Source organism: Asterias amurensis, chromosome 10, assembly GCF_032118995.1.
Source record: "Asterias amurensis chromosome 10, ASM3211899v1".
Taxonomy (NCBI): domain Eukaryota; kingdom Metazoa; phylum Echinodermata; class Asteroidea; order Forcipulatida; family Asteriidae; genus Asterias; species Asterias amurensis.
In genome coordinates, this window is record NC_092657.1 from 15927770 (window position 1) to 15999858 (window position 72089).

General features: G+C 37.5%; 2 protein-coding genes across 2 annotated transcripts in view; both read left to right on the top strand.

Moving 5' to 3' along the window:
• Positions 1-13391: 13391 nt before the first annotated feature.
• On the top strand, positions 13392-40625 carry LOC139942897 (uncharacterized). The gene is made up of 8 exons (XM_071939705.1): positions 13392-13525; positions 14688-14756; positions 15242-15316; positions 15527-15598; positions 19920-19976; positions 20144-20316; positions 36502-38385; positions 39564-40625. Exons 1-8 carry the CDS (start codon positions 13392-13394, stop codon positions 39755-39757), a joined length of 2658 nt encoding a protein of 885 aa, XP_071795806.1. The 3' UTR covers positions 39758-40625.
• Positions 40626-58991: 18366 nt separating this feature from the next.
• LOC139942734 (uncharacterized) overlaps positions 58992-72089 on the top strand; it is a 14602-nt gene continuing 1504 nt past the window's right edge. Inside the window, exons 1-11 of the mRNA XM_071939528.1 lie at positions 58992-59022; positions 62702-62983; positions 63625-63743; positions 64301-64562; positions 64897-65225; positions 65525-65663; positions 66665-66987; positions 67404-67545; positions 70212-70546; positions 71148-71286; positions 71984-72089. The exon at positions 71984-72089 is cut by the window's right edge and continues 109 nt beyond it. Coding sequence (XP_071795629.1) covers positions 58992-59022; positions 62702-62983; positions 63625-63743; positions 64301-64562; positions 64897-65225; positions 65525-65663; positions 66665-66987; positions 67404-67545; positions 70212-70546; positions 71148-71286; positions 71984-72089 — 2207 coding nt within the window. The remainder of the gene's footprint in view (positions 59023-62701; positions 62984-63624; positions 63744-64300; positions 64563-64896; positions 65226-65524; positions 65664-66664; positions 66988-67403; positions 67546-70211; positions 70547-71147; positions 71287-71983) is intronic.

Consider the following 72089-nt stretch of genomic DNA (forward strand, 5'->3'; position numbering starts at 1 on the left):
CAAACAACTTCATATATTTGTTAAACATATAAATTGTGACAAACAATTACTAAAAAAATTGTTTTATTGTTCGTAAGCATATACTCTTATGTTTGAAAGAAAAAAAATTATATTTCCAGGTGACTTTAAATTTAATGATTAAGTCAGAAATGAGACCTTCCACTTGGTATTATATGTATTTAGAAAATTAAAGTGGGAGTTAATTTTGGCTGATAGTTGTGATTTTGGCTGATATGAACAATCTTCAAGATAATCACTATTGGTAATTACTCAAAATAATTGTTAGCATAAAAACTTACTTGGTAACAAGCAATGGAGAGCTGTTGATAGTGTAAAACATTGTGAGAAACGGCTCCCTCGGAAGTAACGTAGTTTTCAAGAAAAAATAACTTTCCACGAACGTGATTTCGAGACCTCAGATTTAGAATTTGAGGTCTCGAAATCAAGACATGAAACCACACAACTTTGTGTGACAAGGTTTTTTTTTCGTTTCCATTATTTTACCGCAACTTTGATGACCAATTGAGTTCAATTTTCCAATTTATTTAATTCTTGTTCATCCCATCAAGTCTCTCCTGGACTAGTTTTTCTAAGGATGGGGCTGGCACTTTTGCAATGGTGAAAGAAGTGCGTTATGGATTATCATCAGATAAAGTAAAAAGTGACATGCTATGATAAATAACCAATACCCGCCCGCCCACTTATGATCTTTTAGCTGCAATCCTATCCATCGAATCTGTGATGTAGCATTAGGCCTTCGGTTTGGGCTTAGGATGTGCTGACATTTTTTTTTACCTGTGGAAACCTGGGAAAGGGAAATATAATATGATATCAGAAAAATACACCTTGGTTTGACGAGTTCAAGTGTTCTGGAGCTCTTGAAAAATGAAGAATTGTATTACAAGAGGATGTTTTGAAATGAATACGTATGTTCCTAAGAATATCATTGGGAAGATTTATTTAGTTACTAGAGGTGTAGTTTGTTAATATATAATAAATAAAACTGATTTTGGAAACAGCTTACTTTTACGAAACATTCAAGGATACACGCGCACATACTTTGGTGTTGAAAGTGACACAAGATCATTGTCAAACAATTAAAATACAAACAACAACTTATTGTTTACATCATTGGTTGTTAAGCAACATGAAAATAACACTCATTTGTTCCCTCGGATCGGTCGAGTTGGTTATTGAAAAGTGTTTGTAACCGTTTGTTATAAAATACATATGATTATAAAGATATTTTAAAAGTAGAATATAATGATCCACACTAATATTACTCGAAATTGGGTGGTTATCCTTTTACCTCATCGACTAACACAGTCGGCCATTTATGGGAGTCAAATTTCTCACATAACTGGCCGACCGCGTTATGATCGCAAGTAAAAGGAAAACCTCGCAATTTCGAGGCAAATTTGTGTGGATCATTGAAGTATACTTTTAAATCATTTTTCTAGCCTTATGCTTTTTTATTAAAAACGGTTACAGACGCTTTTCAAAGACCAACTCGACCGATCCAAGGCAACGTGTTCCTTTAATTTGGGTTCTTTTTAGGGTCTCAATAAAGTGAAAATGCATTGGTGTGAATATTTTACACCACAGTTTCTGCAGTTCATTAAGGCAAGGCATTTTCTGTCTATTTATAGGCAAGTTAAAAGTTTTAACATGAACATTTTGATTTAATTGTAACTGGTCAAATAGATGAGTTTGTTACTTTTAGTTGTAATTTGGAATAAAAGGCATCCTAATTGTTACAATAAATGTTCTTTCCAAAACAACCTGTCATGCCCATTTTTGTTTTGTTCAATACTAGACTTGTTTAACCTGTATGAGTGACATTTGTGAACAAACATCAAATTATGATTATTGTGTCTGTTCAGAAACAAAACTAAGAGTGTATGCATTTATTAGCCTTCGAAATTAGACTGGGTTGAAACGTCAGTATTTGTGCATTCACGGTCTTTGTGGTTGATCAGTTCACAAGTAGCCTTAGAATATAAAATAAGACAAGTTGAAAGGTCCTTGAATGCCATCCCTGCTTCATAAAAGGTTGTAGTCTCTGACAACTTTGTTACTAACCGTTCTGAATTTTTGTTAGCATGGTTTAGTGTCATTCCTTTCTCCATTGGTCCAAACAGTCTCTTTGCTGTGGTTTTATTTATTGGCATTGATGACACCAGTAGACTTTCTTGATCACTGAAAAGTGAAAGTAAACACAACACATTTTTTTAGGGTATGGCCATGAGTATGAATTATGATACCGTTTGTTTACACGACAAGGCATTTATTTATTCTTCCAAGTGTTCCCCCTCCATTTTCAGTTGTATTACTTATTTTTTTTCTAGAGGGTCCCTAGACTATGCCAGGGAGAAAAGGGTTTCACACTGATGTCAGGCATGCAACTACATCAGCTGATATCATTTTGTGACATTTTGTTATTTCCTCCTTTTTGTTTAAGTTACAGTTGCATGCCTGTGACGACCCTGCTGTGTGAAAACATAGGCCTAATTAACCGTTAATTTATATTTTATTTTTTATAATGAAAACAAAATTAATCAGTGAGACTTTTCAGGCTTTTTTGCAGGCATAACCTTTAGTACAAAAAAATCATCATAAAAACCCCAAAACCAAGTTTTTCTTAAAAAAAAACCAGGGTCAATAAAAAGCCCGTTTCATTATATTTAATTCTTTAATCCACTTTAAAACAAAACAGAAGGAATATTCAAACATTATTTTGGTAATATCATCACTTGTGGAGGGGGCTCCATAAAAAACATAGCTCGTCGAGAGTATGGACCCCTAACCTAACGAAAGCAATGAAGCAAAAACTAATACATATGTGGAGAGAGCGAGTAAAATGCGAGTAAAACTTTAAATCTAGCCTACCTTCTGGTGAATATTCTAGTCGTAAACTCTGATCTTGACCACAAGTAGAAGACTACTGGTAGAACATGTACAGTGTATATTTGTAGTAGGTAAACAAGATCGCGGACAGGACTGTCGTCAGATGTTTGAGCAACTCAGACAGTTTTAATTTATTGAATTTGTAAACACTGCTCTCGCATTGATTGTAACTCATCATTCGCATCAGCTAAATTGACCCTGTGTACTTCCTTCTGATAATCTCTGTTTTATCACAGATTTCCTTCTTTTGCTGGCAGATTCCGATGCTGCCCAGGGAGGTAACTTACCTGCTCCTCACCTCTTCTTCGTGGCCATTTTTATGCGCCGCGTCAAAAACGCATAACACACCCGCAGGTCCTATCCCTACGGATACGGTGCGGTGGTTGCGCACACTCAAACATGAAAACACGACAAAAAGCGCTAGACACAGACAAACACGATCGACGTGTGTAATAAACCCATGTCATTGCAATAGCGCGTATCGTGTGTATAATAAACTCATGCCATTGCAATAGCACGTATCGTGTGTATAATCCCATGCCATTAAAATAGCACGTATATATATTGAGACTACGCCCTCCGGGGATGGTACATTTAACAGCTATCGTCGCAATGGGTCAAAGGTAAATATGCTTGGCAAGCATTTTTCGTTCGTGCGTATGACGATACAGCGTATTTAATGAGCAAGCGCGGAACAAAATGTGCAAGCTTGGAAGCACACAAACAAAATAAATCCCTCCTAAGCAGTGTATTTCGCTTGACGTAAGCGCATAATAAACTGCTTCTGCTAAGCACTGAATCTTTGCTTCCCGAGCAGAGCTATCATTGGGCCCATTCGCACAAGATTGTTCATAAGGTTTATCGCGATTCAGAAACGCAATGCATTGTGTGAAGGAATATGGGGCGGTTTCTATGCAGTTTCAACGACTCGCGCACGCAACGCCTATACCTTTGTGTGGGTTCAACAGCGCCCTCTGTTGATATTTTGCAATTCGCGATAAACCTTATTAAGCATTTTCCAATCATGTTAGGCCTGGGTGACTAGTGAAATTTACTACTCGACTAGTCGCACCTCAAACCCACTTACGACACTTGTAGAGATAAATTACGGATTCTTAAGACTTGTGCCGCAATGTGTTGCAAGCGCAACATTATGTTGCGAATAGTAAGAAGCAACACACCTGTTTCACCAGACAGGTAGTCGGGACAATTTGTGTAGTCAACGTTTGAGCACGATTATAACAGAGTAGAGAAAAATAGTAGTTGCGACTCAAATAATAATTTTGTAGTCGCGACTTTAACACTAAAGCACACTAGTCGCTACAAGTTGTGAATCAAGGTATTTTTTAGTATCATGGTAGTTATTAAAAATCGAGGGGGGTGGTGCAGATGTAAAACGTAGACAAACGTTGTCTTCTGGGCATGTATTTGTTTATCCGACGTTGGTCAATGATTGTTTAGGTAGGCAACGGGAAGTTGACACAAAAAAATATTACTATCACCATTAACATTTTTTAATCGACCACTAACTATTTATCAAGTACATGTACGAAAAATACAACTTAATATACAATCAACGAAAATGCACAAAACAAGGGGTCCTCTGGCTGGTAAGCAGTATGAAACAGTCAGCGAAAACGGTGCCGAGTTAAGCCCGATTCATACTTCCTGCAAATACGAATGCATGGTTATGGTTATCGACATCAAATATCATCGAAAGCACACAACTTGTGTAACGAGGGCGTTTTTTCTTTAATTAATAAATCGCAACTTATAATTGATTGGTTTATTTCACAAATAAAAGCTTCAAAGGAGGCTGAATTTAGTTTTATTTTTACAACATAAAGACAAGTTAATAATTTAAATAAATTTATGTATAAAATGTACGCCTACAACAATAAGACGACGTTTACAATTGTTTTAAAATCGAAAATACGTGGAAACAACATCATTTAACAACAAAGGCACCAAGTCAGACATGAACAACAATAATAGCAACTATAAAATGGACAACTTCGAAGACCAATTAAGCTCAAATTTGTTACAGGTTTGCTATTGTATGCATAATAATGAGATACACCAAGTGAGAAGACTGCATGGTCTTTGACAATTACCAATAGTGTCCAGTGTATTTAACTACCTTTTTATTGTGTCTACCATAATGAACTTTAGAGACCAAAACATTCGGCCGTTTTACTACTAGTGTCCCTTAATTAATCAATATTGATGAAATAATTTAACCATCAATAATAGTAAAATAAAAGATAATATTATTAATAGTATCATTTGGATAGCGTGTCAAGGGCTTCACTAGTGTGACATTATGTTGTTTAATGTTCGTGACCGAACTGTAATAAATCTTACTAGATTTACAATTCGTCGCATTTTTCTCACAGTCACGGGTCTGCTATTTTTAGCAATTTTTGTTTTTTTTAGTTGTGGTTTTATAGGGGTTTTTTTTTTGGTAAATTTATTTCAGGTACCAATCGTGCCGAGAAAAAAAAAAACACTGCATGCCCTGAAATATTGTCATTAAGAAAATAATGAAATCAAATTAAGTTCAGCAGATTTTTTTTTTTTTTTTTAATTTTTTTTTTTTTTTTTACATCAGTACCAGAAGATACTGCGCAATAATTTTATTTTGTATTCATTAGTATTTGCTACCAAAAGTGCGATTACGAAAAACGAATGGCCGCTGACGATTATATTACTAGACCGGCAGCCCAGAGCACTTTGGTTAAAGGAACAAGGTACCAATATTTGAGTACAGGAACATTTAGTGGATAACCTGACATAGTCAGATATGGATGTCTGCCGGGGACCCCCCGCTGCGTGTGGCGTCTGAGCTGATTTGACAACTGGGTAATTTCAACCCATAGAGCTAGGTTTGTACACTAAATAATTGTGGGAGGGGGTGTCTGGCAGGCCTAATGCAGCAGAAAATTTGTCTGGCGATTGATATTTTTTACCTAGTATCATGTTAATGACCATTTCCACTTGGTTTCATGTGGTACCTACAGTGTTTGATTCAGCCCACTCTATTGCCTCTTTCTAAGGGGTCCATGCGCCACACGCAGCGGGGGGTCCCCGGCAGACATCCATATCTGACTATGTCAGGTTATCCACTAAATGTTCCTGTACTCAGATATTGGTACCTCGTTCCATTAACCAAAGTGCTCTTGGCTGCCGGTCTATACTACATAATGAATGGTTTGGAATTAATTATTTACTTTCTAGTGTTCCTGGTTGAATGGATGCGCCTATAGTGGTTTGTTTTGTCCGATACTGATGTGAATAGGTAGGCCATGCACACATCGCAACTACCGAGTCCATTTTGCCTCTTTAACGGCATGTGGGCATCTGTTTCTTCTCTTCGGTGATCACAAACTTCTGTTTAAGACAGGAAATGTCCCGGTACGGTGACTGACGTCAAAGGTGAAGGAAATTTCACTCCAATGCGTTTAACGGCATTTTGGGCCCGGATGGGGTTAGACTGGCAGTGGTCGTAGTTGGTGTCGTTGCACTTTACTATAATGATGAACCCAATTCTTATGTGTTTTGTCATAAACAAAACCTCATCTCTTAAACTGGTATCTCGGTGGAGACTTTCTGCCGAACCAGATGACCCGAGTATCGTCTTCACGCGAGAATGGCCGTCGTAGTGTCCTGCTTGTGGAGTGGGTCACTTGGGGGTGACCTGAGGTGCATGCCGTCACCACGATAGAGCAAGTGTGATCGTTCGATTTTAATAGCTCTTGTCAGGGGCTCACCCGAGTGAGCACTGCGGGGTCGACCCAGGGAAGCTTATCGATTGTATTGTCTGCTATTACAAGTGCCATGCATCTCCAGTACACACAGCATTCCGTGCATGAAACAGTCGAAGTGCGACAATACATTAATGCAACGGTCGTAGGTAGCGCGTGGATGGTCATGCTCTACATGACATTGCGCAATTATTTCCCCGATGCTGTGTGAACGTACCATTCCAAAAATAGGTGTGTTCAATATTTACACTAACACGAATGGATTGGATTATATAAAAGCTAGGCAGTATTTTAGGTAAAAGCACCATAACGTTAATCAATGTATAATAATTATTGCTTTGAACGAAAACGCGACGCAGGTGATAAATTGAACCTTTCTACCCCTGAAATTTTCAAGTTCTTGTTTAAATAAATAGTTTTCTAACATTGTGAAGTTAAAAAAAAATAACCCATTCCACCCAGTCGATTTTTATGATTTTAAAAACCGATAACTTCCGTTACGCGTTATCGGTTTCCTGTGTGTATTAGTCGGCGTCCGGATATTGTTTGTGTTGGTATAGTACACCGAGCAGTCAGGGTGACAAACCGTGTACTGTACAGATCGCGCATGCACACAAACTTAACTTCGCCTCAGAACGTAGTCTGGTCTCCTGACCAAAGATTCCTTGACGTCTCTTGTTAAAAATCTTAGGTCAGGTATCACCCACGGTTAAAAATAGAGCATGAACGCAACTTGTCAGGGTCGGGGGTCATCTCCAGGGAAACCATGTCTGCACTGGTCGCGATAACGTAACCCTCCTCCCCGATGGCCGCCAGGCCGGGAGTGTTACGATATTATTTTGATCGGCAATCTGGTTCAACACGTATAATTTAATAAAATAATTAAATAGTCACCAGATTTGCCCCATTTTTACCACTTTCAAAAATCATGAAACTTAATCCTCAATCAATGTCTAATGTAATGAACACTCAAGTCAAACACCTTTGAAAAAAATATTTTTTTAAGAAAAAGGAAAACAAATATACCAGATCCCGGAGCGATTTCAAAGGTTTATATATTTTGAACTTGTCGCATCGCTTTGCAAGCGCTTTATTTAGGTACAACGCCTGCATTGGCTTTAAATAACAATAGCTGACATAAAACTCCTGGATCTACGACCGACAGGACTGACATTATGATTCCATACCGAACATCACCGATACTGTCCGAATGTTGACGACAACACGTTCGGAACATTTCGGACAACTTCGAAAAAGGAGGAATTCCTCCTTTTTGGTCACGTGATTTTAGGTGATACCGGACCCTAAATTCGACAGAGCCTAGTCGGAGATTTTGGGGTCTGGGAACCAGACTACTCAGAAAGTACGTGTGCTGCGACTTGACTGCATGAATGAATGCGTGCATGTCAGGTATGCTCGTGAATGAGACGAGTATCAACGTGGTGACGTCATGCACCTCGGGCAGGCCCTAAGTGACCCGTTCCAAAAGCAGGGCACTCGGGCTGAACCAGGTGAGCCCCTGGAATGATGTCAAAGCTATTTGATTGTACCGGGGGCAAACCGAGGTTGACCCGGGTAAGCTAATCGAACGCACCCACAGAACTAATACGGAACACTGAGCATTATTTACATGCTTGATAGTGTTTGTCAACATCGAGACGAAACTTAAAGGCAGTGGAGCCTAGGTCAATAAATTGACGGTGATGTACCGTTCATTTCGCCTTCATTCCGCAGGCAAATTCTACGAACACGTTTGCTTATAAAAAAAAATACAATTATATAAATGTACATGTCTTGTATATACCAATCCGTTGTATCCAATGATATATTTTGAAACTTAAACTAAGTTTCTGGTAAGTTACTGTTTGAGTCTTGGAAACTAGACATCTTTTCAGCAAACTTTAGCGACATGAATGGGACAAACAAATATCCATACTTTGAAGGTAATCGGACCATGATCTAGTACCAAGAAGTAGACTACGTATACCCTGTGTTGGCATTCAATAGACTGGTGAGTCTCTGAGCCATCAGCTATTAGTAGATAAATGTGGGTGCAAATTTTGTTCCCAACTCAATAATAATGGTTGAATTATCGTTAAAAGACACTAGTCGACACCTTTTGGTATAAATTGTCAATATCAGTCTTCTCACTTGGTGTATCTCAACATTATGCATTAAATGACAAACCTGTGAAAATTTATGTTATTTACAAACTTAAGAGTAGATAATACACGCTATAAAGCTGCTTTTAAAAGTGTCAGGTGGGTTAATTTCCCCCTAAAGGCCCGTGGGTTGTGTGTATATGAATTGCGTGACTGATGAGTTGAAGAGAGTTGATGAGTTGATGAGACTGAAGAGAGTGACTGATGAGTTTTAAGAAGTTTACAAGATGACCCTAATCTCCTCTGATAATGAGCCTCTGCAGCTTGTTGATCGAAGGTACGATGGTGATGAACCCCCATTACTGAACTTGTTTTTTTGGGGGGCTTTGTAATTCAACAAAACAATAGCAATTAACTGGAAGGTATAACGTTTTTACTTGTTGCGTATACAACGTAAAACAAATACAACAGACCGTGGCTCGTTTATTATGCGGAAGTCGATAGTTTGTTACGTCGGTTTTCATGTTGCTTGTGTGCGACGTGATTTAAACACAATTTTACAATTCCAGTAACAGTTTTATTCCTGCGTCGTAAAGTTTTACTGCGGGGTTATGGGCTTAATCACAAGTGGATACTACTAAGTTCTTATCAAACACATACTTAGTAGAGTACGTTCTTAAAGTAAGTTATATATTTTTTTACACTTTATAGCTTCGATTATGTTCTTTAACCTTCTGTTTCGCCTTTTTGCCATTTTGTTCTAGCAATATAAATCATAACAAGTTGCCATGTTATTATGTGTTTACAGTGATCTTGCTAACAATCAAATTCGAAAGGTGTCTCCATCAACTTTCAAAGGTTTAATAGAAGGCCTTATTTTGGTAAACAAATACTATGTTTTGTTAATGTACATGATTCTATATGTGGGGGCATGGTTTGCTTGTGCGTAAAGCGCTCGCCTCTCACCAAGGTGACCCCGGTTCGATACTCGGCCAAGACCATTATGTGAGTTGAGTTGTGCGTTGGTTCTCTGCTGTGCCACGAGGTTTTTCCAGACCATTCGGTGACAATTTGACAGTTAATTCATGTTCCATAATATTAACTTTTAACATCAATTTGGGGAGCAGTGTCGAAACTTGGGTAAAAGTTCAGAGTGGTTTTGTGGGTGCAAACTTTTTGTTGAGGTCCTATTTCCTGAACGAGCCCTTTTTTTAGAGCTCATGTTTTGACATGTTTTATTTGTCTGATAATCTAGCATGATGAGTGTAACAACAAACACGTCGTCTGCATTAAACTGACAATTCTAGTACAGCAAAACGTATTTCACAATTCTGACTAATGTGTATAATTCTCATCAAAAAAGAAATCGAACTTATCTAGGGTCTTTCATCACAGCACACCACTCTGATAGACCTAAACTAGGCTGTGTTAAATAACAACAGTCTCCTGGCGATTACTAGAGCAAGCTATAGTCGAAACGTTGAGACCGACTCAAGAACTGACTCTGCGGTAGTACCGTTAATTACGATCCTATAAGCGAAAGTAGTAGTGACAGCCAATTTACTATACCTTCCGCCCGGGTAGTAGTTAAAAAACAGGAAAGTTCTTTTCAGAACTGAGAAGTCTCCCGAATATCCGATAAATCTACTCCGCGGTAGTATAAAAAAGAGAGACGGTTATGTAAGAACAAACTCTACCTGGGAAGTACATACACACATGGTGTTACCGCAAACTAAATATTTATTGAAATAATTTATTTTCTGTTTGTGTACTATACATCACATATATGGTCATGCATTCCAGGCGCATCAACTCGACCCTGGTGCATCCACTGATCCCTGCTTTGGTTGCTTAGATAACTACCAAGGCTTTGAAATCACATTATATTAAAACATTGACCTACATTATTGATCGTATCTTGCTGGTTATTTGTTCTAGACTATGTTCAGGCTCCACATTTTGTAACATCTTAACTATGGTAATGTTCCTTATAAAAGTAATTTTTTAAAAATTGGCAAGAGCTCAGACTACATGAATAGTACCCAAGTGGCAACTTACCTTTAGCTAATAGCGACTGGGAAGGTAAATTTCCGAAAATAGGCAAATATTATTTCATTTCAAAGTCCCGATAAAGTAACCAATGAACGTCGCTGAACGACTGACGTTATTTCCAAACTTGCCTCATGTTTCATTTTTTGCTTTTCAGATCTTTAGCTTCAAACAAGCTGAATGATGAGTCACTACCGAATGATTTATTGGTCAACTTTACGCTTAAAGGTTTGATGTAAGTAGTCAGTAATTATTCATGTTAAGCGTGGCGGTACCTTTTTTTATTTTTAGCTGTTCCGACATTTCAGTCGGAACAGCTATTGTAATCGTCGAGATTTTTATTTTTAGCTGTTCCGACATTTCAGTCGGAACAGCTATTTTAATCGTGGAGATTTTTTTTTGTTTATCATTAGCTGTTCCGAACATAGTTGGAACAGCTATTGTAATCGTCGAGATTTAAAATTGTTATTATTAGCTGTTCCGAACTTTAGTCGGAACAGCTACTGTAATCGTCGATATTTATTTATTTATTTATATATATATATATATATATTTTTTTTTTATTATTATTATTTATTTCCTCAAAATCGTATTGACTTAACAACTTGACTTTTCAAATTATTAAAATGTCAAATTACAATTATCAGAATGAGACAAATCATATACCAAATTAAAGATTATGGCCTAACTTAAATTTGAGATTTATTTAGATTAAAATTATTAATTAATTATTCACGTGACAGCCGTGTTTTTTTCATTTTCAGCTAATGGCGGAAACTAGGTAACATAATTATGCAAATTTGACGGCTTTCCGCCATTTGGATGTTGGAGGACTTGAGTGTTTATGGAACCCATAACCGTTGAAATCAATTCTCCTGCAATTTTTGTCCAGGTCAAGCCAGTATTTCTGATAGATTGACTGGACTATAAGTTACATACCATCTTGTACCTTATGAAATTTATTAGTACGACAAACACAATTTTGAGACTGTGACGTCATCAGATGTCAAATTACGCTAATTAGAAGCCTTAATGAGTTTTTCTTTGCAACACTATATCTCAAGAAGTATACAGCCGATTTCAAATTTGTTTCCAGTAATAGACTCGTGACCCCGATTTGACCTGAACTTCCGGGTCAACCGGAACTGCACAACCAATGTTCAAACTTTTTTCAGTTATAGACTCCTTGGGCATGCAAAATCGAGCTTGCGTTACCGTGACCCAGTATACACCTTCACTTCCGGATCAACCGGAACTAGGACCATATCTCAAGAACTACACAACCGATTTTTGAACTTGGGTTAAATTCAATCAAAATAATTACCATTACGCCGTGTTGACCTTTAATTCTGGTTTTAAAGCTTCTTTCGATTTAGTATCACATACAAGACCAGGTTATCCCATGTCGTAAAGTCATAATGCGTATGTTTTATTGTAGCATAGAAAACGTTTATTTACAAACATCCGGAACAGCTTTGTGATTGTTGACAATCACATTAGATCTAGTAATTTATTTATTATTTATTACATGTTTTGGTCAATGTATAATTTTAAACCGACGTGAAATCCAGCTGCCGGGCACTGAACAATTGATTTAAACAAGTCAAAACGTTATTGATAGACTTTTGGCAAAGCAATAGTGATCCGAAAGTTAGGACAGTAAAAGTTTGAAGTCACTTTGGACGGCATAGTTTGTTAATGACTGGCATCAAAACTAGACATATGATTATGGCATCGGGAAGACTGTGGATGCCGCGCTTGAGTTAAAACACAGGTCAAAAAAGTCCAAAATCGATAATTTTATAAAAATTTGCTATAAACTGAAAAATAAACTATACTGTTAACTCATGTTGATATGCCAAACCTTCGTAATTAACAGTTAATTACCTTGTACTTAAATTTGAAAAAGAAACCCGTAAAAGCACGGTTTTCTTGAAAAGTGCATAATTGACTATATCGAAATTGTTGCACCGTCTATACCAATTGGCATTATTGTTTCAACAACTTTGTTTTCATAGGTAAATATACCCAGGAATGTTTTTATTAAAATAGTAATTCATATAACACCTTAATGTTTGGTAATTTTGAGGTCAAATTATCAAATAAACTGAAAGTTTTGACATTTTAGATTTTTCACCAAATGTTACCCCAAGTTTTAGATATATCCATAAATTATCACAATGACATGCTAAGCCTATAAATGACATTAAGATTTAGTATTTTGTTTTTTGCACACATGTGAAGTATAATTAAATCTAACAGTGTGATTTTATCAAAAGGTGCACATCTTAAGCATATCAAAGTTGTTTGCACGCCCTATCCCAACACTGTAATTTGTATGGTTGGCCACACCATTGTGGACAATGGAATTAAACGCCACTTATTGATTGATCGAATGAATAATTGATTTTATGATTGTTTATTGATTGATCAATTAATATGTCAAACCTGTGACAGACATAGCGCATTATAAGTTTCCTATAATATTATTATTATTATTATTATTATTATTTCTGAAGTGTTTCCCCGCAATGTGCTGTTTTGTTTTGTTTCATACAGTGATCTATCAATGAATGAGCTGACAAAATTTCCAAGAGAACTTCTACGTACACAAAACCAGCTCTGGCACCTTTACCTCCAACGCAACCACATCACTGCTCTAGACGAAACCATGTTCAAAGGACTTCACTCTCTTGATTCACTGTAAGTTTTGTTTTCAATTTATTTGTTGTGTGTCCAAATTAGGGTGGTTAATGTTCACTTATTTTATTGGACCTGGTTTGACTTTCTTAAAAGCTTTAATGTTACTGACAAATAATGTGTTTGAAGTTGTGTTATACTGTGCAAACACTTACATTGTGACAATAAATAGTAACCATGTTTTACACATTAAGGGGTGTCTCACTTCCTATAATATGAAAAACCTTTATCATTATATGCTTAGTTCTTACGGTTTGGCATATACATTTTATAATAATAATAATAATAATAATAATAATAATAATAATAATAATAATAATAATAATAATAATAATAATAATAATAATAATAATAATAATAATAATAATAATAATAATAATAATAATAATAATAATAATAATAATAATAATAATAATAATAATAATAATAATAATAATAATAATAATAATAATAATAATAATAATAATAATAATAATAATAATAATAATAATAATAATAATAATAATAATAATAATAATAATAATAATAATAATAATAATAATAATAATAATAATAATAATAATAATAATACTAATACTAATACTAATACTAATACTAATACTAATACTAATACTAATACTAATACTAATACTAATACTAATACTAATACTAATACTAATACTAATACTAATACTAATACTAATACTAATACTAATACTAATACTAATACTAATACTAATACTAATACTAATACTAATACTAATACTAATACTAATACTAATACTAATACTAATACTAATACTAATACTAATACTAATACTAATACTAATACTAATACTAATACTAATACTAATAATAATACTAATACTAATACTAATACTAATACTAATACTAATACTAATACTAATACTAATACTAATACTAATAATAATACTAATACTAATAATAATACTAATAATAATAATAATAATAATAATAATAATAATAATAATAATAATAATAATAATAATAATAATAATAATAATAATAATAATAATAATAATAATAATAATAATAATAATAATAATAATAATAATAATAATAATAATAATAATAATAATAATAATAATAATAAAGCGCCTAATGCAAAAGCCTCTAAGCGCATATTAACCAGATTAGTCATACACAACTCTGGATTTTCTTGCAGATACATCTATCAAAATCCGATAACGCAGATGGCAGACTTTCAATTTTTTGAGACAAACCTAGAACTTCTGTAAGTAAATAAACTCAAAGTTCAATAATTATAATTTTGCAATAATTTTTAGTAATGTTTTGCAATATTTTAGTAATGTTGGATTGACACCATTAACCATGACATTCTTGCAAAAAGATTAAATGGCTGCTTCGGAATTCGGAGCAAAGTCTACGACTGTCTGAATTATTTTATGCGTGGAAGAACACAAAGGGTGTCAATTTGGTCATTTTTGTCCAGGCGGCAGACTCTCCAATTTGGATAAGCTGAAAACAATAAATATTAAAATGCATGGACCCGTCCAGGTAGAGTGACAACCGTAATATACAACCATTTTGTTCACGATCACAGAGAACACAAAATCCATGGACAATGAGGACCCCCAAAAAACAGACGTCAGATCGGTAGGACGATAATTAGAAGGGCACAGTTAGAAGTTAATGACATAATTATGTGAATATTCTGCACACAGTAATGTATTTGTTGCTTTTCTCTCCCCTTTCTAGTCTTATGTTTCAGTGTAATTTATCAGAAGTTGGAATGAGACCGTTTGCTACGAAAGGAGACACCATGAAGCAAATGTGAGTTAAATGTTTGTAATAAAATTATTCCGTTCAACATTATTTGTGTTGACTCATACATATTTCATTTGAGTAATCACTTTTCACTATGATTGTTGCTTGTTTCTGTGTTCATTGTGTCTTGATCCATTTTCCTATGCCATCCTATTTCGAAAGATATTGATCTTCGTAACGGCTTATTATTTGTATTTGTGTTAATTGACTGATTAGATTGATGCACGGAAATCCAATTGAACATATTTTCAACACCGTATGGCGTGATTTGAGACATGACTGTTACGTGTAAGTACATTAACATACGGTAAGCAAAAGTTAACCTAACTGTCCGGATTTGAACAAATAAAAGGAAAATCGCTGAAACAAACATATTTAATAGTATTATGATGAGAGCAGGGTAAAATAAAATCAAATCTCTTACTTTACGTTCAATTGTTATATATCGCCTCATTTTACTTGTTATTAGATTATTTTAGAAATGGATTTAACAAAAAAGTTGCATGACAGTAAAAGTGTATAATTGTATTGTTACAAGAAAGTCGACTCACCAACGTTTAGCGAGGTGTCAACCGTATAATTGGCCGCAACATTCTTAAGTTTACCCCGTTCTTAGTACATTTTTACAGTTATTTTGGTTTTATTTATATTTTTGATATATATATATCAAATAATAAACCACAAGGGAAACTGACTGGGTACATTTTTAAATGATTGTTTAGGATTGAACAAAGAAAAATTGACTAGAGCGGGATTTGAACCAACGACCTCCGGTTTAACGTGCCGGCGCTCTACCAACTGAGCTATCTAGCCCTCTGTTGGTGGTCTCCCAATTTTGTCAATATCTTTGTTCGGGAGTGCCTGTCAGAAGCCATTAAACCGCAAACTGCCGTGTAGCCAGGGATCACACCCGGGTAACGATACAACCTGGGAAGCGGCAGACAGGGGATCATCTTAAGGGGATGCGACTTTTTATATCAGATATCAAATAATAAACCACAAGGGAAACTGACTGGGTACATTTTTAAATGATTCTTTAGGATTGAACAAAGAAAAAAAAAAAAAAATTCAAGTCTAAAGGCCCTGTCACACCATGGCGTATCGCCTGAACGTATGCCAACGCATGCACAAAAACGTCCAGCTTCCCAACGAATTGCATCAAAAAAAGTCGAGATCGGTGTTGGAAAGGACGGTTCCATAGCGTATCCATAGAGTATTGAACGTATACATAGCGTATGACTAACGCATTGATAGCGTTTCACTAACTAAATAACAATGTTATGACAGCGTATCACAGCGTATGCAAGCGTAAGAGTAACGTATTGATGGTGTGATGCGTTCAGCACGACCGACCATGAAGAAATGAGGATACGCCATGGTGTGACAGGGCCTTTAACTTTGTTCACACTGTAACGTACTACCAACGGGTCCTTGTTTGCTCAGAGCCAAACGCAGACCGAAAACAAACGAACCAATGCTGTTCAATATAAAACACACTTATTATTTATTCTTCGAGACCGACAACTTATTCGATGCTCACTCACTGAACTCAGCATTTGGTATTTATACACAACTTTAAGGGACACACCGGCTGATTTGGGCTATTTGGGCTACAAAATAGACTAATATATGACTTCAGTGGTCTTCGAGGAATAAAGAGGAACAGTCTTAAAAAAAATCATCAAATTTAGCCGTTTTTGAGCATTTAAAGACAACAACGAAAATCGCGTGATTGTTGTAACCAAAACGTGGTACAAACAATCACGTGACCTTCCGGGCTAGTTTTACTTCCAGCCGTCTAAAAGTAACTTACCAAACCAATTTTAAATATTTTTTTTTACAAAATTATTAACGAATAATTGACAAAAAATAACATGTATTCAAATTAACGCTACAAAATGTAAATAATGGTGAAAAATCTAACGTAAGATTCGCATTCAAAGAGTCCGAGTAACGGAAGCTTGTTATGTGGCCCCACGGCGTGGAGCAATCGGAACGTAAGCTATGAGGCATATCACGTACCGCACATGCCGTGTTTCGTGGGGGCTGGAGGTGTAATCCCGGGCGCTATGAACTCTCAGCTTGCGGGTCTCGCCGTGAGCTTGGGAAGGGTTGGGAGCCAGACATCAAAGTTTATGTTTGTCATCGTGGGTTTGTCAGTCGGTACACCTCGTGTCGATATCGTTGTTTCTTATGATCGCAACATTCCAATATAATGCTCTGTTTTGTTTCATGGCTCCTAATTTATTTGTGTTAGGAGTTTTCAGGTAATTAAAAAAGACTGATGATGTAAAAACATAGGAATACCGCATTTCGTTATATTGCCAGTGTTATTGTGTGTGTAGCTAAAAAAATGTTTTATGAAGAAGAAAAAAAGGATTACAAAAACGGAGCCCCCGATCGTAAAAAGAACAGGTGAATAATAATTGTGTAAAAGGTTGAACACAAATAATGATAAAACAAAATTCCCTCAAAGCATTATTTTGTAAAATAAATAGTATTTAATTCTGTGAATGACGTGTTATTTTTGAGATTGTTGAGGTATTATTTGGTTACATTTCAAGCTACGTAGATACTCAGCTACGCTTACGTTCCTTCAAGTTGCGCTATAATATCAACAGGTACGTTTTCAAGCCCGAGTCAAGTTACGCTTACGTTCCATACGCAGCTACGTTTACGTTCCAAGATACCCAGCTACGCTTACCTTCCAAGATGTGCTTAGGTTCCAAGCTACGCTTACATTCCAAGTTTTGCTTACAATCTTTCAAGTTACGCTATAATAACAAAAGGTATGCTTTCAATCCTGAGTCAAGTTACGCTTACGTTCCATACATAGCTACGTTTACGTTCCAAGATACCCAGCTAAGCTTACGTTCCAAGCTTTGCTTACATTCTAAAAGATAAGGTTACGTTCTAAGGTACACAGCTACTCAGCTACGCTTGCATTCCAAGTTTTGCTTATGTTCCTTCAAGTTACGCTATAATACGCAGCTCTGTTTACGTTCCAAAATATGCTTATGTTCCAAAAAAATATGGTTACGTTCTGAAAGATATGGTTCCGTTTCAAGCTACGCAGATACGCTTATACAATCCAACATACGTATAGGTTCCAGTTACGCAATAATCAAAAGGTACGCTTTCAATCCCGAGTCAAGCTAGGCTTACGTTTCAAGATTTGCAGCTACGCTTATGTTTCAAAATACATTCTCACAAGGACGCTTTTGAATCCCTCAAGATTCCCTTCCCCCCAAGATTATTATTTATTTTTTACCGTGAATAACAGGGCCCATTTATCAATTTCATCTGTTCAGCAGAAAATACCGCTGATGTATTTACTATTTAAAAATTTAGTCGGGCACGAGCCACAAGTTTTCAAATTTAATTAAAATTTTACTGGTAATCAGTTTCTGCTATGCAATACTATTTTGTGCTAAGCAAATTGTTGTGCCACTATAAAGGCATTATGAAATTGGGCCCTGGCACGTCGGAAGAACGTAACGCCACGATCGCATTCCAAACTGCATCATGGCTATGTGGTAGTAGGCCTAGTTTATTGGTGACAGGAATGCTTTATTTACTTGTCATTGTCCCATCATATTCTGGGTTAATAGTTTGTTTGTGTTCTTCGTGACGATCTTTGGATGTACGTCGAAGCACGAAGGTCTACCTCCATCGTCGAAGGATCTGCCTGATCCGTATATTTATGCTGGTTGTTTATAATACATGGATAGACTGGATCCTTATGCTGCGTCGTAGTAAAAACGTTGCTTTAAACAAAGCACCAGTCTACTTACAACATTATGCGACAATATCACGAAGATTTGACAGTTGCAACGGCTGGAAACACGTATACGGTGACCTTTTACCGCTTTGATTTTTTAAATAATATTTCGCTAATTACGTGACATGTTGATGATTGTTTTTACAGCAACCATCTATAAAAGCATTATTTATGATTCTACACCCCTAAATTGCGTAAATGGAGAGCCGGTGTCCCTTTAATCACACATGAATAAAATCTTATCATTATGTTATACACTGTTATACATCATCAATTGCGCGCGATAGTTCGTCCAATCACTGAACAGTTCAACAAAAGTTCAAGCCAGCTGCCTCGGGAGCGTTGTTCTCCAAGATCCGGCGGGCCACTACGCACCGGCGGGGCGTACAGTTTCAGTTCGTCACAATACCCTTTCAAATTATTTTACACAATAAACAACAGACTTGTATTTTATTAATGTTTTCCCATTATCAATATATGACCATGCTTTAAAACACATAATAGTATTAAGTAATACTGGTAGCCCACCATCATGCCCTAAGCGATAACTGCACTGCGTGTGTTTGTTCAAATTGATTTTAATCATAATTACCGAATATCACTTGCAATTATTTCTAAAAAAGACTGAACTTTACACCAAAACTATATGAACATTATTTGTATTATTTTAACATTGCATATGTGAATAACTTAGATTGCATAGGTTAACCAAATTGATCTAATTTAATTACATCAATTTGTACACTCGAAATATAATTTCAGTCCGTAACCTAAGAATATCATTTCATTCCTCTGGTTTACTTTCAGTTAAACTAATTTTCTTTTTAGATCTGTTGATAAAAGTCTTCAAAAAGTACCACAAATGAATCGGACAGACATTAATGTGTAAGTACCCGAATGGAAAATATGGGAAACCTAAAAACAGAAAAAATAATAACATTTAAATGCAAATGTCATCATTAATTTCTTCTATCGAAGTAACTGTTCGTCCCCTCTTTAAAATTTTGTAATATCGTTCAATAACCATGTACATTGACATGTTACTTTCGCAGTGCATTAGTCGGAGACGACTTTATACCTCCATTCGACATGCTGTATTTCGGAAGCAGTGACTTTTCATCATCGGGTTTTGTGTGCCAACAAATTGCACAATTCGAGCGTAAATGCATGCCCTGTCACCAGGGAACTTTCGGATCGCAGTCAGGCTGTAGTCCATGTCCGCCAGGTGAGTTTGCAGGAAATGTACTTATTGTAAGGTGCTCCCAAACAGAAAGGGGTATTCTATTTATTTAAAAAGGTAAACAAACACTTATTTTTTTCCCTCGAAATACTGTTGCATTCCGTCGAAAAATTAATTCGTTTCTTGTTTTCGTTTACTTGAAACGATGCTACGTTTCCTCAAAATCATTTCATTCCCTAAAGATATTTGTTTCTTCCCTAGAAATATTTGTTTGTTCCCTCAAACATATACAAAAATCATTACCAGATCGCCGCACAATTGGAACATCCTTTAATTTGTGTGTTGTTTGTATATATTTTTTCATTTACTTTTGATTTTATAGTTTTATAGTTTTCGTTATTTATTTATGTAGCAACAAATAAAAATATAAAAAAATACAAACAATTAGGGGAACTCAGACCTTTTAACTATTAATTGAATTCAAGTTTCATCATGCTATCAATAAGAGTGAAAAGAGACGGATTCATAACGGAATTCGTATTGAGCCTTAAAGCCATTGGACACTTTTGGTAAACAGTATTGTAAACAGTAAATGTCCACACTTCGTGTATCACAACTTATAATTTGTATAAAAAAACAAACCTGTGAAAATTTAGGCTCAATCAGTCATCGGAGTCGGGAGAAAATAACGGTAAAACCAAACCTTGTTTCCGCACGTTTCGCCGTGTCATGACATGTGTTTAAAGATCGGTGTTACGGTACTCCTACATTAAAATCACTATCATAACTTGTTAATGTTGTGTTCAGCTATCAATTTATTGTACTGGTCATGTTTTTCTCCAAATAATTTGGCTACAATTTTCCAGAAAAAATTGACCTCGATTCTTCGATTTTGAAATTTCCCGGCCCGTACTGGTTCCCGGCTATTAAACCAACACTGAAATCTAAGCGGATTTGTAAACCAGCGAACGCAATGAACGTGGTAAAAAAGTGATGATGTCATACCCATGAAGCAACGAGAGTAAACAAAGATTACGCCATGTTACTCCGTGTGTTATGTATGCGTTTTTATACATACTATAGGCGTGCGTGTTACGAAGCTTTTTGTTTATAGTGTATCAGCTATACTACTGCCGACTATTTGGTTGTTTGTGGATGCACTAGAAGTTTGAAAATTACTGTAAGAAGCCTGGATCGATCCCGAAATTTAAAGCTAAACATTGAGATAATTCAGGGGGATTTACTACCACCAGGCCTCAGCCAGTGCTGCTTGTGCATGCTACGACGTCGGCGGGGTCGTCGGCTTGGCCCTGGTCGCAAGTGGCCGTGGAACAGCAAAATAATCAAGTGGCATTACAGAAAAGAGAGGCAGAGAAGCCTGGTAAGTACTTGTTAATAAAAAAAAAAGAAAAAAAAAACATCTACTGCTGTACTGAGAAGTCTATCTCCATTATTCTATCAGACATAAAGAAAATTTGCCCCCTTGCTGTTGTTGCATGTGGACTCATTATGTTCTGGTTTTGCGTTAACTCATGTAAGGTTCTTTTTAAAACTACGCCAACTCACAGAGAGATTGTCATTACATGGTGTTACGTCAAACCTGACGAGATTGTATTTCTGCCATGTAAATTTTTAAGAAATCCCACATAATGATTATTATTATTATTTGTTTTTTCTTTTCATAAAACAGATACGCAAAGAATGCATGCACAATGCACTAGTTCTTGGTCAGCGGGGTGACAAGACATGAAAACAACTCCTTCCGCAGCTGATGTGTAACCCCGTGTCATTGACATCAACCTTTACCAGCCGGAAAAAGAAGCAGCCTTTTTTTTTTTTTTTTTTTTTTTTCTCTTGATGTGGAGTTATATTACTCCGTTTATTCAACATTCATCAGCAAAGGCATACATCAAATAAACACACTATCAAAAGACACTTATTTATTTATTTATTTATTCATTCATTTATTTATTTATTTTTTCTTTTTTTTTCTTGATGAGGAGTTATATTACTCCGTTTATTCAACATTCATCAGCAAAGGCATACATCAAATAAACACACTATCAAAAGACACTCCAGTAAATACTTCTAATATATAACAGGCACAGTAAGTAACAGAAGCTCAGAAAATAACAATAATATTAACAATAAACAAAATAATTAAATAGTTAAATGAATACCTCTATTATATATACAAATATCTACAATTTAGCGTGACTCGGGAATCACGTGGTTCGGGAAAAAACAATACTGACAACAACAACAAACAAAAATTAGAAAAACATGATACATATGGGACAAAGGAAATAACTTGGCCCTTGGTAAAACAGGCAATTAGTAATTAAAACTGACTTCGTCCTTAGTGGTGAAACACAAAGCATTGTTCCTAGTATAGCAATTTTCGAATGATTCTGGTTTTAACCTGTTCTTTTCCATTCGAAGAAAATATTTCAAAGATAACTTTAACTGTGAGATGATGTCGATTTCTGCTGGTCTTGAATAACTATTAAACACCTTTTTGCATCGAATATTCCAGATCAGCCTAAGCAATTTAGCAACAACGACGGCCTGGACCGGTTTTAGAGCATATCCAAGAATTCTGTTAGAGTGGTTTAAATAAAAATGGTTGTTACCTGTATATTTGCTAAGCAATCTTTCTACAAAAATCCAAGCATCCAATGTGTGAGAACAGTAAATGAAAATATGCTCATGAGTTTCTCTTTCTACATTACAGAGCGGGCAAGATTCTTCTCTAACATTACCAATTTTAAGCAAAACATCTTTAGTAGGTAAAATTCTGTGTCTAAGTTTGTACATGAATTGTTTATCATCAGGATCCATTAAGTAGTTCTAAAAATCGCTGATCCATATCGCAGACCAATCAAGATCTTGACTAATACTGAATATATTTTGCCAAATTGGTTGAACTCTAGGAACGACACTTTTTTTCCTAATCAGGTTGCCGTAGTTGGTCTTGGCTTTAGTTAAATACATCGGAGCAGACTCCTCTCCGTTATAATCTTTGATGACTAACCAATTACATAAAGGAGTAGCTGGACCTTCTCTTTTTTCTTCAACTAGGTTGTAATCCACATGATGCTTAAGGCGACCTAGCATTCTACCGGCATTAATATTACGTAATGCACACATTTCAGCAATTTCTTTAAAAGAGATCAGTTTACCCTGTTTCACATTATGTTTTATCCTGTTAATACCAAAAGATTTAAGCAAGGTACTACCAAAAGTGACGTTGTCCTTGGTGACGCTAACATTATTCCACAAAGGCATTTCTCTTGTTTCTAAGACACTAGAATGTTTACAATCCATAATACCTCCTGCTTTATCAAAGGCATTGATCACATCAATATAAAAGGACGTGGTTTTCAAAGCTTTTTTCTGATTGGCAAATATATACCATCCCAAGTGATCATTGGCGCTAGCTTTATTAATCCAATAGTCAAAAAAATATTTCCATTTCCCTTGAGATAAGGGGTAGCGAGCTAGCCAGTTTAATTTGAGGCTCATCAATTTGCAGTTAATGTCAACAAGACCCATTCCACCCGAGTCTTTTGGACCAATGATGGTAGCCCTCTTAATTTTTTCGATTTTACCATCCCAGAAGAAATTCCAGATCATTTTATTCATCTTTTTCACGGTTTCATCGGGACAGGTTAGCACGCTGCCAAGGTAATTAATACATGGCCCAATCAAAATATTTACAATAACAGACTTGCCATGATAGGTGAGATTACGTTTAGACCATTTATCTAAAGTACTACGGATTTTTGTAATTCTCGGACCCCAGTTGTCATTTGGTACGACATCATTCCCAAATATGATCCCAAGGATTTTAAGTTTATCACACCATTGGAAGTTACAAGGTTTGTCGACTCTACCCGTCCACTTCCCAAGCCACATGCCTTTGGACTTGTCTACATTGAGTTTAGACCCGCTTCCCTTACAATAGGTACTAAGTATGTTATCAATAGTAACGAACTCCTTATTGTCACGAACAAAGAAAGTGATGTCATCAGCGTGTTGAATTAATCTAATGCTACTTTCACCTCCCGGCGTAACAATGCCTTTTAAATCACAATCAGTTCTAGCCAAACTCGCTAACCCTTCCGCACAGATAGAATAAAGGAGATAATCCCTCGAGAAACCTTAACTGGTGAACCAATAAAATTATTTACAATAATGTTACAATTGGGATTGCTGTACAATAATTTAATCCATTTAATTAAAACAGTGAAAAGTCAAAACAGTGAACAAATATTTCCAGCTAATTCTGTCAAACGCCTTCTCTTGATCTATACTTATGAGAGCAGCCTCCGAATTATCTAATTCTACATAGTCAATGGTATCACGCATAACCATAAGATTATCATGAATATTTCTTCCTACAACTCCACAAGTTTCTTCTTCACCTACAAGAAGGGGCATAATAAGCTTCATTCTATTAGTGATGACCTTGGATAGGATCTTATAATCGACAGTGAGCAAGCTGATAGGACGCCAATTTTTTAAATCAGTTCTTTCACCTCTGTTTTTATAAATAAGTCTAATTAACGCAGAGTTCATTGATCTATATAAAATACCATTCTTGAAACAGCAATTATAGACTTTTAAGACATCAGAAGCGATTGTGTTCCAAAATGTCTGATAAAACTCAACCGTAAGCCCGTCTAAGCCAGGAGACTTATTTTTGTTCATTTGAAATAGCGCTAACTTGACTTCATCAGCCGAAATTCTTTGTCACCAAGATTTCAGACATCCGCTCATCATTTTCATCAGTCCCTTACAACGTACCGCAGACATTGCCACATCTTCAACCAGAGTGTAGACTATCTGTGTTTGAGCCTGCCACTGTTGCTGAGATTCAAAGGGTTATTATGAAATCTCCTTCAAAATCCTGTGAGCTGGATCCAGTATCAACATCCATGATAAAGCAAAACATTGGTATATTTGTACCCTACATCACTAAGCTTGTAAACGAATCTTTCAGTTCCGGTTGTTTCCCCGATAGCCTCAAAGTTTCCTACATCAGGCCGCTCATCAAGAAACCAAACCTGGACAAGGAGATATTCAAAAACTACAGACCGGTTGCAAACTTAAAATATCTTGGAAAAGTCATCGAACGAGTAGTGTCATCACGTATTTCTGATCACATTCATACTTTCAACCTGTCCGACGTGTTCCAGTCAGCATACAAGCCTTTCCATGGGACCGAGGCTGCACTAGTCCGTGTGAGCAACGATATTCTCTCTTCTATGGACAATGGTAACCTTACAGCACTAGTCCTGCTAGACTTGAGTGCTGCTTTTGACACTGTTGATCATAACATCCTTCTCTCTCGGCTCCAGAATCACCTTGGCATAGAGGACACAGCCCTAGCATGGTGCAAATCGTATCTCCACAACAGAACTCAGCATGTATGTATTGGCACTGCGATATCCGACCCTGTTGTTTTGAACTACTCTGTGCCACAGGGGTCGGTACTCGGCCCGCAGTGGTTTACGCTGTACACTTTACCGATTCGTGACATCATCCTCAAGTTTAATCTGAATTACCATGTTTACGCAGACGACACTCAGCTATACATCACGTTTAAATCTTCTCAAGAAAACGCCAATGCATCTATTGCAAGACTTGAGAAATGCATCCAAGAGATTCGACGTTGGACACACCAAAACTTCCTGAAGTTAAATGATGATAAGACAGAGTTCCTTTTATTTGGGTCACGTCAACAGTTAACTAAGGTTTCAGTGCCATACATCTCCATCGGTGATGCTCGGATAGCTCCCTTGCTGAAAGCTCGGAACTTAGGGGTTATTTTTTATTCATCGATGACACTTCAGCCACACATCAACAACATTGTTCGTTTATCATCATATCACATCAGGAATATAGGTAAGATTCGCAAGTACTTGGACAAAAGTGCCACTGAAAAGGTCATTCACGCATTTGTTACTTCTCGTCTTGACAACGGCAATGCTCTTCTCTACAGTCTTCCTAACAACCAGATTTCCCGACTTCAACGGCTCCAAAATACTGCTGCTCGCATTGTGACACTGTCTAGAAAATCTTGTTCTATCACCCCCATTCTGAAACAACTACACTGGCTCCCTATCTCTCAACGAATCATCTTCAAGCTGATGCTCATTGTCCACAAAGCTCTAAATGGCAAGGCTCCCCACTATATTTCTGAACTGCTTCAAGTTTACACTCCTTCAAGGAATCTTCGATCAAGTTCCATGCTTCTCCTCATTGAACCCAAGTCTCGACACTCATGGGGTGACAGGTCTTTTTCTGTAGCAGCGCCACGCATCTGGAACTCTCTACCACTTAATCTTCGATCTTGTCTTTGTACCGCAAAATTCAAGTCTTTTCACAAAACTTATCTTATGTCACAGGTTTTCAATGACTAATTTTGTTGTGTCTGTTTTTCTTTGTGTTGTGTTTTTTGTTTTGTTTTGTTTTGGTTTACTGCGCCTTGAACACCCAGCAGGGTGGATATGTGCGCATTACAAGTCTTATTATTATTATTATTATTATTATTATTGCTTTTTCAAGATTACAATGAATATCATGAGGAATTTGTTTTCTACTTATTTTAGAGATAATATCATTTAAGTGATCATCAGAGATGTCTTCCTCTTTATACAAGTCAGAGTAAAAATCATTAGCATGATCAAGCATAGAGTGAGGTTGATCGATAAATTTCCCTTCGGCATTAACCAACCTATCAATTTTACTATTCTGGACTTGCTGTTTTTCAAGATTCAGAAAGAATTTAGAGGCTTTTTGACCTTCCTCTTTAATGGTATTCCGAACTCTAATTTTAGCCTTGGACCATTCTTCAATTTCGTAGGTTTTTATTTGAGCTTCAATGTCTTTAATGGCATCAGCACTGGAGTCTGGATTCTCCAAGAGCCTGTTGTATTTTTTCTTAAGATCATTAATTTTTTGTTTTTGAAGGTGCGCTTTTTCTTTGCCGTAATCTTGGAGAATTTCTTTTATTCTGAATTTACAACTTTCCCACCAATCCAACAGAGACTTGTAGTTGTATTTTTGAGAAGTCCAGAATTGTAAAAAGGTTTCTATACGATATTTACAATCATTGTCATTTAAAAGACTATTATTACATATCCACCTTCCTTGGCCATGCACATTACCGGGATCATGTAATTTCATACAAACTATAGAGTGATCAGAATTACCATGTGGATTAACACGCACGTCTAAAACATTACTCAGAAGATTGGACGATAAAAACAAATAGTCAATTCTAGTCGACTGCTTACTAGCTTTGTGGTAATGTGTGTATCCTGCTTTATCAGGATGAATAGTGCGCCAGACGTCACATAAATCTTTCTCGTTAATGACATTTTTAAGAATAGTTTTACTGCCGTCTTTGATTTTTACATTATCAATATTACAATTGAAATCTCCACCAATAATAGAAGAATCGCTAATAATCCAATCAGACATGTCATCAAAAAAATAAGCCCTATCGTAAGAATTGTTTGGAGCATAAACAGAGGCAACTGGAATGTCAAGATTGTTCCATTTAGTTTGACCCTTTATCCATCTCCCTTCCTTATCCCTAGAAATATTATCAATGCAGAGACCAGATTTTTCTGAAGTGAGAATAGCAACCCCCCTGGATTGGCTATTGCCATGACTAAAATGCATATTTCCTTGCCACTCTTTACTCCAAACGGGTTCGTCATTTTCTTCACTGTGAGTTTCTTGAAGAAAAATTAGGCTAAACTTGTTACGACATAAAAATTCAAAGATCACATTACGTTTTAGGTTATTCCTCAAGCCATTAACATTTATGGAGACAATAGACAATATGAACATACCAATGATGATGTTGTACATTAATGTCTTCATCTCACCAGCCATGATGAAGGTAAAAGTTACTTTGGCTTCCCTCCTCCTCTCCCTCTCTGGCTTTGTTGAACTCGTTGTTTGGGTTGGCTTTCGTTGTTCTTACTAGGCTTGTTGGTAGTTGGGTAGCTTGATGGACCCGGTTGATCAGTGTCATTGGTTTTACTTGTTGTTTGTTGAGAGAGTTATTCGTTGTTGATTTCCTTTCCCATGATGTTCGCTTTTTCCTTCGTCGACGGACTCCCCCGCGTGTGTAGAGAGTGAATTCTCCGCCTAGATCTTGTGGGTCTTCACTGTGATAATCTGGATCAACGAGTCTTCCACTATCCTCGTCGATCGATCCTTCCGAATATGTATCGTCGGATCTTTCATCCGTATATTCCTGGTCGTGCATGTTCTCTGGTGTCTCATCAACTGGGTTTTCGGCTGCCAAAGTTTCCATATCTGTTGGTGATGACTCATCACGAGCTACTTTAGATGATGCTGTTGAAGCTTCAGTGGATTTCCTTTTCCGCGACAACTTTCTAACTGCTTGGCTGTTCATGGCTTCGTCCCAAAATCCTTGGGGTTTTGTGGGAGTTTTCTTGCTGGTTGTTCCTGCAACTACTTCTTTGAATGATAGCTTAGGTTTAGAGGCGGCTTCTTTTGGTGGGTGCTGTTCTGTGTTCTCTGTTTGATCCATACCTTTCTTTTCTTCTCCTTTCTTTGCTTTGGAGCTGTGTGTTTCATCTTCAGCTGGCGGTTCTGTGTTTTGGGGCTCATTATCTTCTTTTTCTCCAGTAGTGTCCTCTTCATTTTCTTTATGTTCATTTGCCGGATTGTCGTCACGGATTTCATCTTGTTCGCTGTTGTCGTATTTGTCGTGCCAAGCCGCCCTATGGTCGTAGCTTCCACATACAAAGCATCGGTTTCTTGCCGGACAGTCTCTCGCTAGATGGCCTGTTTCTTCACAGATTTTGCAGGTTTTCTGTTGCCCCCTGTATCGAACTGGCAAAATAAAGCCGCTGAATTTGAGAAAGCTCGGTATTGGTTTCTTGAGGCTCTTGACGAGACAGCTTCTCACACCGGTTTCAATGTTGTCGTCAAAACCGTGATATTGACGTCGGATGTTGGCGACAGTTCCATACCGAGACAGGAGCGATGTAATGGCATTGTCCGGAATTTCGTATGGTGCCTTGATGTACGCGATCACAGAGTTGCGAATGTTAGCTCTTTCACACTGGACGAGGGCATTATGTAATAGCAGGCCTTGCGATGCTATAGTCTCACAATCCTGCTCATTGTCAAAAGTGACGTTGTACCAGTTACGTTCCAGTTCAGCAATGCATACTATTGTTGATGTTGAATCCAACTCGTGATTGACAGCTTTGTAGACGTCTCGGGGTGTGACACCTTTCGAAAGATGGTGGGTGTTGAACCTCACGGTGTTTGGTCTGTTAAGACCCATGGCAGAAAACATGGCGGCCAAGCGGCACCGCCGTTGATTTGAGAGCGCTTTTAGGGCCAAAAGGCCCTAAAAGGTTGGTTTCAATCTCTCTTACCTCAACGAAAGTGTTCTATGTACAACTTGAGAGACACTTGCTAGTAGAAAAGGCTTCCACAAAAACGCAGAAGGTGAAATTTCTGTCAATTTCCTGGAGCTCGATGTAGCTATATCACACGTCCTCAATAAAATTTATTTATTTTTTTTTCTCTTGATGTGGAGTTATATTACTCCGTTTATTCAACATTCATCAGCAAAGGCATACATCAAATAAACACACTATCAAAAGACACTCCAGTAAATACTTCTAATATATAACAGGCACAGTAAGTAACAGAAGCTCAGAAAATAACAATAATATTAACAATAAACAAAATAATTAAATAGTTAAATGAATACCTCTATTATATATACAAATATCTACAATTTAGCGTGACTCGGGAATCACGTGGTTCGGGAAAAAACAATACTGACAACAACAAAAAACAAAAATTAGAAAAACATGATACATATGGGACAAAGGAAATAACTTGGCCCTTGGTAAAACAGGCAATTAGTAATTAAAACTGACTTCGTCCTTAGTGGTGAAACACAAAGCATTGTTCCTAGTATAGCAATTTTCGAATGATTCTGGTTTTAACCTGTTCTTTTCCATTCGAAGAAAATATTTCATACAAAAATCCAAGCATCCAATGTGTGAGAACAGTAAATGAAAATATGCTCATGAGTTTCTCTTTCTACATTACATAGCGGACACGATTCTTCTCTAACAATACCAATTTTAAGCAAAACATCTTTAGTAGGTAAACTTCTGTGTCTAAGTTTGTACATGAATTGTTTATCATCAGGATCCATTAAGTAGTTCTTAAAATCGCTGATTTATTTATTTATTTATTTATTTATTTATTTATTTATTTATTTATTTATTTATTTATTTATTTATTTATTTATTTATTTATTTATTTATTTATTTATTTATTTATTTATTTATTTATTTATTTATTTATTTATTTATTTTTTTTTTTTTGGGGGGGGTTCAAAGGTAGTGGATTTAACTTTGTTTGAAGACAGAATGATCTGTGCCCAGTTTCATGGCTCTGTTCACCACCAAATTCTGCGCTTATAATCACCGTTCTCTTCTTAAGTCCAAACGCTAAATTTCTGCGCTAGCTGGGTTAGCGTAGAATGCCTGGTACAAACTGAGTATGCACCCATGACCCGCAAAAGCTCAAATTCGCTGGTAACCTGTGAAACACGCTTGATGTAAGCACAAAATTCCCTGCTTCCGCAAGTGCCGATTCTTTGTTAACAGTAAGCAGATCCATGAAATTGGGCCCTAGCCTGTACACATTGATATTTTGTATTATATTTTTTTTGGTAGGGGGGGGGGGGGGGTTCCAAGGTAGTAGAATCAACTTTGTTTGAAGACAGAATGACCTGTGCCCAATTTCATGGATCTGTTCACCACCAAATTCTGCGCTATGATCACCGTTCTCTGTTTTTGTCCAAACGCTAATATTCTGCGCTAGCTGTGTAAACGTAGAATGCCTGGTATAAACAGAGTATGCATCCATGACCCGCAAAAGCCAAAATTCGCTGGCAACCTGTGAAACACGCTTGATGTAAGCACATAATTCCCTGCTTCCGCAAGTGCCGATTCTTTGTTTACAGTAAGTAGATCCAAGAAATTGGGCCCTAGCTTGTACACAATGATTTTTATTCATTAATTTATTTATTTATTTATTTGGGGGGGGGGGTAACCAGGGTAGTACAATCAACTTTGTTTGAAGACGAAATGACCTGTGCCTAGTTGCATGGATCTGTTCACCACCAAATTCTGCGCTATAATCACCGTTCAATGCTTACATCCAAACGCTAAATTTCTGCGCTAGCTGTGTAACCAGGGTAACCAGGGTAATACAATTAACTTTTTTTGAAAACAGAATGACATGGTCTGTACACAATGACTTTATTACTTTCGTTTAATGTATAATTTAATTTACAAAGAGAACCACAGCTAACTTAACATGGCTCATTTTTTTATTTTAGGGGGGCGTTGACAGGGTTGTACAGTTAACTTTATTTGAAGACTGAATGTTCAGATGATTTCGCTATAACTAGGCAACTTTTTTTAAATTTTGATATTTTAAACTCAAAAATAAACTATTTTTGTTTGCAAATACATACATTTTGTGTGTTGTCATTATTATGGAAGTGTACATGTAGGCTTCTGTTTTTTTTTTTTTTTTTTTCTTCTTCAAATTTCTGTTCACCAAGTTGAATTTTGTTAGCATGTTAATCATAGTGTATTGTTGACAACATGGGACAAGTTTATTGCACATTTAAAGTGCTAAATTAATCAATTTGAACCACACACCTAATTTTATGAGCCATAATAATTTACATTTTGTGTCTTTCAGAGGGGTGGGTGGTTCAAATTAAATTAAATTAATCAATTTGAGCCTACCACCCCTCTGAAAGACACAAAATGAAACTAGACATGTGGTGTTTGTGAACAAACACAAAGCTGTTCCGTGTTGTTTTGCTTTGATTATGTGCTTCAATGACCAAGGGGTTATACTCTGAAAAAAAGGTTTGAAAAATGTTTAGAAGTTCTTGAGATATGGTCCCACTTCCGCTTGACCCGGAAGTAGGGGTCAACACGAGGTCACGGTTTATCAAAGTCACTATTATGCCTAAGGAGTCTATAACTGAAAAAAAATGAAAATCGGTTGTGTAGTTCTTTAAATATTTCCCAGTTCCGGTTGACCCGGAAGTAGAGGTCAAGTTGGGGTCAAAGTTTATTTTTTAATGCCTAAGGAGTCTATAACTGAAAAAAATGATCAAAAGTCGATTGTGTAGTTCTTAAAATGGTCCCACTTCCGGTTAACCCGGAAGTACAGATCAACTTAAGGTCATGGTTTTTCAAAATTAATCTCTAATCCCTTAGGAGTCTATAACTACAAACAGTCTAAAATTTGGTTATGTACTTATTGAGATATTGTCCAACTTCCGGTTGACCCGGAAGTGGGACCATATCTCAAGAGGTCAATTTGAGGTCACGTTTTTTGCAATTTATCTCCAATCCCCAAGGAGTCAATAGCCACAAACAGTCTAAAAATCGGCCGTGTACTTATTGAGATATGGTCCCACTTGCGGTTGACCCGGAAGTAGAGGTCAACTTGAGGTCACAGTTTTTCAAAATTAATTTCCATGCCCCAAGGAGTCTTTAACTACAGACGGTTTAAAATTATATATAAGATGAGTGGTCCCTAAAGTTGAATAAATGTAAAAACTTGTATTTGACTCAGAATTGTTTGATTTGGTTGCTTTCTTGAGTTCATGACAGTAGTTGTATAGTCCATTGTCATGTGACAAGGTACTTAAAAATTAAATTCTTGTATTTGGTTGGTGGTTTGATGTTTGGTCTGGTACGAGTGGATTTTACTGAACTCTTAACCACCAAACTCTGCGCTTAAGATCACCATTTTCCGCTTACTGTGCAAGCGCGGAATATAATGTGCGAGCTTGGAAGCACACAAAAAAAAAATCCTTGCTAAGCAGTGTATTTCGCTTGACGTAAGCACATAATTCACTGCTTCTGCTAAGCACTGAATCTTTGCTTCCAGAGCAGAGCATGACACTGGGCCCCTTCGCACAAGATTTTTTATTATGCAAGTTCCCATCATGATAGGCCTGGTGACCAGTGAAATTTACTACTCGACTAGTCACACTTCAAACCCAACTACGACACTTATCGAGATAAATTACGGATTCTCAAGATTTGTGCCGCAATGTGCTTCACCAAACAGGTAGTCGGGACAATTTTTGTAGTCAACGTGTGAGCACAATAATAACGGAGTTGAGAAAAACGGTAGTCGCAACTCTAATAATACAGAGGTTTCGAAAGTGTACGGATACACATACAGATACCTGTAAGGCGTATCCGTGACTATCGTATTTTGCATACACGTTCGTAACGGATACGGGAGTTCATACACGTCGTAGATAACTGTTTTGCAGACTTTTACTTTTTTTTTTCCCAAAACAAAAACATTTCCCACTGAATAGCTTTGACATCGTGCTTGATATAGATATAATTTGTTTAGTAAATTGCAAACAAAACGACGAGAAAATGCAGTGTATAAAACACGGGGTCTCTAATCGGTAGTGTATATGTCAGAAAAACACTCATGATGAATGCGAGCGCACTCAAGTGAAACATACCTATAGTTTGCGAAACAAAATTCAACACGTGGCTGATGTGAACGGATACGGTTCGCATATCCGTATCTATAGTTTGCGAAACAAAATTCAACACAAGCTGATGTGAACGGATACGGTTATCATATCCGTATCTGTATCTGTATCCGCACGCTTGCGAAACCTCTTAGTCGCGACTTTAACACTAAAGCACATTAGTCGCCCCGGCCCACTTTTGCACAAGTAATTATAAAGCACGGTTATCCTGCGAATACAAATAACAATTTTAACTCAATGTTTTTTGCAGTGAAAGTTCCACAGGAATTGAGCACAAGTAGTCACATGTAGTAAAACAAAAAAATGTGCGAATTGTGACGCTCAACAACACATTCCCTGCTAAGCTGTTAAATACGCTTAGCGTAATAGCACAATTCCCAGATAACGTAAGCGCTGCAATTCTTTTCTGTAAAAAGCCATTGGCCCAGGACCAGACCAAATATAGCTTTTTCAACACAAGAAACAGCTAAACACAGTAAATACCATTCTTCATTTTTGTACAAGTTGTAAATCCAGGTATTCTGCTCAATTTCTGCATTTTTATAAAGCAAAATGTTTTGCCTAATATCAGCAACTCTATAACATTGAGCCACTCAACAACCAGAGAAACGTCAGCATAATAGAATATCTGCTGTTGTTTCCTGTCAAAGAGTTTTTGTTTGTCTTGGTATAATTTCCGAAAGTAAAGCGAAATACTAGAATTAGTTTAGGCAAATTGCGCGAACAAGGTGACTTCACCCTTAAATGATTCCAAATCCCAGGCGGTCTATTTTCGTCGTCCACGCTCGTCGCCTGAAACGAACCCGGTCCACGGAGGACGCCACCTCATAGTCTAAATACGTTGACATTTTGTTCACTCATTTCTCAAAAACTACAACACTACAGCAAGTAATATTATTATGGAAGCTTTCAACCCTCATTTTCTTCAAACTGTTTAAGTTTAGTGTAAATCTGTGGACACATGATAATGTCGTCGTCGTTGTCAAAAACCCCTATTTGATTACGCACGTTCGTTGTCGTCAAAAACCAATATTTAATTACGCACGTTCGTTAAACGAAAACCGTGTCCAAAGTATAGGTCCAGAACGCGGTTAGAAAACCAAGAAAAAAGGACTGCGTTGTACACTAAGTAATGGGTCCAGAACGCGGGTAGAAAAACAAGAAAAAAGGACTTGAGTAGACTCCTCTCAAGAAGTCACAACTCATGATAGGTACATACTGAATTGCATTTACCATAGAGAATGTTTAACAATAACGTGGAAGTGACTGCATCCAATTTCAAGAGAAGTCTTTAACCACTACCTTCTCTAAACCATTAAAGTAATTTGTAAAAATATATGTACTTTTTTTTTTTTTTTTTTTTTTTTTTTTTTTGTCTGTTCCGAAAGTGTCCAATGGCAGGGTTTGTGTACTTTGTGTATGACACAAAGCAAAACGTTAACAATTTTACTCGAAATTACTCGATTAAACTCGAACGGTTTGAAGGTAACGATAGAAGAAAGCCTCCCTTAAAATATTGCTTGCCGAGGTGCTTCGGTTTTTTAGAAATGATTACAGCAATGGCTCAAAATTGAGTTTCGTTTTAGAAGGTTTGTGCCAACTCACGGGACGTACGCAATCCTAAAATGAACGTATGGTAACATTCGGGCAATGAAACCTGAATTTTGATTGATCACCCAATATTCTTACACCATACCTTACTGATTAGGCGCACGGTCCATTTAGGGCCGGTTCGGCAACCATCACACGATTGTCAAACGATTACAGTAGCAAATGATTCAGCAGCGATTGTGAGACGATTGGGGGATAGGTTCTTCAAACGCTTCAGTGCGCTGAGCTTGTCTCAACCGATTACATACTCAACCGACATACATGTAAGGCCATGCACATATTGTTTTTTACGGGACGATTTAACCTCCGTTAAAACCGAGGTGCGCATGCTGAAGGACTACAATCCCGGCCATATGTTAACCAAAATTTTCTCAAAGTGGATACGTTAAGACAGGTTATGGTAACTACCACATCTATTTACTCCATATTTGGGTTTTACCAGAGCATGACGGTTTGAACTGTGGAGTATGAACATATTCACTTAAAGGGAAGGTACACGTTTGGTAGTTCCTCAAAACAAATATTAACTTAATAACTGACTTGGTAACGAGCATTGGAGAGCTGTAGATAATACAAAACATTGTGAGAAATGACTCCCTCTGCAGTAACTTAGTTTTTGAGAAAGAGTTATTTCTCACTAAAATAATATAAAAAAAAATTCTAGCTCGAAGTATTTTATTCTTATCTGAAAGCACACAAATTCGTCCAACAAGGGTGTTTTTTCTTTCATCATTTCCTCGCAACTTCGATGACCAATTGAGCCCAAATTTTCACAGGCTTGTTATTTTATGGTTATGATGGGACACACCAAATGAGAAGACTGGTATTTGACAACTACCAAACGTGTACCTTCCCGTTAACAAACGCAAGTTTTGGGTAAGCTCACCGCGAGTTTCAAATGTTCACATTCGCAAGAGTATTCTCCACAGTGTGAGAGCAGCATCAATGCTGTTCTAATGGCACATCTGTTTACTCCACAGGTGGGTTTTACCAAAGCAAAACTGGTCAGTATTCGAATGGTGATTTCAACTGTGAAATATGCAATAATGGAACTTACGTCTCGCCTGAAGCTTCACCTGGCACGAGAGCTACTGATTGCAAGGTGTGTCCAACAGGGACAGATAAAAGTACCGCTGCAGGGTTCCGGGCTTGTCCATGTGTGGACAACTATTACCGCACTGACCGGTTTGGCGAATGTCATCAGTGTCCCCACGAAGGGATCAACTGCTCCGGGGAATATCAACATCTTCTCCCGGGCTACTGGTGGACGTGGAACTGGACCTCACAAGAAGACCATATATCGCAGAAAAACCACGATTCCTATGTGAATTTTGTCAGCAATATAGGCATTATGACACACTCGTATAACATAAGCACGCAGAGATTTAGCGGGAAGTTACCAAAGGTACACAAATGTCCACGCGACGACGTGTGTCCAAATGGTGGATTCGGTATCGACTCAACTTGCAGTGAAGGTTACAAGGGCTGGCTGTGTTCCGAATGTGCAAACAAGTATTACTCTTGGCTTGGTCATTGTTTGGAATGTCCAGAGTGGCCGTTATTTGCTGTAGAAGTCTTCTGCATCTTGCTTGTTGTCTGCCTCGTAGTCTGTTTCTTTGTGTGGGATGCATATAGAAGGCATCGTCGGAATGAAAGAAATATCGTGAGCGTCTTCTTAGCACGTGGGAAAATCGTAGTTGGTTTTTGCCAGGTCATGGGGGAGATATTCTCTGCTCTAGATGACATTCCTTGGCCAAAGAATTTGCAGACATTAGGATCAGTCTTTAAGACAATGGAGGTTAGCATAGTTGGTTGGTTGATTAGTCCTCGATGCTTTATTCCGGATTTCACCTACCACAATATTTACATTGAATTCTTGGTCGGTTTCAGCTTCATCATATTTGTTGTTCTGGTTGCTTTTTGTTACTATGTATTCAGAAAATGTTACATCAGAGACGCGCAAGGGTTGCCTGCGCAATGCAGAAATGATCTCAGTAAAAGTAAACGAAGATGTTTCCTTATTGTCGTCATTTTGCTCTTTCTGTCGTACCCAAGCGTATGCAGCGTTGTTATCACTCTGTTGCCGACTGGGTGTAAGCTGTTTTACATGGATGAGGATAAAGAACTCAACATCACCTTGCTGAGGTATGATTACGCAATAGACTGTGAGAGCCCAGAACACGATGTTTACAACTATGCCGCCCAAACAGCTATGGTGTACGTTGTGGGTTTCCCGCTCGCATTGCTCATTCTTCTCTGGTATAGCAAAAGAAAGGCCAACAACAATGAAAAAGATAAAGCATCCGTTTCGAGTCAGGATTCAGATCAAGTGTTGCCCGGCACCTCTTATGATGGGATAGATGATACAGAAGCACCCGTGTCGAGTCAGAGTTCGGGTCAAAAACTGCTTGTTGTCACCCAGGATAGGACAGATGAATTTAATAACCTTGTCACAGAGTCAGATGTTCATGACACCTCAGAGCCAGATACGAACATTAGCTGGGAGAGTTTTCTGTGTGAAAACTACAAAGCCGAGTTCTGGTACTGGGAGATAATTGAACTTACCCGTAAGATCCTGCAGACGCTCTTCATACTGCTGTTTGGACCCGATGACCATTTCACGCTCTTTGTGTCTGTCTTCTTGTCTGTCTTCTTTCTGCTCATCCACGCCTACCTGAAACCAATGAAGGATGCGGCTGAACAGCGGCTTCAGATGTGCTCGCTTGGTATCATCTTCATAAACATGCTGGCGGCGTCCTTGCTCCTCATACCAAATGACGATGGGCCAATTGTAGATGACAAAACGGGATTTCTTTCAACTACGTTGGTTCTTATGAATCTGAGCATTATTGTATTCGTTGCAAGTAAGTGATCACTCACCTTAACTTTCATAATTAAATCCCCTTTTGCAACCCGCCTGCAGTTTCTTCCATGTCTGCAATTACCATAATTGTAACTCTTTATAATTTACTTTTTTTCTTGACCGTTTGGGTCGCCTTCAATAGAGAATACAATCGTCACAATGACAATTTTATTTTTTATTTTGCTCACGTGTATGGCTTTCTACTCTCTAAATGTAAAAGAGTGAAAAACTACACTCTTTACATTTCGAGTTGTCCCTCATATGGGTCTTTAAAAGGAGTGGTGGTTATCTCACTCTGTTAGAGGGGTTTCACTCCAGGACATAGTGAAAAATCGCTCAAAAAGATGCAAACTTCAATCTAAAAAAGTAAAAGACCACTCGAAAAAGAGTTTTGCATTCCGAGAGTAGAAACCGTTTCAGTGACTGAATAACAATAATAACAAGAACAGTGACAACAAACACCAGTTTGATTAACTCGCTTCGCATAACAATAAATTTGGTTCACACACGCCATCAAGCGATCAAACATATTGCAAACTAGTATAATCAGCAATCCCGGTTATGCTGCTGACCGGGTAAGAACCCTGTAGTAATCGCAACACGTCACTACTGGTCAGGTCAACTAAACAAGTTCCAAATGCAATGTTTTTGAAAACAATACATTGCACCTAGCAATACGATTTGTGATGATCTAACGAGACTGTGTGAAAGTGCATTATGGAGTTTTGACTATACTAATGAATTCAACCTGTGTTAGTGTCCTTTATCGGTGTTATGGGAGAGTTTCCCCTAATGTGTGTCGGCTGAATGAAATTAATTCAAAAGAACGCGCCATCACACACAATTTATAGACATTTCACAATATTGAGTTTCATAATCTCCGATTATATACACTGGTGTCACAAAGTGATTCTGTACCCCAAAGCGCCCTCCGCATTTACACTACATTAAATCAGAACAAATCACCGCAAAGTTGACGCGTACAACATAATATTTTGTTTTTACATTGTGTGTGTTTCCTTTGAGGTAACTTCACGTTGGCTGATGGAAGGTTGTTCACATTATGCCACTACCGAAATACACTATTTAAAGCATCAACCAATTTCCTCCTTTAATTATGAACCAACCTCTCTGTAAACTGTTTGTATCGCATCACTCGTACGTTTTATTGTATTTTAGTAAGCTCCGTGTGGACTGGCATCAAGGTTCTTTCGAGACAGGGATGCTGTGCTAGTATAAGAAAATCGTCGGCGCAGATGTGTAGATGGTGCCGAAGACGCTGCATTAGGGATCAAGATGGTCAGGGTTATCTGGACGACGGACATCTTTCACTTTTGGTGAATATTGACGACCAGGATGAGCAGACCACTTGAGACCAAGACGCTACATCAGTGGTTCCAGTCACTAAGTAATTGATACTGGCCTGACAATATTTAGTTCAGCCGAATACAAATAAACTACCAGTTGATCGTCCGGGTTTTTCAAAAAAAACAAGTAGTATGCAGATTATATGGGTACATAATGTGAGTCGTTTTCTGTATAAAACAACGTTTGTCCAGACATTTTTTTTGTATGGCACTTTTAAACTGATTATAAGCATCGACTTGATTGATAGAAACTGTACAAAGTACTTTAAGTAGATTAAACCGTTATAGGGTTATAAACGATAACCGCATAGTATAATCCTTCACCGTTGATCAATTAAGGGCAAGACAGAAGTACTACTTGCAACCTTTTGGTTTTATAACATATTTTATAAGCGTCCTCTTTCTACAACAAAACATAGCACTTGTATACACATATTGACTGGCAATGAGGTAACTAGTGTACGTCTAATCCCCGAGGGACTTTGAGTGACCAGAAGAGAGACCTATTTCCAGAGGCCGAAGGCCGAGGGAAATAGGCCCCTCTTCTGGTCACTCAGAGGCCCGAGTTACCGAATTATGCCAGTCAATAATGTTTTATAACACAGCTCTTAAATGTCAAATTTAAGAAATGTCAAAATTAACAGAAATCTGGGAAAAAAAAGGAAGTTTTCAAACGCTGTTGAAGGAACAACTGGACCCATCGAAGGCATTGTGTTTCCTTTTACTCACAGAACATGTGCATTCATTGGAGGTTTAGCCAATTATTTTTTTTTTTTTCAAATATTTTACTTAGCTGTGACGTTTTACTAACTCTGGTGCTACGAAAACCAGTCATATTTGTTTCGAGTTACAACTTTCCATTTACAATTTTTAATTTGAGGGCAGCGAAAAAAATAATAATAATAATAACATTTTAGTAAAATCACGTTTGTTTGGCCTGCTTAAAGGAACACGTTGCCTTGGATTGGTCGAGTTGGTCTTTGAAAAGCGTTTTGTGACCGTTTGTTATAAAATGCATATGGTTAGAAAGATGATTTAAAAGTATAATACAATGGTCTACACAAATATGCCTCGAAATTGCGTGGTTTTCTTTTCACCTCGTCCAATAACACGGTCGGCCATTTATAGGAGTCAAAATGATGACTCCCATAAATGGCCGACCGTGATAGTTCGCGACGTAAAACGAAAACCGTGCACTTTTGAGTGATACTTGTGTGAATCATTATATTCTACTTTTAAAACATATTTCTAACCGTATACATTTCATAACAAACGGTTTCAAACGCTTATTATAGACCAACTCGTGCGATCCAAGGCAACGTGTTCCTTCAACAAGATTTGTACATAATGCCGAAGTTAATCATGTGAAAGGTAAGGGGAGACCTCATAATCTAACGTGTGGTAACGCATTGTACAGCGAGGTACAACAAGGTATTGCCCATCTATGTTTCTATAATGGAAATTCTGTGGGCAAGATGTCGAGCAGGAGGAAGTGAGACTCATTAAAATGGCTGAGCCCCCACAAAAGACATCTTGGTGAAATGACTGCCAGTCCAGCTTCAAACAATATTGTTATATGATTAAAAGATTATTGGAGAACTATCATGCACCACTGATTGCCTTTTGTTAGATTGTACAAGATTAGCGGGGATTACGGTCTTATAGATTGGACTCTTTGCACCCCTACCTTGACTGGTGAACTTGGGTTAGGTCATGAATATGTCATAGACCAAATGCAGATATGTGCATTGACCTGAAGATAATGAACTCATTACAGCCAAGTTGTACATTAAGCGCGAGGTACAACAAGGTTATTACTGTGTGTTAGATTATGAGGTAATAATTGGGTTAATTGCCTGGACTCGAAAACCCCAATTAATGGTTGAGGCTTGTCTGACAATGTTTTTTTTTTTTATTTAATTAGAATGAATTTGTTCTCTTTAGTACACTCATTTGTTGTTGACAAAGTATTTTGCTTCATAATTTATAAATAATGCACAATTTTAGTAATAACGAGTTTTGGTGATTTAAGGGGACATTAACAAACAATAATGTATACAATAGTGTGATGAACCCCAGCAAGTGTGCATAGACAATAGCTGCATTTAAATTTGAACAATATAGGCCAACCATTCACTGTACATGCATTACCATGCTGTTCACCTATTTGTAATTTTAAAAGACCAGTTTTCTCACCAGTTAGCGAGATAACTATGAAAGAAAAACACCCTTGTCACACACAGTTGTATGATATCAGATGCTTGATTTCGAGACCTCAAATTCTAAATTTGAGGTCTCGAAATCAAATTCATGGAAAATTACTTCTTTCTCGAAAACTACGTCACTTCAGGGGGAGCCGTTTCTCACAATGTTTTATATTATCAACCTCTCCCAATTACTTGTTACCAAGTAAGGTTTTATGCTAATAATTATTTTGAGTAATTACCAATAGTGTCCCCTGCCTTTAAAGCCATTAGACCCTTTCGGTACAGAAACAAAATAAAAGTTCACAGATTTACAAATAACATACAGGGTTTACAGAAGGTAGTGGTGAAAGACTTCTCTTAAAATATTGTTCCATGAAATGCTTTACTTTTTGAGAAAACAGTAAAACAATTAATATCAATTCTCGCTATCCAGAATTACAGATTTATTTTAAAACCATGTCATGACACGGTGAAAAGTGCAGATACAATGGTAGGTTTAATCGTTATTTTCTCCCGACTCCGATGACCGATTGAGCCTAAATCACATTTTTTTTTTTTTTTTTAGATAAGTTGTGATACACGAAGTGTGGGCCTTGGACAATACTGTATACCGAAAGGGTCAAATGGCTTTAAAAAGTGGACCAGTTCTGGAATAGTTGAAGTGGAGACGGCCTAGCTTGCCATGTCGATATTTTGAGGTGGGTTGCTGACGCTGGTTGTCAGGTAACGGAGGTTCTTGAGATGATGTATTGACATGTTGTTTTGGTGACGGCCAGTGTGAAGAAGCTGCATATGCCCGTTCGGTATAGTTTAGTACCCAGTTGAAAAATTATGGTCTTCATAATGTACCACGTCATTTTGCATGAATTAAGAAATGGACCAGTTCTGGGATAGTTGAAGTGGAGACGGCCTAGCTTGTCATGTCGAAATTTTGAGGTTGGTTGCTGACACTGGTTGCCAGGTAACGGGGGTTCTTGAGATGATGTATTGACGTGTTGTTTTGGTGACGGCCGGTGAAGAAGCTGCATATACCTGTTCGGTGTGGTTTTGTACCCAGTTGCAAAAATTATGGTCTTGATAATGTACCACGTCATTTCTCATGAATTAAGAAGTGTACCAGTTCTAGGATAAATGAAGTGGAGACGGCCTAGCTTGTCATGTCGATATTTAGAGGTGGGTTGCTAACGCTGGTTGCCAGGTAGAGGAGGTTCTTGAGATGATGTATTGACGTGTTGTTATGCAACACGAGCACCCCTATACCACACCTTGGACAATCAGTTATCTTTATAGATGGTTATTCATCAAGCAGGTGACGGCCGGTGAAGAAGCTGCATATACCTGTTTGGTATAGTTGTGTACCCAGTTGACAAATTATGGTCTGGATATTGTATCATGTCATTTCTCAAAAAGTAAAACTTAAACGACATCCTTCTCTATCCACACATTGACCCCCTCCTACAAGTGGCCATCTAAAGAGCGTAATTCACGGATCTTTGGCAAAAATTAGAAATTTTTGTTTTGCTTTGATACATCATTTGCCTTCACGCAAGTTTTTGTGTCAATACCATTATATCGGACGCTTATATAATGTTCGTCGCCGGACAACAACAAAGTTTGAATTTCCATCCCCCCCCCCCAATTTTTCCAGAAAATCGTTCACCGCGATCCGTAAACCAACTTATATAATTGAACAGACTTATATATTAAATAAATAATGATTTCCGTTCAAATAGGGCCTGCCTCGCGAAATCAAGAATCCCGAATTACACAGCAAGATGTTCAAAGCCGTTTTTTGCTACACCTGTGGCCAATTTCATTGAGCTGTTTAAGCAAAAAAAAAAATGCTTTAGCCTTGCTATAATCTCTGAGAAAGGATTGCTTGCCGAAACTGAAACAAATGACCCTTTGTAAAACAATTTTGTTTTAGCTTTATTTTTATCGCCAACAACAAGTTATGTTGTACACATTATGCTGTTTTAACAATATTTTAAAATGTCTTATTTGGTCTTCTTACTAAACGTACAATATTTGATTTAATCATTGTTATGGAAATAGCCAGACAAATGTTTGTAGCTGATATTCACCCAATTAAACTAATTCTCCAATTACAATGTTATGACGTTTTTTTGTTTTTTTGTTTTTTTGTTTTTCTTGGGGGTGGGGTTTAGGTATTCCTTGGAAACATTAAATAGACCATTACAATATTTAAGAGGTTTGTAAGGTCCCGTATATTTTTTTTTGTTTAAGGTGATGTCGTAGTGAGTATCATTTAACTGGTAAAGTGTACACCAGTGTCCCAGGGAATTCTGTCCGCCGGAGATTCTGTCTCCCAATGGGAAATTATCATGGTCTGGAGGAGGACGCTTCAACAGAGGGCGCTACCAGGAGAATGTTGTACACATTTCGCCGTATGGTGGGGGGGGGGGACACCGATTACCAAGGGGACATTATCTCATGTCACACCGGCACTTGTCCGATCTTAATGGTACCACAAAAAAGATAACAAGTTTCAAAGTGTAAAGACTGGAGGTCAAATGTCTTCTTGTTCTACAGAGAACCGTTCCACGTAATTATAGAAATGGTCAGGCTCACGAGTATATGTTTATTGTGTCTTTTACAGGACTTGTTCAGTTTATGTGGTTGTATAAAATGAGCATAGTACGGGTTTTTCTTTTCGACTGTTCTAATGCACAGTGCTCTACCCCCTACTTTGCGTGCTTACAGCGCAGAGGTAAACAACACCAACACCCATGACGTCCCGCGTATTAACCTCAGAAGGATTACGTCACGGAGCTTCTTAGCAAATATGACTTATTATTTGTTCAAGTTAAAGTTCTTCTTTAACCGTCTCCATAGACTAAGCGAATACAAAACAAATTGACAATAACAATACAAAATTTACAAATTTTTAAACAGCATTATCTTCCTTGTATTCCCTTGTTCCGCTTTCCACTATCATCTCTGAACATACCCCAACACATGTATACTTGTTATAAAATGCACATGGTTGGAAATATGTTTTGGAAGTAGAATACAATGATCCACTCAAATTTGCCTCGACATTGCGTGGTTTCCTTTTGCTTTGCGAACTAACACGGTCGGGCCAGTTATGGGAGTCAACAATTTGAAAACATCTTTCCAACCTTATGCATCTTATAACAAACGGTTACAAAGACCAACTTGACGGGTCCAAGGCAACGTGTTCGTGTAACACAACACCTAAAGACGATGTGACCTCTGACGTCACTCGAAAACCAGAACATGATTCTCGCGCATACCGCCGGGCAAAACCTTTGTGTTTTGGCAAACAGCTAGAAAGTGTATGCAATCTTACCATGACTACGCGTCTTTTTGCCCGGCGAAACGTGACGTATACAGTGTTTTGTCAACAGAGGGCGGTTTGAATGTAAACACAGGCCACATCGTCTATGATCCGGGAGCCCAGCATGGTTTGTTAAAAAATATTGAGTGCAAAGGGTTTGAGGTGTGTGATGTGCAGGGCCCCCGTGGGAACCTTTAAATGTGAATTCTTAAGCGCACCGAGTGGTGAGTTGGGAGGGGGAAGTCCCCTAAACTCAACCCAAAAGTCCATTTCAATTAAATGTTGAGTGCAAGCTAAATATTTCCATAGATTGAAATGCCATGGTCCACTGACTATGAAATCCGTACTTAAGAAAATAAATAATGGTGCCAAGTGTACTTAAGAAGGCCCTTAATTAGTGCTAATTAGACGTTTAAATGAAATTTTGAGTGCAAGGATGAAACTTGTATCAAAGTGTACCTTAGACTGTGCGGGGGTATTTCAGACAGAATACCTTAGATGGGTGCTTGCTCCCACTAATAGGTTTATCACAAAGAAGCTTTCGAACAGTAATTCTTGATGTCTTATGGTTATTTACCTAATAATGACTTTACCTTTGGAGGGGCATCCATGCACAGTCATTATTATACCCTTTGTCATTGGTAAATCCATGTCTGGATTTGGATGGCTACTTCAGGAAAAGCCATTGGCCCTTATTTCACTGGTGAAATCTTTGCGGTAATTGGCGATATAACATGTTTTATTTGTTTTCATTTACAGACATCAAAACAGTTATTAAATAAATACTAAACTGAAAAGAACATTTTATAAAAGATCACAAGGTATTTGCAACTTACCTTTTGGTGCAACTGGTTTTTCAATCAGGATCCAAGAGACAGATGTATATCAGTTGAACCCTACCCACTGCATTGACGTGTTACTCACTAGTTACTACCACAGCGACATTATGGTCACCTGAAAACACTGGCTTTGTTGTATACTAGCGGAATGCCGCGGTTTGCGCGGCACTTTTTAGAAACCAAACTGGTGTGTTTCCTTTTATTCTCACCATATTCCCGTGCGTTTGGCAGTATTATTTACTTACCACTGTTTGCCCATTACTCATGTTTTCCAGGTTCGCGCGGGTCCTGGTTGTAGTTCTATCTCCGTAGTCACTGTTTGATTTGTCCCCGTTTAGTTTGTTATATTCCTGTTCCATATCCATATCCAACATCACCATAGTCCCCTTTCAGTAACTCATTTCCCGTACCCACAGCAACGTTTATTTTCCCCGTCATTGTTTGCCGTTCCCCCTTCCCAAAGACGTACATTTGTGTGCCACTTCCTTCTCACCCCGTCCCACATCTAACCCGTGCCTCTGAACCAGTGATCCGGGTGCGTTGGCATTTTTTGTTGCTCGACTGTTGGACTCATGATCCGTTTCGCGCGGGTCTCGCTGGTGTTTGTTTCACCGTTTCACTTTTTTTTGTCCCGTTCAGTTTAGTGTTTCCCTGTCCAATATCATCATAAGTTCATTATCTGTTTTCGTTTTCCCGTATTATTTCTTCGGCCCTTTTGATTTGTTCCCGTAAATTGTTGCTGTTCCCCTACCCCCTACCCACAGACATGTACGACTTCCCTTCCCTTTCCCTGTACCACGTGATCAAAGCCGCACCATGTCGGTTCCCCATGTAGTGATGAGGTCCATTGTTATTTTGTTTGCACTGTATGCGCAAAGCCACTGGACGCTCGCCCTACCTATGACTATGACATCACAAAGGGCTCCTGATTGGTATGAACACCCAAGACCGAGGTAATGACGGACCAATCACACGTGATAAATAAGCTACGTTGTGTGATATTCTATAAGTGCAATATTTTGTATTTGTTCAAAATTTAAAGTAAGGTTTTGCTTCGTGCATTGCTGGGATACATTACTATTGTACAACAAACAAATGTTTGTTAATTTCCCATACATTTACCTTAACCCGTTTAAAATTGTTGCATTTTATAACCTATGAAAGATTTGCCTGTTACAAAATCGAATGCGTGTGCTCAGTGTTTAAAATAGAAGATGAAACAATCTGACTTCTTGGTAGGACAACTGTACAGAGGAGTATTAAAAAGACAACTGTGTCAAACTAACCTTCACCATTCAAGAGATTTGCAAATCCATGCATTAAACCTACACAAACATTAGATTGTTCAACTTCGGTATACCAAACAAATATATATATATTTATTTAGCACTAAAAACCATATAAATTTGCAGTTGTGCAAGATCCGGCTAGTGTAAAACTAAAGAGCCAGTTATTTCAACCTAAACAACTTATAACTAGATCCGATGCCCAATGTATGTTTTATCTTATGGGTCACTAGACAAACCAAACATTACTCAGTGAAATGTATTTAACAACAGGTTCCCAATTATCTACGATATTTATTTGTTTACCCTTTTCGGTTATTTATAGCAAATTTTCTTGAAGATGCTTTCAAAGTTTTTAAATTATGCTGTTTTTCTCCATAAAATATTACTGGAAGAACAAAGTGAATGTTGCACAAACTTAGCCAAAAAGAGAAAAGGATAGATGTGTTTATCCTTTGTTGCCAAAATCAAGCTGGAAAATGGAAGGGATATTGTTTTTCCTTTGAAGCGCGAAACCATCAAACAAGAGAAGGGGACAAATTTGTTTAAACCTTGAAACTCAAACACACCTAAGTGTGCGATATAAAGCAACAAATGAGTGTAATTTATGTTGTTCACGATTTTCAGGAAAAACATGTTAAAACAACAATTTGTTGATTATAAATCCCATTTCGAGAACAATGATTAGACCATGAAGACAATTTTAAGCTGTAAAATTTCAAATTAACAAAAACAATAAAAATGCAGATACATGTGAACCTGTTAATATTCTTTAAAAGGGGGATTAAGACAGTTATTGTTACCTCCACTGGTATAATGTCGAACTATTGTTATGTTGTAGAAAGAGGGCATAAATACAAGATGTAATAAATATTGCTAGTCTGATTGGGAGCCTTGGGATGGTATTTAAGGCAAGTTCGGGTGAGGCGAGAGGAATACAAGAGGCGATAAGCCCCTAAACTTTAGTGCCTCCAACAATCTCTGCATAACCAACACCAGGTTCAAACAACCCAAATTTGGACATGGGAATCCCCAGGTGGATCAAAAAGAAACAAAATTGACTATGGACTCATTCAGCAGAAATGGAAAAGCTGCATCTACAACTCACGCAGCTTTCCCAGTGCAGATGTTGGATCAGACTATCAGATGGTGCTTGCTGATCTCAAGTTGAAGGTTATACCAAAATCAAACAAATGTCCACGTTTTGAAGTGTCAAAACTCAAGTCAACAGAGACAAAAGACAAATACAAAGTGACAATAGGAGGAAGATTACAGCCTCTTCTAGACATCCCAGATACGGATGTTGGGATTGATGTCTTCTGGAATGATATCAAGAAATCAATCAATTAAACATCAAATGAAATCATTGCAAATATACGTCCTTATTAAAACAATCAGAGGGAAACGCACAACTGGATGGCAAGCATCAAATACAAACTTGGGAAAGTTCTCACTGAGGACAACGAAGTAAAGGAAAGATGGAAAGAGAGGATATGTTCAATAAACCTAGCCCCGAGGACACCTCAATTATTCAATCCATCCCAACTATCCTAGAAGAAGGAGAATAACCAAATATGTTGGATGAAGTTCACCGAGCCATTAGACACCTTAAGACAGGCAAAGCCCCATGACTTGATGGCATATCGGCCGAAGAGCTAAAAGCAACAGGAGAAATAGGCACTAAAATCATACACAAACTGTGCAACAAAATATGGGACACGGGTGAAGTCCCACGGGACTGGGGGAGAGCCATCATTGTACCCATTTAAAAGAAAAAGGACAAGTTGGATTGCTCCAACTACAGAGGAATCAGCTTCCTTAGCCTGGCGGGAAAAGTCTTCTGCAACTTATTACACTAACGAATGCAGACCCAAACAGAAAACATCCTAGCTGAATCACAGGCAGGCTTCAGACCAGGACGTAGCAGCACCGACAAACTCTTACTTTAAGACAGCTAGCAGAAAAGTATAATGAGATAAGAAAACCTTTATGCTGATGTATAAGGCCCCATCGTTGGAAACAGACCCAGAGAAAGACCAGAGAAACGATGGCTGGAATATATCAAGCACTTCTGTGAAGAGGCTGACATACCATCTGTGGCAGCAGCAGGACACCTAGCAAGTAATAGAGACCTATGGAGACTCTTAGTTGGGAAGCCATCTCTGGGATCTACCTCGGGAGGACGGCTATGATGATGAGTAAGAGTCTTACAAGTAGCACTTCTTTCTTGCTAAAAATTGTTCTTTGGTAAAGGACCACACTGACAAGTAATCATTTACAAAACGAACTTATGACAAATATTCACTCTGTAATTCCCCTATCGTAAATCGATGAATGATCTAATTTATAATTACACATTAATTCATTTAAAATTTGAGAATTTGGGGAACCTATTAAAAGGTCTTTAAGCTTCTTTGACCTTAAATTGAAAACCTCACTTGGTAACGAGTAAAGGGGAGAGGTTGATATATAGTATAAAACATTCTGAGAAACGACTCCCTCTGAGGTGACGTAGTTTTCGAGAAAGAAGTAATTTTCCACGAATTTGATTTCGAGACCTCAGAATTAGAATTTGAGGTCTCAAAATTTAAGCATCTGAAAGCACACAACCACGTGTGACAAGGGTGTTTTTTCTGTTTTACTATTATCTTGCAACTTCAACGGCCGATTAAGCTCAAATTTGCAGAGGTTTGTTATTATGCATATGTTGAGATCCACTACGTGAGAAGAGTGAGAAGACGGGTCTTTGACAAAAGCCAATAGTGTCCAGTGTCTTTAAGTGCATACACTGCCAGCAAAAGTTTTGTTAGCTAAACCAATTCTGTAATGTTCCTTTAGGTTTCAATAAATTTGTTGATAATCCACTCAACGGGTTTCAATGAGATAGCAAGCATTGGGCCAAACTACGTTAACAATTTCCCAACAGTTTTTCGAGTTTGCGTAATTTGCTTCTATCACGATTGGATCTCAAAAATAATGAATTTATACTAAACATTCTTGAAGGAGAATAGAGTGGAAAAGACTGTCACACAGAATAGACTGTGCCTTTTGGAAAAATACGTAACTGTTGACTGCTTTAATAAGTAGTAACCAGTTGTTAAGTTTAAATGAACACGTTGCCTTGGATCGGTCGAGTTGGTCTTTGAAAAGCGTTCTGTAACCGTTTATTGTAAAATGTATATGGTTAGAAAGATATTGTAAAAATAGAATACAATGATCTACACAAATATGCCTCGAAATTGCGTGGTTTTCTTTTTACCCTGTCGACTAACACGGTCGGCCATTTATGGGAGTCAAAATTTTGACTCCCATAAATGGCCGACCGTGGTAGTTCGCGACGTAAAAGGAAAACCGTGCAATTTCGAGTAATACTTGTGTGGATCATTATATTCTACTTTTAAAACATCTTTCTAACCATGTGCATTTCATAAAAAACGGTTTCAAACGCTTTTAATAGACCAACTCGTCCGATCCAAGGCAATGTGTTCCTTTAACAAATTATTATGTTGTGATGTACGTGTCAAATATTTTGTAATTAATGTGAGAAGCCAATGTGCGAAATATTTACAAGGCCCACACTTCGTGTATCACAACTTCTATTTAAAATAACAAACCTGTGAAAATTTAGTCTCAATCGGTCATCGGAGTCGGGAGAAAATAATGGGAAAACCCACCCTTGTTTCCGCACGTTTCGCCGTGTCATGACATGTGTTTAAAATAAATCCGTAATTCTCGATATCGAGAATTGAAATTGTTTTAAGTTTTCTCAAAGAGTAAAGTATTTCATGGAATAATATTTCAAGAGAAGTCTTTCACCATTACCTTCTGTAAACCCTGTAAGTTATTTCTAAATCTGAAAACGTTTATTTTGTTTTCTGTACCGAAAGTGTCCAATGGCTTTAATAAGTAGTAACCAATTGTTAAGTTTAATAAATTATTATGTTGTGATGTACGTGTCAACTGTTTTGTAATAAATGTTAGAAGCCAATGTGCGAAATAAGACCAACTGTACCATGCCAGCTATCGTGTAAAGTGGTAATCATGGTTTACTCTGGGGTTCATTGGAGAAATAATAATCTAGCTTCAGTGTAAATTTGTGCCATAGCGTGATACTGTCAAGGCTAATGACTTCAGAATTAATCGGTTCGTTCATTTCATTCCAGGTAAAAAGCCATCATAAACTAATTTCGGTCAATCCTATACGAATGCAATCACCAGTAAAATAACCAGTACCTGTTAACGAGAGGCACCTATTGTTCCCTAATGACTCATCACTTTCGGACCTGAATTAATTTGTTATCCAACGGCACCATTCATTCATGAAACGTACGATATAATAATAATAATATCGAAGTCTTATATAGCGCACGTATCTACCAAACGAGGTACCCAAGGCGCTGAGATATACAAACTTTCAGAAAGATAGGTTATTGCAGTGATGAATTCTGAGACCCAATTATTTAGCACCTTATAAGGGTTCACAAGGTGCTACGGCGCATACAGCAGCCACAGCCAGGAACACCGGGGCGAACCCCTTCTCTTTTCGATAAGTGCACTGGGTTCTTTTACATGCGTTACACAACACATGGGACCAACGGCTTTACGTCCCATCCGAAGGACGAAGCAATGGTTAAGTGTCTTGCTCAAAGACACAGTGTCATGGCTGGGGATTCGAACCCACACTCTGCTGATCAGACACAGAGTTTGAATTCGGTGCTCTTAACCGCTCGGCCACGACACTTCCACGAAACGTACGATAACTCTACGTGAATAACAAGCCTATGTATTTTTGTTAAATTTCAACCACTTTTCTAGTTTGTTACTGTAAGAGTCTCGAAAAGTTCGCATATTATTTTCGCCAAACTCGACAGAAAGGTAGAATCAGATCACAAAGGTATTCGGACCATGTTGGGGTGAAGAAAATGTAAGCCAGAACTTCTAACGTCATACTTCCAGGCTCGTGAATTATGCCAGATATTGGCATTGAAACTTACATATGCGATGTTGGCGTTGGCGTTCATTTCTCAATTAAATTATACGACAAAGACAGGGGACCAGTCTAGGTGTGAACTAGACTGGTCCCCTAGCACTAGGTAGACTCGTGGTTGTATTCAATGACGAGAGGACTTGATGACAAGTCGTTATACAGTAAACAATTTTCTGTCGGCACATGCCTTATACAAGCGCCAGGCGTCTCTAAAACACACATCATGCCATGCATGCAACAGTCGCAGTGCGATAATGGAAATCATTTAACGGTCGTAGGTAGCGCGTGGCATGGTTCTTGCTCTATCGCCTTGGGTAGTTTGTTCCCAAATAAATATATTTATATTATGGTAAATACTACAATGCTTATGCAAACGTTTCCATAAAAATGGTTAATGGTAGCCTGTCAGGAATAATTCATTATAGACATGGAAATGTATTTTTATTTTAACTAGCTAGATTTTGTTTACAAATGACAGTTTCTTTCACATCATTGTAAAAAGCATAATATTTTATTCCAGTATGACAATGTGCGACTGTTTCTTAAAAGCATTTTGACCGCTGCATTATCATTAATTGATACTATCGATTATATATCCATATTAGTGAACAAAGTATGCGCCTTAGCGCCTTACATTTATGCATGACGTCATAATTCTTACCCAAAATTAGGCTATGGGCGCACGACTGCCACCGCTTGCAGTGGCTGTGCCTAGTTTTGGGTTAGCATTGTGACGTACATCAGGCATTAAGAGACGCGTATGGGAATTGTACACACACAAGCGGCCGAGTGACAAACACTGTAATGCCAGAAGCTGCAAGATGTAAGATGAATATTAATGTTCTCACTTTCCTAAACCAATTAAACGTCAAATGCAAGTCAAATGCAAGTACACACAGCTCGGTACAAACTATCCAAGACAGTAATATTAGGAATGACACGCACACATATTATGGGATCGATGAATGTTTCTATTCCCCGCTACAGTGGGAACGTTGGGGAAATAAAAGCAGCAAGGCGACTTGATTTCAAGACTAGTATTCGTGGGACAAGAAAACGCACAATCAAATTAAAAATAAATAGTAAACAAGAGTGCGAATTGCTGCAGAAGGCAATCCTCTCAATTATTAAATTCCAGTTAACTTGTTGGACGTTCATGACGACACATGTGCATTTGACCGCCATCTGTGAATTAGCATAATTATGTGACCCAATCTGTGAAAATGAGTCAGATGTCGCCAAATGCATTATCGGGTAGTATACAGTTTAATGTGGAAAATATCAAAACATTATTTTTTTTTTTTACTCGTTACTAAATGAGGTTTTATGCTGAAAATTATTTTTGGTAATTACCAATAGTGTCCACTGCCTTTAAACAACATCGTTATATAAACTTGTAGAGATTACACTATCGAATACGCCTGTCCTGTCTGGTACTCTGGATTTACTAAAACACAACTCATAACCCTTGAAAGGTTACACAAAAAGGATTTTCGTATCATTTTGGCTGGTCAGCCAAATACACCAACATCATGTGTTGAAGTATGCCAATTGTTCAGTTTACCTACAATCACTGGTAAGACCTTGTTTGAATCTGAAAATTACAGGCACTGGCTCCCACCAAACAAAAACAACAACTTGCGGAATGCCAACAAAATGTGCCCCCAAAAATGTAGAACTGGTCGTTACAAAAATAGTTGCATTCCATCCCTTGTCCAAGCACTCAACAATAGCTCTTGATTTTTGTTCACTCAGCTGGCTTGCCTTTTGTCCCCAACCCTTCGCCTTGTTCCTTTAAGGTGACTTGCTGTGCCATTTTTTGTTTTATCTAATTTGTTACTGGCACTAGCCAGTTTGCCCTTTTAATGTATAAAAACAGATTGTAATTCTTTATGTTTTTTTTTTGTAATTTTTAAACATTTCGATTTTTTATGAATCTCTGTATTTTAAATTCAATTCAGCTTGTAGCTGCAATGTTTGAATGTGTTTTAATAAACCAATAATACAAAAAAATAAATAAAAAAAAATCCACTCATCGGGTTTCCATGAGATAACCCAAAAAGACTTTCCAACCGGCTACTCTCATCATTGGATCTCGTAAGTAAGGAATTTACTCAACATTTTTAAACGGAGAGAAGAGAGGGAAGAAAGACTGTCGCACAGAATCGACTGTGCCTTTTGGGAAAAGACGTAACTGTTAACTGCTTTAATAAGTAGTAAACAGTTGTTAAGTTAAACAAATAATTATGTTGTGATGTACGTGTAAAATATTGTGTAAATAATGTGAGAAACCAATGTGCGAGCTATCGTGTAAAGTGTTTAATGTGGATAACTCTGGGGTTCACGAAGAAATATTAATTTGGCTTATTATAAATTTGTGCCATAGCGTGATACTGTCAAAACACTAATGACTTAGCAATAGATCAATTTATTTACTTAATTCCGGGTAAAAACCATCATAATCTAATTTTGTTCAATAAAAACCAATCATCATTAGAACTACCGGTACCCGTTAACGAGAGGCACCTATTGTTACCTAATGACTCATCACTTCTGGACCAGAAATGATATCCAATGGCATCATTCATGAAAAGTACGATAACTCTTAGCCTTGCTCAAGGCAGTCGCATTATTCGCTCCGAAAAGACGCAGCTGTAAACCCACCCGCCGTATACCCTGTGCACGGTGTGTGCGATCACACCGAATGACCCACCCGTATACATACTGTCACATCGCACGAATACTGTTCACACAAGTCATCGCACTCGTACACCACTAACCGCATGCGGAGGCCGTCAGGACGACAGCCTTGTCGGATCTGTATCTTCCCGTTTTAATGTGTTGTATTGAAAAAATTCCAATAGTGGACGAAATTGGGGGGGCTCTAGGATATGCTAGTATGCAGCTCATGAATACGTATATCGTTCGTCAGACCTATCAGACAACACAGGATGTGAGGCAAATGAATTATTCATTTTGACGTCCAATCACGCACTTCCCTTATCACGACCTTTGGACCCTATCATGCGTCCGTGGTGGTGGTGTGTGAGGTAAACATGTCTCGTCTTTCGCGGGCATTATGGTAATGAGCTGACCGTGGGAACTCCTCGCTTATTATAGTAATGAGGTCAGTGGCTTCAACACAGATCCTACAAGGCTGTCGGCCTGACGGCCTCCGCATGCGGATAGTGTACGGGGGCATCGTGTCGTGTGATGTTACGCACAGTGAATACGGGTGGGTTTTACGCATAGTGAATACGGGTGGGTTTTTAAACAGCGGCGGTCTTTTTTCGGAGTGAATAATTCGACTGCCTTGAGCAAGGCTAGATAACTCTAGGTAAAAAAAGCCTTAAAGGTACATTTTTAAATTTTAATCAGGATTATAGTACCTTACTTCAAGAGGCTCAACAATTGAAACATCTTTTCGCCAAACTCGGGCGAAGGATGGCCTTAATCAAAGTCCGACCATGGAGGTATTCGGATCATGACCGAGTAGGCAATAGACTGGGTAAACCATGTGGTGTCATTCAATAGACTGTTGATTCCTCACACCTGGTTAGATGTCCATTAGGAGAGGAAGCTGTTTAGAGCAATCACACAAAACGACATTGTCCAAAGGCACACTTCGTGTATCACAAGTTAAATATAAAATAACAAACCTGTGACAATTTAGGCTCAATCGGTCATCGGAGTCTGGAGAAAATAACGGAAAAACCGCACGTTTCGCCGTGTCATGACATGTGTTTAAAACAAATCCGAGAATTGATAATAGTTTGAATGTTTCTCAAAAAGTAAAGCATATCATGGAATATAGTTTCAAGGAAGGTATATTACCATTACCTTCTGTAATCCCTGTAAGTTATTTATATTACTGTGAACTTTTAAATTGTGTTATGTTCAGAAAGTGTCCAATGGCTTTGCATTCTACAAATTATTGATTTGTGCAAATTGAAAATTAATTATTTCGAAAAAAATATTTTGATCTACAAAATGGAGTCTTACAGTTAGTATATCATCGGAAAGGTCTTTAAAAACCGCGTGAACGTTCAAAGACATGACCCCCATTTTGTCTTGCGATTCAAATTGGAAGTTGACATTTTTTCTTTTCTTGTTTAAAGGAACAAATTGTTTTGGATCGGTAAATTTGGTTTTTGAAAAGCGTTTGTAATCGATTGTTATAATGCATATGGGTAGAAAGATGTTGTAAAAGTAGAATACAATGATCCACACAAACATGCCTCGAAAATGCACGGTTATCCTTTTACCTCGTCGACTAACACGGTCGGCAATTTATGGGAGTTTGACTCCCATGAGTGGCCGACCGTGTTAGTTCGCAAAGTAAAAGGAAAACCGTGCAATTTCGTGGCAAATTTGTGTGGATCATTGTATTCTACTTTTAAAACATCTTTCTACCCATATGCATTTTATAACAAACGGTTTCAAAGGCTTTTTATAGCACAACTCGTTTGCTCCAAGGCAACGTGCTCCTTTAAAGAACTACGTGTTTCCCCTATGGGTCGTACAACGTTTGGTCACGCTACAACCTTTGAGTGCGCTATGTAGCTTTGTGTATAGTCTATGTTCAAGGCGTTTTCAACATACGTTTCCCTTCCTGTTAAATAGTCTATTATGTAGTCGTCAAATCGTAAAATGCTTTTAAAAGGCGTTAGTTGGCGGCTTTTAGGTTGAAATGTACACCTTACGATGCTTCACAATATTTCACACAACAACAAAAGTGTTATTTGATTTCTTTGCATTGACATTATTTTCATTGTTTAAAACACTGACCCAACGATAGCCGAGCACATAGTGTTTGTTTTCACAAACACATTTAACTAGTTGGTTTTTGTTTCTGTTTTTTTTCTCTACCAAAAAATAATGTTTGAATCATTAGGTTTAAAACCAACACTTTAATATAAGTACAGTTTTAATAAAATCAAGAAAATTCTAAAACTGAATACATATTGCTCAAGCTTCACGGTGCGATCGAGTGGCTACTATTTCAATTTTAGCCACAGGTTGTTCAGTGCCCTAAAAGCATAAACTGGATGAGTCGTTTGCCAGTGTACAATTGTTTGCAGCGCTGCTTACTACAGGTGCCATGCATCACCAATACACAAATCCTGCTGTTCATGGAACAGTCGTGGTGCGATATACACGCATGCAACGGTCGTCGGTAGCGTTTGGCATGGTCATACTATGTACGGCTTGAGTAGGTTGTTCCCAAAGGAATATTCGTTATGGTAAATAATGCAAAACGTATGCATGTGTTTAATAAATAGGGCTAATCTTAGCTCGTCTGATAAGTTTCCAAATATTTTTCATGAGGAAAACCAGGGGGGTTTCTTGAGACAGAAATCCAGATTGAAAACTGAAGAACTCCTGCAAATCAAATTAGAATATTAAAAACAAGTTGTATTATACTGCGGTGTAAGGTTGAAGGGTTTTGGGTACTTTTAGTAGGACTCAAACTAAAATATGCACATCTTTGCGTTAAACGTACACGGTTTGAAGATAGTTTAAAGCTTCCAGTGTACTTCATGAGGTGCTGCAGTTTTTTTTTGAAATGAGTAAACAATGTCACAACGTACACCCTATTTACCGGGTTTTGTATTTAAATTATGATTTGGCCATTTTACCAAGCTCGCCTCGCGAAAAAGAATATTAAAATGGATTATCAATTGCTCCTTAAAGTAACAACATCCCTCGCAAAGAGATATACTAATTACCAAACAGTGGCTCAGATTGCACGACAAAGCATCTCTATGACCCAGACGCTTCTGGGGGCCTCACTCCACGCCATAAAACTGTTCAGTGTAGCAGAATGTCGGCAATAACAAACACTTGGAAACATTTCTGTACCAGTTTAAAGGCAGTGGACACTATTGGTAATTACTCAAAATTGACGAACTCTGCTCTAACGAATTTGATTTCGAGACCTAAGATTTAGAACTTGAGGTCCCGAAATCAAGCATCTGAAAGCACACAACCTCGTTTGACGAGGGTGTTTTTTCCTCCATTATTATCTCGCATCTTTGACGACCAATTGAGCGCAAATTTTCACAGGTTTGTTTTGTATGCATATATTGAGATACTCCAAGTGCTAAGACTAGTCTTTGACAATTACCAATAGTGTCCAGTGTATTTAAGTGTTAATAGTTTTGCATACATCACTAATATCAAATCCCGCCCAAAAGGAACTCATGTGCCAAATAGTGTCATAGTACAATTTGATTGCAATACAGAGCATCTAGGAAACAAAAGCTTTCCACGTGAACCCACACCCCAAGCCGTTGAGTTTTTGTGTTCTGCACATGCGCCACTTAGTTTGTAAAAAAACACCGTTTTGCAAAAATGTGTAATTAAGTGATAATGTATCTACACGCAGTGTGTACATTATATGTATAGAAACGTTGTGTGTATATTTAATTACTCAGTGCAGGGAGGGAAGCTGTTGATCAACACAAATACACATTTTCGCCTCGGTTTTAGATTGTTCTCTGCATCTGTTGGTAAAATTGCTACTCTGTTTCAAAACGATTCAAGAACTCTGCCTGTCTCTGTTGATACAGAGAGTTTTTGTCAGTGGAGAGGACATGATGGGTCCTTTGCTGTTCCTGGTTCTCGGTGGTAAGTGCACAGTTTTTCTCCTCTAGGTAAAAAAAAACGAGTATTGCAGACTCTCATCAAAAATTCAGTTGAATTTGTCCTCGATATTTTGTTTTTTCGTAATCTAACAAACTACTTAAGCCTGTATATTTCTTTGAAAAAAAACAATTGTTTCCCATGGTGTCATAATACGTTGGGCGCGCGTGTGAAGTAACTGTGCGGTAGTTAATGATACAATGTGAGGCAACGGACCTGCTTCCGTCATGAGTAATTTGCCTTTTTATCTTGATCATTAAATTATCTACTCTGTTTTTATTTTTTTATTTTAAGAGGTGCTCTTACATCCTTGTAGAAATAATAGCTAGTAGGAAACTGTTATTTGAAGTACGCTGAATACTTGTTAAACCTGTGCGAACCAAAATTCAACCTGCTGATAAAAAACTGCTTGTTGTCAATCAGGTCAAACTGCTGTGCATCACTCGCAGTAGGGGCGTTGACAACATTTCTGAGTGATTGGATTAAATAACAGCTTCTTACACCTGTTTGATGTCATTGTTAGATTGTACAACTATATTGTATGATTGTTCTTTTATTTTGTGCGTTTTACCTCACCTCAAAATGAACCAACGTTAATATCACGCTAGCTGTAGGCCTACGGCTCAGAGGTGCCCGGAAACTCAATAGTTACCTTATCTTCGCGAGACTCGCAAGTCTATTGAATGTGACCACTGGGTAAAACCATACTCTTCTTAATTGCTTACTCCATCTTGGTCCGAAGGTCTTGGATGTTGTTGTTGTTTCCATCCGTGCCGCTTGAGTTTGTTGAATAGATTCTTTCAAAAGACTCTTTAAAGGCAGTGGACACTTTTGGTAATTCTCAAAATAATTATTATCATCAAACCTTTCTTGATTACGAGAAATAGGGAGAGGTTGATAGTATAAAACATTGTGAGAGACAGCTCCCTCTGAAGTGACGTAGTTTTCGAGAAATAAGTAATTTTCCACGAATTTGAATTCGAGACCTCAAGTTTAGAATTTGAGGTCTCGAAATCAAGCATCTGAAAGCACACAACTGTGACCAGGGTGTTTTTTTTTTCTGTCATTATTATCTCGCAACTTCGACAACCGACTGAGCTCAAATTTTCACGGGTTTGTTGTTTCATGCATATGTTGAGATACACCAAATGAGAAGACTGGTCTTTGACAATTACCAATAGTGTCCACTGTCTTTAAAGTAATTTATAGAATCGTGGTTTTAAATGCCAACAAGTAACACGACTTGACATTGCGTACTACACGTGATGTCGATTTGATTAATGATTTCATTGAATAACAGATTAGTTCAAGCTGCTGAGTAATAATGTGTGCAGAATACAACAAGCGCCTCGCGCTAACAGATGAATTTACATGGTGAATAGAAGTAAAGGCTTTGACATTATGATTATTACTTTCCCCTTCATAGTTGACTTGTTGATGGTGGTTGAAATATTTAGTTTTACTGTTTCGTTTCTTCATCATCATGATACTGTCAAAAACCGATGACTTGTCAATTAGTCAGTTTGATCATTTTGATGCTCGCTAAAAGCGTTTATACATTTTCATGTTGTTGGTTAGTACATTGCCGATGGTAAATTATTTCTGAAACATTTGTTTATGTAGGAGTTGTTCCTTTTGTTTCCTGTGTTGTTCGTATATTTTCCAGCTGGTTGTTTATTACGCTATGGTGTTGCATGTTGCACGCTGTTTGTTTCTCGCTAAAGAGGTGTACGCGTTAAAAAAAGGTTGCCTCGTAAAAACAAACCTGTTTCTATTCATATTTACAAGGAGAAACATGTACGCAGTAATATTTTCTTTTCATGGCAAATTTCGGTTTTGTAGTTACCTCTGTAGGATGTTGCATCTAAATCCACTAACATTTAAAATGTTGATTACTGTTTTTCTCTTGACTTAAGTTCGTTTTGTAGTTACCTCTGTAGGATGTTGCATCTAAATCCACTAACATATAAAATGTTGATCACTGTTTTTCTCTTGACTTAAGTTCGTCTGGTATTTATTTTGTTTGCAATACTCGTGTAACTGTTTTTCTTTGTATGTATGTAATAATTATGATTTGTCCCTTGCAATTTTGGTTTTACATCACGTAAAAAGCGAATTTGCGAGTCAAAGGTTAGGGTATACGCTCGTTTAGGCACTGTAACTGACAAGTTTAGGTGACAATGTCGCGAAATGATGTAAGTAGACACGTGCACAGTTTATAATCAGGAAATAAAAGGGTAGCGACGACTTTTTAAACGGACGTTTAAGAACGAATCGGTACTCTTTTATTCCCATCCATAAGATGCCCTTTTGTTAAAAACGTAACAAATTACCATTATAGACACATTGATAAATTCGAGGTTTGAAATATGTTTTTCAAAAACTTGGTGAAGAATCTGTTTGATGCGCGTGGGTTGTGTGTACGCGCGCGCGCTTAGAAATAGATTACGCGCTGTTACTAATAGCTATGAATTGCGTTCCGCGTGATAATATTGGCGTACATGAGCTTGCGCGCCCGACACGCGGAAGCCAGCCGGTTATAAACAGCTCCAGCTGGTCATTATCAACCGTTTAAACACCCCCACGTGACGCGCTCTCCACCAAAAGGAGTAGCAGAATTGTCTGGGGTATTTATGAATAATGTTTCACTATGAAACGGCAAGAAGATCAATGCAACATATCCATGTGTTGAAACAACCTTTCAATGTTCAAATGTCAGGCAAATCAATCGACATCGAACGATCACCCCAAATCGACCCTAAAATAAACACGACTGACATCATCGAAGTGTATCCGATGTTGACTGATAAACGTACCACTATTATACTAATAGGTGTCTTTATATCAAAATAATACCTTATACAAGGAGAGCAATGGTATTTCACACTGTAAGCTTACATCGGATCCAAACATTGTTGCTATACGATACATCATCGGTAGAAAAAGCAACTAACAATTGACAACTGTGTTGTCACCTTGAACTTTCTTTAGGCCTTCGCTTAAGCAATCTCTTCCTGCTTGTGTGGTAAACAAAGCATGTAGTATAAGAAACAACAGTACACGGTGAACTTGAGGGTACAACGGTGTGTAAAGCTCTTTTCACATTGTATCTCTTTTTGTATCAGTTCATATGGGCTCCACCCCTGAAAGTGTAAAGAATGTTGTCTTGATCATTTTGTACAACAGTGTGTAAAGCTCTTTTCACATTGATCTCTCTTTTGAAAGTGTAAAGACGGTTGTCTTGATCATTGTGTACAAAGTGTCATGTTTTTGTCACAATCTGAAAATTATTTTCACCAATCGCGTGACTATCAATACAATTGACGGTTGAACCAAGAACATTTACTTGAATTGATTTTTGGTTTGTAAACTTGGTTGCGATTACTTTTTAAAGTGTATGCTTATGAAAGTCAAAAACATATTAAGACGAAGGCCACAATCGTTATGGTCAGATAGTGAAGATGTAAAAGCACCGACAGTTAAACTTGAAGTAAAACTCTTATCACAATATATCACAATATACTGTTTAATTCCCAAATACGAAACTGTCTGCATCAAGCAAGACTTTGTTTTAACATCACTGCGTATACGTAGAATATCTTTGCACAAACAACAATAAGATTAACCAAATCCAACTGCGTGGTATTATCTGTCTCTGTTGTAGTTTATTTGCTGAGTGCCAGTGACGTAGCTGATACTAAAGTTTGCTACTTAACCCAAGAACCTGATCCGGATAAAGGAAACATACTACGATGGATCCAACCATTTGAGGATATGTGTTTATGTACGTCAATCCGACCAGGAGGGCTGTTTAAAGTAGCTCCAAATAGAAAGACTAAACCCAGCTACACTGATGAACCGATCTTCACTGATGACCAAGAAGATATACATGACCATTATGGTTGCCATTATCAAGACGATTTGGAGATTTGGGCAAAAGACTCAGGTGGGATTATAATCAAAGACTTTTGCATGGCAAGAGTGTGGTACTACCACTATGGTATCGAGCTAGCCCCTGTCTTAGGAAAAGGCGCTTAGGGAAAGGCGCTATAAAAATGGTATTACTATTATAACACAAAATACCCCTAGCACAATAGCTGTTCGGTACTTCTCCGAGTTTCCAACAAAAATTGCATCTGCATTGCTACAGAAGAAGTATTACTAATAGAATGCCAAGCTAGCTCGATTGTTTGAGGCACGTAACGAATCTTTAGCAGTCAGCACCGCATCGAATCAACAAATGCTATGTTTTGCATCGGGTGAACAACATATTTTTACCCTAACAAGAAGAACCACTTTTTGCAGGAAATCAGCTAATGCATTGAGCTTAATACTAATGTTAAAAAATCAAAGTTAAGCATGCTTAAAATTGGATAGAGGAAACGGCTGTGTATATGAAATGATTGTTCATACTCTGTTTCCAGGGGAAAAAAATATGTTTTATTCATAAATTTAGATAGGACACAAACATGTAGCAACGCCAAATACTTTGATTGGAAATATCAATCATCACAGCTGTCATTTATAAGCAAACAAATTGTATAGATTATATTACAATAAATAACTTCGTTTTGTTTATTCTTTCAGACTGTCAGGCTTTGCTGGATGCCGGTTACAAAGAGGATGGTATTTACACTATCCATCCATTCCAGAATGATAAAGGAATAAAGGTGTTTTGTGATATGACACACCATACCGGCTGGATTGTAAGTACTCAAGTGGTGTTTTATTTGAGGGATTAAACTGTGACGACGAATTCTTCAACGGCCTTTTAAAACCGGCAGGGTCATGGTCGTGTGACGGCACGGCCACGACCCTTAAACGGCAGTTTAAGAACTCGTCGCTACCCTTTTATTCCCATTCGTGAATGCCTTTTTGGTTAAAAGAAGTAATAAAGTACAACAACTCTGTAAAATGTATCCGTTTCCGACGTCCTTGCGCTCTGTACGTGTGTTGTATTTTTGTGACAGACAAGTTTTGGAGTCGTTCGTCCCCGTGCGCGTAGTAGTCTTGGTGCAAGACGTTCTCGTTTTCCTTTCACGCGCAGCGGGGCAAACTCACCAACAGCGCCCGCAACTTGAGTCTTGGGTAATTTAATCCCTATACAGCTCACCTAGGAAACTAAACCGGGATGGTGCGTTGGTGACGTCAATGGTTGACGGTGCAAAGTGCGAAGAGAATAAATTATAAAAAAAAAACGAAAAGGTTGATATAAATCTGACGGACAAGTCAAAATAACATCATATAAACATTTGTTTTCAAGGTGTTCCAGCGGCGCGTTAACGGATCGGTCAATTTCAACCGCAGTTGGGCAGAATACAAGAAAGGCTTTGGGTCAATGGATTGTGAATTCTGGCTTGGAAATGAGATTCTCCACAACCTGACCGATGCTGAGAGGAATTGGACAATCCGTTTAGACCTGACCAATGAAGAGAACATCACGGGTCATTTGCTGAAGCCACAGTTTCACGTTGGACCTGACAATTACACCATGTTTCTTGAGCACTCCGAGATACCACCAACTGGTATGTCTACTTTTAGTTTGTTCCCACCATTACCAGGGCTCTACTGATTATATTAATAATCTATTAAGGTTATTTTAAGGCTCCATTTATTGTATTTTTTTAAAGAACAAATTGTAAAATGTTTTTTTGTAAATCACAAACGATGTTTTGACGGGCCTGTTCTCAATTACTATGTTGTTTATGTTAACTTTTTAAAACCGTCATTCAATTTAACATTAAATTCGACACAATTAATTCCGCCAGTTGAATCCGGGCAAAAATCTTAACAAAGCTATTATTAATTGAACATTACTTAAAATAATTAAAGGCTAAATTGTTTTGTTTTGTTTTCCAGTTGGTAGATATTGTGGACACAAACTAGGAATGGAAGACGGGAGTATTCCTGATGATGGGATCACAGCATCTAGTCAGTACAGTGAGCATGATGAACGGTTTCCGCCAAGTAATGCACGACTGAATCTGAACGGTTGCTGGAGACCAGCTAAAGAACAATTCGATGATTCATGGCTTCAAATATATATGGGTAAGGAGCCTGTGCATATTGAGGGAGTCATCACACAGGGCCCACACTATGATTCCTGGGATTGGGTGACACACTTCCAGGTACAATACAGCATTGATGGCACTGCATGGATGTACGTGAATGAGGCCTCTACTCCACAGGTAAGAGTACTCAGCAAAGACACTCTTCAACCCAACATGTATTCCTTATAAACAAAGACACTCCAATCAAGCTGTAGAACTATTATTCATGACCAAAGGCTTAATTATCATTTTTTTTTTCACCCCTGTTTATGTACATACATTCTTTGGCAACACTGATAGAAACACCCCAGTTACCAATATTCATTAAAAACATAGACACTCAAATATGCAGTACAGCCACTATTTATAACCAAAGTGTTAATTATCATTTGTGTTTATTATTGTTTCCACCTCTGGTTTGTATTTTCTTTTTACAGACATTCGTTGGCAACACTGATAAAAACAGCCCAGTCACCAGTATATTCCAGCAGCCTATTCAAACACGGTACATCCGCATAAGACCAACAGCCTGGGAAGACAAACCAGCCCTACGAATTGAACTCATTGGCTGCAGAGGTATTGTTTCAATCAATTACCACGTTTTCAAATGTCAGGCTTATCGTACATAATCTCACTAACATGATTGGGTACTTTTTGTAACACAAAACACAATGTCTACAGATTTACATTTAACTAACATAGTTTTAAGATTATGTTAGTAAAAAGCTTACCTTTATTTATTACTTGCTGAGGTGCTGTCGTTTTGAGAATTTAGTGAAACATTTTCACGACAATACGTTTTGCATGCTAAAACAAATGTTATCTCCTGAGATGAGCATTATGTTCGTGACTTGTTTTACTAATTTCTCAAAAAACAACAGCACCAAGGGAAACATTCTACAATTTTTATTTTCAAACTGTGTAAAGTGACATTTTGTGGTGTTCTAAAAAAGTACACATACCCTTAAAACGAGACACGCCTATAAATCTCATCTAAAAAGTAACTAGAAAACAATGTATTGCCAGACTTACACAGAACACTGCACATAACAAATTCGGTGCATCAGCTGCAAACCAACAACCTGGAATACTTAAGGTATTGAGCTCAGTGGCTGCAAAGGTAAAGGATATAATTTAAAGATGTATGCTGTTGACTACTCACCACGTTCTCCAAGAACTCGAAGTAATACAATTGAGACATTCAAAACTGTACTCGATTGTGAGTTGAGCACAGTACAAATAGAGTCACTGCAAAATATAGAAATGGGGAAAAAAGTCGTAAAGTCAGAATATGTTTGCACTCAACCTCACTCCTCTTCAAAGTTACTGTAAACAATTATTAGACTTACACATTAGCTACTATAACAGTTATTAGACTACACATTAGCTGATATTATGAAAATGTACTATAAAGCCAAATTAAAACGTGTTTCTAAGGTAAACCAAGGTCTCAATTAGAATTAATTAAAACTAAACAATTCTGAACTTAACAAGATCAACTTCAAAATTCGCAAAAACTGAATGTTTTCACTTAAGGCTGGCTTGATAAAACACTATGAATTTATTTATTTTCTCAGTTCATAAAGTTTGTCAGCAGAAGCTCGGAATGGGAGATGGTACCATCCCTGATGGAAGCATAACGACATCGTCTACTGATGACCAGAGATGCAGCGAGAACCCTTACGGACGGCTAGATGTGAAAGGTGGCTGGTGTCCCACATGGAAAGACAGATACAGTGCATGGTTCCAAGTGGATCTAAAGCACCCGGTATTGATTCAAGGTGTTGTTACACAGGGTAAAAACCACAAAGAGTACTGGGTTACAGAGTTCATCGTATCTTACGGTGACGACGAGCAAGACATGCGCTTCATAGGAGGTACAGATAATGGCAATGCACAGGTATGACGTTATAAATAAATGGCAGAAAACTGTTCAATGCAGAATATTGAACAAATATTGAACACCACCATATATAATTGATTGCGAAGATTATATTGTTTGACCATCGATTCACTAAAACGGCAATATTACTATTCCTTCATAATCAATAATTATTTTGTTTTACATATGGAAACGGAATGAACTTTTAAACCAGATTATTTAAAAACAATTGTTTATAACATACTGTTTCTCAGCATGTTTTACCACAAAAAGAAACTGATGTAGTAAGCGTCTACATATTTAACAATCAAAACCTAAACAAAATCGATATCGCGTATGGAAGCTGCGATACACATGACTTTGGCGGAATCAAACTGTTCTGTTCTGAGATAGCTGTTGTTATTGAGCATCACATAATTATTTTTTTTACACAGAAATTCCCCGGAAATACAGATAAGAATACAATAGTAACCAACATGTTTAGTGAGGAAATCAGAGCACGCTACATCCGCATAATACCAACTGGGTATCAAGATGATCGTCCTGGACTGCGTATTGAACTCATTGGATGTAATGGTAAAGTCGTAAACACATTATTTCATTTATTGTTCAATCCCTTTTGAGTTTTACCAACAAAAATAATCACAAGATTGTTCTCATTTTTGAGTTGTTGATTTTTTGTTTTTACTCAAATCTCAAATTTTAAACAGACACTTACTGCAGTCCTTTTGATCTCATTGTACATAATTGAGACATTTCAAACTGTACTCGTTTGTGAGTTGAGCACAGTATCAATAAAATAATTACATTGCAAAATATATAAATGAAGAAAAAAAGTCGTAAAGTAAGAATATATTTGCACTCTACCTCACCCCCCTTCAAAGTTAGTGTAAACAATTAGACTACACCTTAGCTACTATTCTGAAATGTACTATTATAGGCAAAATAAAACGCGTTTCTAAGGTAAACCGCGTTCTCAATAAGAATTAATTAAGTTAAAACAATTCTGAGGTTAACAAGACCAACTTCAAAATTCGCAAAAACTTATTGTGTTCACTAAAGGCTGGCTTGATAAAACACTATGAGTTTATTTATTTTCTTGGCTCATAAAGTTTGTCAGCAGAAGCTCGGAATGCGAGATGGTACCATCCCTGATGGAAGCATAACGACATCGTCTACTGATGACAAGGAATGCAGCAAGAACCCTTTTGGACGGCTATATGTGAAAGGTGGCTGGTGTCCCACATCGGATGACAGAGAGAGTGCTTGGTTCCAGGTGGATCTGAAGCACCCGGTATTGATTCAAGGTGTTGTTACACAGGGTAACAACGACAAAGGGTACTGGGTTAAAGAGTTCACCGTATCTTACAGAGACAATGAGCAAGACCTGCGCTTCGTAGGAGGGACAGATGAGGACAATTCACAGGTAGGACTTCATACCTACATTACAGAAAACCTTTACATGTATTGTATAAAATCAACAACAACCACATGTAATGTATTAGGCAGATTATATTGTTTCTTAATGAATTCACTGACACCGGCAAGTTCACTATTCCTTCAAAGTCAATCATTCTTTTGTACAGTGTTTCCAGATGTCTACAGCGTTTTAAAAATTATGAACAAAAGGAACGTTTAAACCAGATTCTGCATGACATTTTTGATAACAGAGTGTTCCTCAGAACAACGAGCGGCAGCACGTTTTACACAAATAAACTGCAGTAATAAGCGTCTGCATTTATTTAGGAATACCAACTCTCAAGAAGATGATCAGAGCATACTGATCGAAACGTCTCGGTGAAACCAACGGTTCTTTTCAGAACCACCCCCAACTAATGTATAGATAATCATTATATGGTGTTACCGCAAACCTTTCCATACCGTTATCCACCATGCACAATTTCAAATCCTACTAATCTTAACTGTAAAACAAAAAAAAAAAAAAAAAAAAAAAAACATATAGGGCTTATATCGTGTACGAGCAGCGATTCCTGAGACATGGGCGAAATCAATATGTTTTGTTTGTTCTAAGATAGTTGCTGTTATTGAGCATCACATTTGTTTTCCACAGAGATTCCCTGGAAATACAGATCGACATACCAGAGTAACCAACATGTTCATTGAGGAAATCAGAGCACGCTACATCCGCATATCACCAACCCGGCATGGGGGCGGTCGTCCTGGGTTGCGTATTGAACTCCTTGGATGTAATGGTAAAGTCATAAAAAACAATTATTTATCCCGTTGATTTTTATAACAACAACTGACAACAACATAACTATAAATTCTCCTTTATTTTGGTTTGTTGAAACTTTGATTAATGATGTTAATGGGCTACGTCTCATATTTTAGGCAAACACTTACGGAATTCAAATTGATCCCATTTGACAGAATTTTAACATTATTATAGACAATCGCTGCAAATACTTTTGCTTTTTATCCAAACATGTATCATTTAAACTTGTATTACATGCAATTGATAATCCTAATTGATACTTTATTTTGATTAAGCAAATAACAATTAGTAGCGAAATTTAAGGGCTAAATACAACCGCTTTAGGGGTGTACCTCTTTCCCCTGCAGTTTTATAAAAGTGTATGTATTTCCTCCTGGCTTAACTGTTGGAATATGTATATATTGTTGTCTGTTTTACAACGTTACTGTGGAAACAATAAACCTTCAACCTTAAACCTTACTAATAATAATAAATAACAACCCGTTTTTTATAGCGCTTTTCACACCCGGAGGCCGTCCCAAAGCGCTTCACATTATTACTGGTCACTAGGCCTTAATTTACTCATTAAACTATTTCAGCTCCCTAGTGGGGAGTATGCAGCCTGTTCAACGTTATTATGCACTACTCGGCTATTAAAACCAATCACAAGAACCATCTCTGCCCTCATCCACATGTACCCATTTACCCCTGGGTGGAGAGTGGCAACTACAATTAATGTCTTGGTCAGGGACACAAGTGTAACGACCGGGATTCTAACCCACACTCTGCTGAACAGAAGTACCAGAGCTTGAGTTCGATGCTCTATCCGCTCGGGCATAACACCCCACAACGATTCATTTTCAATTTCAATTTGAGAAAACATTTTTTGTCAGTGGCGGTAAAGTCACTTGCTTGTTTTTTCCGAAAAATACCACACTGTGATCGGAATTCGAACAATACATTATAAAAAAAAAATGCACTCCGATTAACCTATTATTGCGTTGCCTTTTATTTTTAATTGATACAGAACGCTTCTTTTGTTTGGATCGTCTCGGAATGGGAGATGGCAGCATTCCAGACTACAGAATCACAGCATCAAGTCCACAGCAGAGGGAAGATGGTAACTGTCAACCAAGCAATGCACGACTCACTCAATCAGCAAACAGTCATACTATTGGCTGGTGCCCTGATCATAATGACAACAACCCATGGTTACAGATTGATCTCGAAAGTAATGTCATAGTAGAGGGAATTATGATGATGCAGGGATCTGATCAGGTAATCAATGAAGATGTGAGTCATGGGTACAGGCTGGAGTACAGTGATGACCAGAGCACTTGGCATACTATGGGTTCAGCACAGGTAAGAACATACATGTTTAATGTAAATTGATTAGGTTATTGGAACCTAATTATGTCAACCTGTCAAGCTTCTTAAGTCTGCTTCAATTCGCACTTTCTCGCATTTTGCTCCTCACACCCGCAATGCACTCACCATCTCAATCAGACAGGGAGTCAGACTTTCCTCAAATTCGAGAAGTGTATCAAACATTATTTTTACCCACTATAACACGCTGTGTTCTTGATGAATTGGCGCTTTATAATGGTTTCACAAATCCATTAAGTCCGACTGTAAGAACAGACAAGCAAAACTATTCAAACGGATTTGGTTTATCTTGTTCAACTTGTTTTTGGACAACCACAATGTCGCTGTGCCGAAGATAGTTTAGTTTAAGCTTTTATGGCTACTTTTTAACTACACATTTTGTATTTTGTTTAAATCAGACTTATGGTCTCGAAATCAATTCAACTGTTGTGATATGCACAGTTGAATTGATTTTGAGACCATAAAAGTCTGATTTGAACAAAATACAAAATGTATATTGATAATTTTGCTTTGCTAAGTTCAATGCTATTTGATGGAGATAGCATGATCATAATTTGTAGTGTTTGTTTCTTAACAGATTATCCGAAGAAACACCGCAGCAGACTCGGTAGCTACCAGCATGTTCAATCCACCAATCACTGCTCGTTATATCCGCATCACACTAAACCAGACTGATGGCTCTCTGTGGATACGTGTTGAACTACTAGGGTGCAAAGGTTAGTTCTAACGAGATGTCTGAGACACATTGTCTTTAAAAAAGTTGTATTCGTCTAAATATAACAGTGAACTGATCGTGAAAACTGTGTACATACATTAAAAAAAAATCCAACACAGCAATATTTTAAACATTAAAAGAGTGATTGACAAAGTTACAATTCATAATTTTAAAGTGTACATATTTGAATGAGTTTTGCTCAGCTTTTTGAAGCAACTTACAACTCTTAAACCAAGATTGTTCTCGAATAGTTAAGATAAATTCACGTTTTGTAATCTTTCTTTAAAGTAATGGCAATAACAACTTTTTTGATTGATAAACGGAATTGTTTCCCCCCCCCCCCCACAAACTTTCGATCTGAGAATTGGTTATTACGCTAATGTCTCTCCGTTTTGTTCTCTTAGTATGGACAAGTGTTTTTGCTTTAATTGCTCTGGATGACCAGAAATTTATCAAAAGCTTGGTGACTTTTTTAATTATAATGTTCAAAAATTAGTTTTTTTTTTGTTGATGAAGTATTTATAAACTCAATTGATGAACCAAAACCAAATTTGTTTATTTAACTCACGAGCCAGAGCCCAGTTTGAGCCTATCGTGTTATAGAGAAGCCTTTTACAAAGACAGTCCAGAACTTTACAGAACTGGAGAACAACACATTAAATTCAAATATTCAATCAATCAAATATTTGTATTTACAGTACGCTGGGTATGTAGACAACGTCTTCTTAAGCAAGCCCATATCATTCCAGACGAATCACCACGGCTTCAGATTGACCTGCTGTTAGTAACTCAAGTTGAGGGAGT

What these genes read in the sequence shown, in the direction of transcription:
- LOC139942897 (XM_071939705.1), top strand. Translation starts at nt 13,392, where the DNA reads ATGAATGAGCTGACAAAATTTCCAAGAGAACTTCTACGTACACAAAAC. An exon ending in CTTCACTCTCTTGATTCACT is followed by an intron (nt 13,526 to 14,687) that starts GTAAGTTTTGTT and finishes ATTTTCTTGCAG; the next exon opens with ATACATCTATCAAAATCCGA. An exon ending in TTGAGACATGACTGTTACGT is followed by an intron (nt 15,599 to 19,919) that starts GTAAGTACATTA and finishes TTTTCTTTTTAG; the next exon opens with ATCTGTTGATAAAAGTCTTC.